The sequence below is a fragment of the Carassius auratus genome, chromosome 5 (genome assembly GCF_003368295.1).
Source record: "Carassius auratus strain Wakin chromosome 5, ASM336829v1, whole genome shotgun sequence".
NCBI lineage: Eukaryota > Metazoa > Chordata > Actinopteri > Cypriniformes > Cyprinidae > Carassius > Carassius auratus.
The window spans coordinates 22889370-22961458 of record NC_039247.1 but is presented as its reverse complement, the minus strand read 5'-3'; the positions used below and the strand labels follow the sequence as shown (position 1 = coordinate 22961458).

General features: G+C 40.2%; 2 protein-coding genes across 8 annotated transcripts in view; both read left to right on the top strand.

Moving 5' to 3' along the window:
* The window catches only part of LOC113081511 (ras GTPase-activating protein 4-like), a 40106-nt gene extending 18545 nt beyond the window's left edge, over positions 1-21561 (top strand). For all 4 annotated transcript variants that reach the window (XM_026253590.1, XM_026253598.1, XM_026253583.1 and 1 more), the window contains 16 exons: positions 977-1058; positions 1150-1287; positions 2119-2210; positions 12393-12510; positions 12810-12963; positions 13093-13157; positions 14707-14819; positions 14958-15150; positions 15673-15810; positions 16075-16219; positions 17591-17763; positions 19601-19738; positions 19874-20009; positions 20461-20581; positions 20782-20840; positions 21208-21561. In XM_026253590.1, coding sequence (XP_026109375.1) covers positions 977-1058; positions 1150-1287; positions 2119-2210; positions 12393-12510; positions 12810-12963; positions 13093-13157; positions 14707-14819; positions 14958-15150; positions 15673-15810; positions 16075-16219; positions 17591-17763; positions 19601-19738; positions 19874-20009; positions 20461-20581; positions 20782-20840; positions 21208-21326 — 1984 coding nt within the window. In that variant the 3' untranslated portion in view covers positions 21327-21561. The remainder of the gene's footprint in view (positions 1-976; positions 1059-1149; positions 1288-2118; positions 2211-12392; positions 12511-12809; positions 12964-13092; positions 13158-14706; positions 14820-14957; positions 15151-15672; positions 15811-16074; positions 16220-17590; positions 17764-19600; positions 19739-19873; positions 20010-20460; positions 20582-20781; positions 20841-21207) is intronic.
* Positions 21562-29625: 8064 nt separating this feature from the next.
* On the top strand, positions 29626-71493 carry LOC113081370 (CAP-Gly domain-containing linker protein 2-like). Of its 4 annotated transcripts, none has more exons than XM_026253486.1 (17): positions 29626-29776; positions 30392-30640; positions 37203-37720; positions 48916-49040; positions 52246-52459; positions 52694-52891; positions 53028-53131; positions 54088-54148; positions 57255-57305; positions 58586-59551; positions 59901-59958; positions 67775-67858; positions 68001-68157; positions 69148-69307; positions 69427-69615; positions 69726-69788; positions 69866-71493. In XM_026253486.1, exons 2-17 carry the CDS (start codon positions 30526-30528, stop codon positions 69875-69877), a joined length of 3075 nt encoding a protein of 1024 aa, XP_026109271.1. In that variant the 5' UTR covers positions 29626-29776; positions 30392-30525; the 3' UTR covers positions 69878-71493. The 4 variants fall into 4 exon arrangements, with proteins under 4 accessions (XP_026109271.1, XP_026109262.1, XP_026109275.1 ...); XM_026253477.1 differs by lacking the exon at positions 57255-57305 and adding an exon at positions 54651-54755; XM_026253479.1 differs by lacking the exons at positions 29626-29776; positions 57255-57305 and adding exons at positions 29818-30224; positions 54651-54755.
* Positions 71494-72089: the final 596 nt, after the last annotated feature.

Genomic DNA, 72089 nt, shown 5'->3' with positions numbered 1-72089 from the left:
GAAACCTTCCCTATGTAGTACTCCCTTGTAGTGAGGCCATGTATTTCCACATTTAATCTCCCCTTTGGGTAGGATGTGGCCTCTATACTGTTCTTTTCCGACTTGGGGAAATTAATACTTCCCCAACGTTACAACCAGGAACACTTCTCCAAGGTTTTTTTTTTTCTTTTCTTTGCTTGATTGAGGAAAGTCAATGGCTAAAGGTGATCTCTGCCTTATATGGAGGCTCTCCTGGATGTCACAATGTCGAAGTTACCAGCAGGAAGTAAGCTTCTTGGTTACGTATGGTATCCCTTGTTCCCTGATGGAGGGAATGGAGACATTGTGTTCACTTTGCCACAAATTTGAACTGCTTCTGAGTGATTGAGATACCTCTTGACTCCTCAGAACAAAACGAGTGAGCAAATGCCATGCTGGCCTATTAATACCCGGGTGTCTGGGGAATGGCCAGCTATGCAATTTTTGCTCACAAATTTCACTGGCCTTTTCTCAATGATGTCAGAGGTGTCTAGGCTCCCAAGTGCGACCCCTAGTATCAGAACTTCAAAACACTGTCTCCATTATCTCTATCTGGGAACAAGGGTATCAAAAGAAGTTTTATTTTTAATACAGTATTTTTCATTTTTTATTTGAATAGAGTGTCCCATGTGCATTAGTGGAGGAATGCATGCCAATTGGCATGGCTAGAGCCACAGAAACCCTGAATTATAGTGTTAAATGTATACTGTCTGAATTAAACCATGAAATAAATGGAAAAAGATACTCCAGCATTACATAAAATTAACCCTGGGTATACACTTTGATGTTTAAGTAGTATTAGGACAATGTATTTAAAACATTTTAAATTTTGAAAACAAAAAACATTTCAGTGTGTGTAATTCAGGACTGCTGGAATGGGAATTCAAAGATTTTATCTTCATAAGCTTCATTTGGATTCACGTCTAATAGCTTTAAAAACTTTTGGCTTTGTTTTTAGAGATCTTGCAAAAAAGGATCGCAATGGGGCTTCTGATCCTTTTGTTAGAGTGAGATACAATGGCAAAACGTATGAGAGTACGGTAAGGACATGCCTCTCTACATTTATGATTTCATTTTACACACAGTTACAACTGTGTTTGTTACTGATTACCATGGCCCTGCTTCCTCCAGGTGGTTAAAAAGTCCTGTTACCCACGGTGGAACGAGAGTTTTGAGTTTGAGCTGGACGAGACGCTAGCTGACACTGGATTATTGAGTGTGGAAGTATGGGACTGGGATCTGGTCAGCAGAAACGACTTTCTGGGAAAGGTGACTGTACAGAATAGAAATTTCCATGAGTCCTTAGAGGATTCCCTCATGTTCTAAAGTTGACCTTTGTCTTTGTTCAAAATAAAATACAGTGCATTTAATTAGTATGAGATTATGTGTTAAAAAAAACTGTCATTTTTTTTTCACCTTCATATTGTTAAAAATGTGTATGTTGTACTTGCAGTGGATAACAAAAATATGAACTGTACATATAGTATCATAACAATAGTTCATAAAGCTCATGCTATATATTAGTTGTCTGAAGCCATACTAGTTTGAAAAGTTTAGAAAATGTAAGTTTTATTCATTCATCACTTTTATCCTCAAAGATCTGGAATCTCATCATGATTAACTGAGTATGAGTAAATGATGAATATACGTAGGTTGTGGGAATGTTTTTAAATTCATGGTGACAATATACATCTTTTCTTCCGCATATCATGTTCATGGCTCCATGCAATTAGACCTTTTCTGAAAAAATGGTTTTGGATAATTTCCATTTGTCCTCTTTTTATTTAGAACTTGAAAAACGAAACAGGCAAACAGTCAAACAATGCAACTATGTTCATTATTCATGCTCCTATATATCTGTAGCAAATATGTTTTACTTATAGTCAGTATAGTGCAATTTCTGAATTTACCTAACCAATTGATGAATAGTGACAGTTTCATAACATTGCTTTTGTGGAAAAATTCTATTTGACAGATGTTCACTGTGACATTGCCTTTGTCACCCAATAATAATTTTGTCACCCAATGTCACCCAATTGCTGTGTTTAGCTTCGGTTGGTTTGAGAGCCAATTGTCACGTTGATTTATGTTTTCCTTCAGGTCCTGTTCAACATCAACAAGCTTCAGTCCGCCAAGCAAGAGGAGGGCTGGTTTCACCTGGGGCCTGACAAATCCAAACACAGTGAATATGAGTGAGTGTATTTGGAATTGTGGCAAATATCATGTGGGATAACTTACAGTGATGGAGAAATGAGCTGTGTGTAGCACTGGAGCAGCAACTGCCAGTGCACGACAGAAAGGCTCTGCTCTCCACCCAAAAGTAAAAGCTGCTGTCGGTCAAAGGAGTCATACTGTATGATGCAAATTCAAAATGTCCTTTCTGTTTTGGAGTGTTACAAGCTGATCATGCATAGATAAGATCCCTAAAGTTGCAAAGACTTAAGTCTCAAACCCAAAGAGATATTTTTTATAAAAACTTGTCCACACCCTCCTAAAACGCCTTTTTAGAGATTTGCATAACACCACCGAAATTTTAATGCAAAGAAAGAAGGCCCAGGGTCGTCACATGTGGTTGGCGCAAGCCCACCAGCTGCTCATTCTAAGAAAATAAAGTTTTTTTACATTTATCTGATGCTTTTATCCAAAACGACTTACAATTGCTATATATGTCAGAGGGTGCACGCCTCTGGAGCAACTAAGGGTTATGTCTTGCTCAGGGACACATTGGTGTCTCACAGTGGATTCAAACCTGGGTCTCTCACACCAAAGGTATGTGACTTATCTACTGTGCAACACCACCCCAATAATTTACCTCAAAGCACATAAACACATTGCATTAAATCAAATACACAACATAATGTTCTTTTTAGCAACGTCATATGAGCCCTTTAATGAAGGTTAATGGGCTTGACTCCCGTTGCATACAGACCGTATCTGAGAAGCTACTGTAAGTTGCTGTGTGAACGGGGCATGTCGATACTCACACCTTTAAGTAAATACGGTTGCCAGTCCCAAAAACTGGCAGTGTGAACGTGGCAAATATTCATCTTTAAAGGAGTCAAAAAGAACATTATTTGGTGTAATGAAATGTGTTAATGTTGTTTAAGGTTCAAAAAACACATTATTGTCCACGTACTGTACATTATTGTTTCTCCTATATGCCCCGCCTTCTGAAACACGTCGATTTTTACAAGGCTCATCGGTCTGAAAAGCAAGGTGTGCTATGATTAGCCAGCTATCCAGTGTATTGTGATTTGCCGAATACCTCAAGCATGTGGTGGAAATATTACGCCCCTTAACAAATAATGATGCCCTGTGCAGCCGGAGCGACGATGCATAAATATAAAACCCATTCTAAATGTGATATAAACATGATTTCTAGTCATGTCCTCTTTTGGAAGGCCTAAGTAGTTGCACTTTCTTAACAAAACATCATCACACACCACAGCCTTGAGTGAGTGGCCTAGAGTGAGCAGAGGCCAAATAAAGTAGTTTCACTTTCACAGTGAAACACACAGTATCTATACGAGATGGAGGTGGTGGCATTAATAATACTACAACGAGAATAAACGGTACACCTTCTTTCTTTGCGTGTTAACATTTTGGCGTCATTATGCAAATCTTTCCCACATAGTGACGTAGACATATAGGGGCATGTTAGAACGAGCTGGTTTAGGGGGGTGTGGACGAGTCTTAACTTTGATAAAGAATATCTCTTTGGATATTAGACTTTAGTCTTTGCAACTTTACAGATTTTCTTAATGCACCAAGAGCTTGTAACACTCCAAAGAGAAAGGAAAAACTGAAATCGCATCTTATAAACCCTTTAACGGTTGCCTGTGGCAGAGCACATTAAGCAATTGGCAGAAGGGCAATAAAATATAACGGATAATATAACTATACTTTTGAAAAAGTGCAGCTTTCCTGGGAATTTCTCTGAGCTAACATTGGAGGATTGTTATGCATTCTGCCCTCAGGCTTTTGCAGTCTTACGCTTGTTTGTTCCGGTCCATTTGTTGACAGGAAGAACTAATCCTTACCCTGGTTAAATCCTGGGATTTTTTTTCTGTTCATTTGCTTTATCTCCCCCTCCACCTATCCTTCCTCTCCACCCATAAGAGATAATTTGGCTACGTGGATTGACAGTGGAGATTATATCTCAAGATGGCACAGGAAGAGTGGGATGGAAAGGCTTATGTAAAAACTTCAGTAAGGGGGATTCAGTTGGGTGATGACAAAAGTTATGCCTCATTTGAGAGCTTGTGCAAGTATGTGGGTAGATTAAGACAGAGTGTTTTTTTGGGGACGTGGCGAGTCGGTGTGAGAGACGTCTGTCTGTCAAGGTTGGGGGTTCGATTCCCCGGGAACACATGATAGGTAAAAATTGATAGCCTGAATGCACTGTAAGTCGCTTTGGAAAAAAAGCGTCTGCTAAATGCATAAAATGCTGGCAAAGGAGTCACTGACATTAAATTGTTCATTTATTAATTCACTTGACACGATGGTGCCAAATAAGTTACTGTCTAATTCCTTCTATGAGTCACACAGTTCAGGTTCCACATCTAAAAGGTCTGATTTATGTAAGCAAGGTGTAATTTTCTTGAAATGTTTGGGGTAGATGAATGAAAGTTTTTGGCATTTGAGTATCATATGTACATCATTTTTCATTTTAATATTCAAAATATTGGAGCATCCCGTTTTCGTATCTATTCTTATTGGCTAAGGGATTGCATTTAGGGAGTGCATAGACTGAATATCCATGATTATCATGTTCCACTGAATATCATGTTCCGTTGACTTGAGATTGACTTGTTTGGGGTCACAAATTGACTTTATTATCAATAAAGGACCTCAAATTATTTAAGTTTAAAAATAATACGAAAAATTACAAAATGTAAAATTAAAATTGTATCATCATTTACTCATTCTCATGTTGTTCCAAACCTGTATAACTTTATTTCTTCTTTGAAACACAAAATAAGTTTTTGTTTTTTAAGAATGTTGGTAGCCAAAACATTTCAGTTCCAACTGATTTCAGTTATATATTTTAACCACACAGTGGAAGTAAATGGGAACCAAAACTGTTTTGTTAACCTCTGTTAACCTCTCTTTCAGTTTGAAACACTATTAATATTATTGAAAAGCTCACCCAAAACTAATGAAAGTAATTGGGCCCTATGTTAACAATCTAAATCTAAAGTTTAAAGCACACGTTGCAGGTGCACTCAGGGCGTGTCCAAATCCACTTTTTCTATTTTAAAGACAGAAAAAACGGTCCATTTTTGGAATGGGTAGTCCCTGTTCTCTTAAGTAATGAGCGTAACGTTCAATAAACCAATCAGAGTTTCATCTCCCATTCCCTTTAAGAGCGAGATGTGCTTGCGCCATGGCGGATCGCTATTTACATGGCGGAATTTGTTGGTGGAAAAGCTGAACGCTTCTCAGGTGAAGAAACCAACCTGCTCGTGCAGGAAGTTAAAGATCGTGAGCAGATCATCTATGGGACAAGCAGGCATCCACCATGTTAAAAACATTAAAATGTTTATTTCTTTTCATTTTGATGATTATAACTGAAACTAAGGAAAATCCCAAATTCAGTATGTCAGAAAACTTGAATATAACTTAAGACCAATATAAAGAAAGGATTTTTAGATATCTTAGCCAACTAAAAAGTATGAAACTGAAAAGTATGAGCATGCACAGCACTCAATACTTAGTTAGGGCTTCTTTTGCCTGAATTACTGCAGCAATGCAGCGTGGCATTGAGTAGATCAGTCTGTGGCACTGCTCAGGTTTTATGAGAGCCCAGGTTGCTCTGATAGTGACCTTCAGCACTTCTACATTCTTGGGTCTGACATATCGCATCTTCCTCTTCACAATAAGGTCAGGTGAGTTTGCTGGCCAATTAAGAACAGGGATACCATGTTCCTTAAACCAGGTACTGGTAGCTTTGGCACTGTGTGCAGGTGCCAAGTCCCGTTGGAAAATGAAATATGCATCTCCCTAAAGTTGGTCAGCAGCAGGAAGCATGAAGTGATCTAAAACTTCCTGGTATATGGCTGTGTTGACCTTGGACCTCAGAAAACACAGTGGACCAACACCAGCAGAAGACATGGCACCCCAAACCATCACTGACTGTGGAAACTTTACACTGAACCTCAAACAACATGGATTGTGTGTCTCTCCTCTCTTCCTCCAGACTCTGGGACCCTGATTTCCAAAGTAAATGCCAAATTTACTTTCATCAGAGAACATAACTTTAGACCACTTGGCAGCAGTCCAGGTTTTTTTGTCTTTAGCCCAGGTGAGATGCTTCTGACACTGTCTGTTGTTCAAGAGTGGCTTGACACAAGGTATGCGACAGCTGAACCCCATGTCTTGCATATGTCTCTGTGTAGTGGTTCTTGAAGCACTGACTCCAGCTGCAGTCCACTCTTTGTGAATCTCCCCCACATCTTTGAATGGGTTTTGTTTCACAATCCTCTCCAGGGTGCAGTTATGCCTATTGCTTGTACACTTTTTTTCTACCACATCTTTTCCTTCCCTTCGCTTCTCTATTAATGTGCTTGGACACAGAGCTCTGTGAACAGCCAGCCTCTTTTGCAATGACCTTTTGTGTCTTGCCCTCCTTGTGCAAGGTGTTAGTGGTCGTCTTTTGGACAGCTGTCAAGTCAGCAGTCTTCTCCATGATTGTGTAGCCTACAGAACTAGACTGAGAGAACATTTAAAGGCCTTTACAAGTGTTTTGATTTAATCAGATGATTAGAGTGTGGCACCAGGTGTCTTCAATATTGAAGCTTTTCACAATATTCAAATTTTCTGAAATACTAAATTTGGGATTTTCCTTAGTTGTCAGTTATAATCATCAAAATGTAAAGAAATAAACATTTGAAATATATCAGTCTTTGTGTTATGAATGAAAATAATATACAAGTTTCACTTTTTGAATGGAATTTGTCACAGTGTCTGGTCTGTGTATCCCTGGGTGTCCACTAGAGGTCTCACTTCCCCTTATTGTCACTGTTCATTGTATTCAGCTGTTCCCACTTACATAGTTTGCACCTGTCTATAAATACCTGGTTTGTTTCTGTCTTTGTTACGGAGTCCTTGTGTAATGTAAAAGTTATTTCATGTCCGGCATTCTTGCCTTGCCTTGCCTTGCCTTGTGTTCGTGTCTTGTTTATGTTTTGTTTTGGATCTTCTGGTTTTGACCCTGCCTGGCTTGTTTACCCGTTTGGATTACCCTTAATAAAGAATCATACCTGCACTTGGATCTCTTCTCGTTCCTGTATCACCGCACGTGACAGAAGGACTCCATCACACAGAGAACCAGCGTTATGTCTGCCCATGTCTCATCCCCAGCCACAGAGCGGGAGAGAGGCGGTTTTGAGGGAACTCACCTGGTGGTTTTCCGGGGGACTAGGGGAGGTCGCCGAGGAGGGAGTGGTCGAGAGGAGACTCAGCATCGCTCTCAACCATGGCCTCCCTTCAATCCTGGGCTCCCGTGGAATGGGTCAGAGTCACCGTCTCACCATGGTGGACGGAGAGGTGAGAAGAAGCGCACGCCCGCCATGGTGGAGCCACTGCCCATGATGGCCGCTAGATCCGTGCCAAGAGGCAGGATGGACGCCAGCACAGTGCCACAACCCAAGATGGCTGCCAGCCCAGTGCCACAGCACCAAGTGGTCGCCAGCCCAGTACCACAACACAAGATGGCCGCCAGCCCCGCGCCACAGCACAAAATGGCTGCCAACCCAGCGCCGCTGCGGTGCATGGCCACCAACCCCGCACCACGAGGCAAGATGGAAGCCAGCCTCACACCACAGTACCAGATGGCCACCAGCTCAGCGCCGACGTTCAAGATGGCCGCTGACTCATTCTTAGAGTATTTCTCCATGCTGTCACAGATCCTAGAAGTTCCCAAGACTGTTCACGTCAAAGCTGCTGAGCCAGCACCACAACCCAAGATGGCCACCAATCCAGCACCACAGCACAAGATAACTGTCAGCCCAGCGCCACAGCACAAGAGGGCCGCTAACCGAGCACCAATGCCCAAATTGGCCACCAGTCCAGCGCCACAGTACAAGATGGCCGCCAGTCCAGCGCCACAGTACAAGATGGCCGCCAGTCCAGCGCCACAACCCAAGATGGCCGCCAGCCTAGCGCTACAGCCCAAGATGGCCGCCAGCCTAGCCCCACAGCACAAGATGGGCGCCAGCTTAGAGCCACAGCACAAGATGGCCGCCAACCCAGCGCCACAGCACAAGATTGCCGACTCAAATCCTGAGTCGCCAGTCAAGGTGCCACCGACTCGCCATCATAAAGGGCGGAGGACGAGGAGACAGGCGTCTACCATTCCTCAAGGCCTGGAGAACGTTCTCGAGCGGGCCGCTGCCGTCCAGGGGGACGTTCCCGAGCGGGCCACTGCCGTCCAGGAGGGACGTTCCCGAGCGGGCCACTGCTGTCCAGGAGGACGTTCCCGAGCGGGCCGCTGCCGTCCCCGAGGTGGTGCCCGATGCTGTTCCGGATGCTGTTCTGGAGGCCGAGGTGGTGCCCGAGGCTGTTCCGAAGGCCGATGTGGTGCCCGATGCTGAGGCGGTGCCCAATGCTGTTCCGGAGGTTGAGGCGGTGCCCGATGCTGTTCTGGAGGCCGAGGTGGTGTCCGATGCTGTTCCGGAGGCCGAGGTGGTGCCCAATGCCGAGGCGGTGCCCGATGTTGTTCCGGAGGCCGAGGCGGTGCCCGATGCTGTTCCGGAGGCCAAGGCAGTGCCCGAGGTTGTTCCAGAGATCGAGGCAGTGCTCGATGCTGTTCCAGAGGTCGAGGCGGTGCCCGATGCTGCTCCAAAGGTCGAGGAGGTGCCCGATGCTGTTCTGGAGGCCGAGGCGGTGACCGATGCTGTTCCGGAGGCCGAGGTAGTGCCTGATGCCGAGGCGGTGTCCGATGCTGTTCCAGAGGCCGAGGCGGTGCCCGATGCTGTTCCGGAGGCCCAGGTGGTGCCCGATGCCGAGGCGGTCCCCGAGGCCGTTCCCGATGCAGTGCCCGAGGCCGCTCCCGATGCCGTGACAGAGGCGGTGGAAGCCGAGGCGCCTCAGGTCTCCACAGACAGTCCTGAGTCTAGTCAGGATCCCGTGAACTCTCCAGAGTAGAGTCATGTTCCCGTGAACTCTCCAGATAGATTCAGATTCCTGTGGACTCTCTAGAGTCGAGTCAGGTTCCGGTGGACTCTCCGGAGTTGAGTCAGGTTCCGGTGAATTCTCCAGAGTCGAGTCATGTTCCTGTGAACTCTCCAGAGTCGAGTCAGATTCCCGTGGACTCTCCGGAGTCGAATCAGGTTCCGGTGGACTCTCCGGAGTCGAGTCAGGTTCCGGTGGACTCTCCGGAGTCGAGTCAGGTTCCGGTGGACTCTCCGGAGTCGAGTCATGTTCCCGTGAACTCTCCGGAGTCGAGTCAGATTCCCGTGGACTCTCCGGAGTCGAGTCAGGTTACGGTGGACTCTCCGGAGTCGAGTCAGGTTCCGGGGGACCTTCCGGAGTCGAGGCAGGTTCCAGTGGACCCTCCGGAGTCAAGTCAGGTGCCAGTGGACACTCCAGAGTTGAGTCAGATGTTCGATGACCCTCCAGAGCCAAGTCAAGTCACTGGGTGGTCTGCTGCTCCGTCCTGGGGGACTCCGGCCTCAACCACGGGGGCGTGTTGGTCATCTGCTCCGCCCTGGGGGACTCCGACATCGACCACGAGGACGTGGTGGTCGTCCGCTCCGCCCTGGGGGGCACCGCATGATGTTCCTTATGGACTTCTGTTTTGTGTACTTGAGTTCTGTTTTGTTTCTGTCTGTTCCCCTCAGTTAGTCTGGCCCTCCATCCCTCCACCTGAGCTTTCTCCGGTCCTCCTCCCTCCTGGTCTTTTTGGTTTGTTTTTGTGTGTCTGAGGAGCATCTGGTAGCTGCTCCTTAGGGGGGGGTAATGTCACAGTGTCTGGTCTGTGTATCCCTGGGTGTCCACTAGAGGTCTCACTTCCCCTTATCGTCACTGTTCATTGTATTCAGCTGTTCCCACGTACATCATTTGCACCTGTCTATAAATACCTGGTTTGTTTCTGTCTTTGTTACGGAGTCCTTGTTTAATGTAAAAGTTTTTCATGTCCGTCATTCTTGCCTTGCCTTGCCTTGCCTTGTGTTCGTGTCTTGTTTATGTTTTGTTTTGGATCTTCTGGTTTTGACCCTGCCTGGCTTGTTTACCCGTTTGAATTACCCTTAATAAAGAATCATTCCTGCACTTGGATCTCTTCTAGTTCCTGTATCACCGCACGTGACAGAATTAGTGAAATAAATCAACTTTTTGATGATATTCTAATTATATGACCACCACCTGTAATCTGACAATGACCATTTCTTTGCTTTATGCATTTATTAACATTAATTAACAGAAATTAATAATTGATTTTGCTAATGAAGCAAAATCTACACAACAGTTTAAAAGTTGGTGCGATTTTTATATTTTTTAAATACATTTCTTATGCTCAACAAGGCTGCATTTATTTGATCAAAAATGCATTTTAAACAGTAATAATATGAAATACATTTTCAGCATCATTACTCTGCTATTCAGTGTGTCAGCACACAGCACAAATTTCAGGCGAGGCTCATCTCAAATGAGCCTAATGTCAAATGATCCTTCAGAAATCATTCTAATATGCTCATTTGCTGCTCAAGAGACATTTCTTATTATTATCAGTGATGGCACGGTTATACTGCCTAATATTTTTGTGCAAACCATGATACACTTTCTTTTTAACATTATAAATGCATTTTCTTTAACTTTTAACCAATTTAATGCATCTTTGTTAAATAAAAGTATTCATAAAAATAAAAAAAACATAGCCCAAATTTGGAATGGTAGTGGATGTCACTTAAAATTTTACATTACCTTAATTTTATATAAAATACGTGAACTTAATATTTTTTTATTCATGAATTTAATATCACCTTTTACACACGTAGAAAACATAAGAACATTGAAATTACCATTGTAATTGATATCACCAGGCAGCTTCATTGTTTATGGTAAACAAACAGCTGCTCTTAAACTTAGTAATATTTTAACTATATTTTATAATATATAAAACTTTTGTATTCAAAATTTACAGATTTTGGCTTGTTTTGAAAATGCTAATATACAATCGTCCTTTCCTGCTAAACAGTTTTGACTTTTTTCTATTCTGACAAAAAAACAAACAAAACAAAAAAAACCAAGATGGGAATAAAAATGTCATAGCCAATCCAATTATTTAACTGTATTTTTGTTTTGTTTTTTGTGCCAGCATGCAATAACCATATTGTAATATTGTAATGTTGATAATCATCCCTAAGTCATCATGATTTTTATTTTTATTTTTCTACTCTTTCTTATATGTCATCCTAATGAAAAGTTTCCCATTAAGCTCTTATAGTCCCTGGCTCCCCTTGGCTCCCCTCTTTTTCACTCTCTCACCATCTTCTTCCTGATTGGATTTTTGACAGCTCACCATCTGTTGCCTGCTGTTCAGTGACTGGCTCAGACTCGCTACACACACATGAACTCTTCCAAATTTCCACCTCCCTTGAGTATTACCCATCTTTACAGTGAGAAAACATGTGGCGAATGGAGTGACTACGTGTGCAAGTTACAACATATTAACGCTATTTGGAATAACAAAGGTTTAAGTGGGTCATATCATGACAGATCTGACAAATTGTAATATTTTGAAATAAAAAAGAGGAAATTTGAGATAATCGTAGACAGTCTTGCATTCTTAAACAGTTTGTCAGCCACATTTCATTATGGAGTGTTTTATGAATCGTTGTGGCTAAATTGGCACACACGAAAAGAAACACGAAAATGTAGTTTTTGTAAAAATAGGCTAACGATTGTGTCTTAACCTTCGACTCTCTGTCGCATAGTAGAGAAATTCCAATCCAATACTTTGGTGTGAAACATACATTTTTAAGGCCAAGTTGTCTTCAAATGGTTGCCACAATATTGTGTTTTTCAGTTTGCACCGGTGTCCTCATTTTCTGTTCCATCATGACAGAGTTAGAAAACATAGCCACCCACATCCACAGTAATAACACTTATTGTTTGGCTTTTTCATGTATTGCTGAACAGAACAGTGTCCTTAGTGGAGTCATTCTGTGTAATACCGTTTGTCTGTCATGCTGTGTGTTACTTCCTGGAAAGTTTTCACTGTGTTTCTTTCACTTTGAGTAAGTCCTCACAGCATGTTTTCTTGAGTGAAACGAAAGGTTAAGGTTAATCAAACGTTGAAATCACGTTTTAATCCAAAAAGAGAAGAAGTAATAGTAATGAAATGTTGTTGCGATTCTCTTATTCTCTCCTAGAGGAACTCTGGGTTCTCTGCGGCTGCAGCTACGTCTTCGAGATGAGGTTGTGTTGCCATCCAGCCATTACAAGCCAGTCACAGAGCTACTCAGCCAGTCAGTCTGCTCTCAGCTCAAAGTGAGTCTGATGCCATTTGGACTGAGCCTTATCTCAGGGAATATGCCTCTGCATTATCTCTTAAATTCACATGGCATATTCCTCGTAACAAGATAACAAGGCATAACTTGGTGTATGGATTGCGAGATGTGTTATCTGATCTCATTTGTATGCATTTGATGGATACTCTATTCTCGCCTGCTAATGTTAAAAGGAAAGCACCCCTAGTTTTAATGTAATGTTTTAGCTCACAGTGTTGCATTGTGTATATCAAGTTCATTTTGAGCATATCCTCATTTGAGACTGATTAATAATTGTAGGGCAACTGGCCTGATTTCATCATGCTGATTGATGAGACCACCACAGCCGAGAACAGACAAGAAGTAGCTAATAATCTGGTGAAGCTGTTTTTGGGTCAAGGACTTGTCAAGGAGTTCTTGGATGTTATTTTCAAGCTGGAGCTGGGAAAGACTAGTAAGCAAACCAGAAACATATACATGTGAATTAGCGGTTTATTTTGGGAAAACCCAGAAGCTTTCAACATCTTATGTGCACTGTCATGCTATTAATGTGATGATTTTCTGTTATTCTTCCTCTCCTCAGATGAACCCAACACACTGTTCCGCAATAATTCATTAGCATCCAAGTCTATGGAATCATTTCTGAAGGTAAAATACTTAGTCTGGGATATATCATAGTCAAAATATTACAGAATTTTGTTGAATTTGATATTATCTATGAATTAAAAATCATGGACAGTACTCTTGTTTTCATTGTTGTGGGTTCATTATTATTATAATTAGTAATGATTATAATTTTTGTGGATCAAACTGACACAAATGTCACTATATGGAAAATGATTAATAGTAACCATTGCAAATGTCAAACAGATCAAAACAGTATAATAAAATGAATGACTTCACACACACACACTTTTTCTAATTGTATTAAATATTTTTTATTTCACAAACTGTGAATATACTCTATACTTGTCACACTACGGTGTAGAATGAACACTCTTGAAGACAAGGATGAAGATGAAGGTTAACAATCCACACAAGGAAGGATGGAAACACACTTATACCGTATTTATACCGAGAAAACATTACCGTCTACAGCCGCGAGAGGGCGCACTATCAGTGTCTTCAGTGTAGACCACAGGAACACTGAGCATCATAGAGCGTCCTCTCGTGGCTGGAGATGGTAATGTTTTCTCTTGGTTCATTTCTCTTGGTTCATGTCAGATTAATTTTGATAAATAAGTCGCACCTGACTAAGTCGCAGGACCAGCCAAACTATGAAAAAAAGTGTGACTTATAGTCCGGAAATACAGTAATTGACATTTAAGACCCGACAAACACTAACTAAACAGACAGGAACTTAAATACACAGGCAAATGAAAATAATTAACAAGACACACCTGAACATAATTACATTATCATACATGAGGGAAAACTAGGTCAAGGAACACATGATGGAAGAAAACAAACTAAATTCCATGTGGTGTGACAATACTATAACTTTTTACATTTTTCAAATGCTATTTCATGTTTGTGCTTTTGGATACAGATATTTACTATCACTAGTTAGGCTTGTTATTTTGAGCTTTCATGAATGTTTAAATGGTGCGCAAATTTAGGCCCTGTTATAGTGTGGTCACCCTAACCCAGGGTTCCTCAAATCCTGCCCTGGAGGGCCAACGTGCTGCAGAGTTTAGCTCCAACCTTCATCAACCTAACCTACCTGTGGCTTTTTAATGATCCTGAAGACATCATCTTGCTCAGGTATTCGTGGGATTAGGTTTAGAGCTAAGCTCTGTAGGAAAGTGGATCTTGTGGGCCAGATTTGACGTGCAGAATGTTTAATAATTATGCTGAAATCTTTAAACTGATTGAATATCAAAGCAAGACTTTTGACTTGGAGCATAAAGTCTGATCTTCATTGATGTTTATTCTAGAAAAGAGTTGCCCACTTAGCCAGAAAGAGACCATCTTACATTTTGAGGAAAGATTACAAAGGCAAACATACACACAGATGAATCAATGAATATGTTAATTAGTAATTTCATGTTAAATTAAACTTGATTTTTGCTGTATTGCATACCTATTCCAGCTTAATCCTCCTGCTGTTTTATTATATTTTATTCCAGACGATTTCATAATGTGATAATGTACAATATTACACAAATGCACCTTTGTCTTTATTCTGTCGCGGCAGGTGGCTGGGATGCAATATCTGCACAGACTTCTGGGCCCGATAATAAACCGAATCTTTGAAGAAAAGAAATACGTAGAACTGGACCCAAGTAAAGTAGAACTGAAAGAGGCAGGGTAAGACTACATATATATATATATATATATATATATATATATATATATATATATATATATATATATATCCTGCATTTAGCCTTTTAATGGCTTGTAAAAGTTTTCTGTGAGTTTTTCCTGGTTCTTTTGATATTGTAGGTGTGCAGGCTTGCACCGTCAGCAGACTGAGTCTGATATTATTCAGCAGAGCTCCATCCTCCTGCAGTCGTACCTGTCTGAGCTGCTCACCTCCGTCCTGCAGTCGGCCTCCTACTGCCCCCTGCTCATCTGCCAGGTTTTCCATCAACTCTACCTCCGAGTGCAGGAACGCTTCCCTGAGCCAGAGTACCGGGTCAGTCACATTCCTTTTCAAAAACAATATTTAAAAGGTCACCTGAAACAGTATGGAACAGTCACAAAAAAATGTTAATATGTCCAGAGTTCAGCTGTTTTCCAGCCCAGAAAGGCTTGAGCCTTACTAGAATATAATGCAGATTTAGAGGTGGACTATTTTGTACCATTTTAAAATGACCCTAGAATTGAGGGATAGTTCACTCAAAATGACATCTCTGTCATCATTTGCTCACACTCATGTCGTTTCAAAAATTCATATTTTACTCAAAATTGTATATTTAAAGCATGAATATCATAACATTAATTATGAAACTGTAAAATCAGTGTAATGCATTCATGCATTGCAAAGATGGATTTTGTTGTTACTGATTTCATTTGATTGGTAAAAGCCCTATAGTGTAATAATATTGCAATATAATTTATTAATTTGAAAGATTTGACATAAAGATCACACATACATTTTAAAAGATACTATTTAGATCACAATACTTTTATAACCAGTTTGTATATTCTTCCTCAGAAGGTGAAGTTCATTGCAGTGACCAGCTTCCTGTGTCTGCGGTTCATCTCACCTGCTATCATGTCTCCAAAATTATTTCACCTGCGAGAGAAACATGCTGACGCTCGTACAAGCCGAACACTCCTGCTACTTGCCAAAGTATGATCCATTTTCAAGGAAACCATTCTTGTGAATACTCATAGCATATTAACATATTACCTTTGTCTAGCATTCATATCACTTTAACATAACACAAATCAAGCTCATGTCCTTTCACTTAATGGAGGCTAAGATGTTGCACTCACTGGTACAAAAACATCAATTATTTTGGTCACATTATAGTCATGGATTATGACCTCAGGTCATTCAAAGACCTCGTTATATGGTTATTCCCTCCTGTGTCTGTCTCGTGTGTTTCCTCAGGCTGTGCAGACCATTGGGAACATGGACACTCTCACATGTTGCTCGAAAGAGCCATGGATGGTCTGCTTGCAGCCAGCCATACAGCAAGGCATCACTCAGCTCAAAGACTTCATCACCAAACTGGTCAACTGCCATGAGTCAGAAGGTGAGCTGCTCGAAATTACTTATTAGATGAAAAATTGAGACTCATTCATACCTGTCATATCCGATCAATCTTTAGATAATTAAAGGGGAGGTGAAATGCTCGTTTTCACTCAATATCCTGTTAATCTTGAGTTCCTATAGAGCAGTACTGCATCCTTCATATCTCCAAAAAGTCTTTAGTTTTATTATATTTATAAGAGAAAGATAGTCTGTACCGTTATTTCCCGGAAAAACACGAGCGGCTGGAGGCGTGACGTGTGGGCGGAGCTAAAGAATCACGAGCGCCTGTAAGCTTTTGCATTGAGAGCGTCTGGAAACTGTGACATTAGGGCCATTACATAGTCAACGCAAGAAACGCGAGCAAGCAACGCGAACGACGCGAGTGACGCGCTCCCTTTCATAGTCTAAACAGTGGATGCAAGCATCACGGGCAATGCGTGTATGCAATACACCGCTCACGCAACGGGGGGTAGTAGAGTCGGGTGATATTAGTAGAGTCGGGTCGCGTGATATTCGGATCACAATGGCAACTGAAGAGGAGTGTATTCTGTTGCTGATGTTACATCGGCGGCAACAAAGGCAACGCAGAGATTAAATGTGGATGAATACGTATAAGTTTGCATTATTTTTCCTCTTCCAAATTGAACAAGAGCAGCAGCAGCAACGACTTTGTCATCTTTTTTTTTTTTTTTTTTTAAGCTGTACATGTGGAAAGTGCAGTTTGATGACAACATCGCATGCTGTTTACTTGATGTCCTTACGCGCCGATTGCTAAGTTAACAACACAGAGATATTTGAAGCAGTTCCAACACACGATCGTGACCCTTTTTCGTTGGGACTTCATTATCCTTAAGAAATAAACGATACGCAAATCCGGCGTGTTTTTTTTTTTTGGTAATCTGTGCAGGGTTGTCTTGCCCTGGCAACCAAAAACACACTTCTTTTGTGACATTTCCCTCTCGCTCTGATCAGTGAATGTCTGTGCTCTGCTCTACAGGAGCACGCGCTCTTCCGGCAGAAGTGCCTTTAGGACCCATATAAGGAAATTCCGCTCCATCTAACGTCACACAGACCCATACTCGAAAAAAACTTTCCGTAACTTGTTCCAAAAATACTCCTTCAAACGTACAACTTAATTTTTGAAACTTTGTCCATGTTTAGCATGGGAATCCAACTCTTTAACAGTGTAAAAAACTCAGTATGCATGAAATAGCATTTCACCCCAAAGCTCTCTTGAAGCTGCAGGTTTAATTGTGTAGTTCATCCAAAAATAAACAGAAGACAGCCCAAACCCTGATTTTATACACTTTTCTTGCTCTCTCTCTCTCTCTCTCTCTCTCTCTCTCTCTTGTTTGCTTTATTTTTAAAACAGATCTTGAGCTTCAGACAAGAATGAGCCTCCAGTGTGGCACTATGGAGAAAGAAGGCTTCCTTTTCCTCCACAGGACCAAGGACAAGTGCATGCCCATGACATCACCCTTTAAGAAGTACTATGTCACGCTCCGTAAAGACACTCTGTCGTACTCGCGGACGCCGCACTCTAAAGTGAGTCGCAGTGATTCAGGTTTAAAGCTGCTATTGATTTGGTCTCTTTCCTTTAACTATGTTAACTCAGCAATCAGCAGAAAAGAAACATGAAATGTATGTACAGCTGTACAGGTTAACATTTGTTTGTGTGTGTGTACATATATAGGCTAAATTAGGACTGGGAAAGTTAACACGTTATCGCCATAACTAATTAATTGATTAACACTGACAGTTATTTTATTACGTGTTAATGTAGTTTTTAATTAGTATGGAAGTCCGTTGCTCACTGGCTCTGAATACACATAGTGTCAAATCATGGGTCACAGGAGGGGACTCTCTCGATCAAATTATTTCGGCTGTCCACTGTTATTTTTAACAGAAAAGAATGCAAGCTCGTAATCATGACTTTATATGTTTCCGAAATAGGAAGTTTCCGATAGCATGTGAACACAGAGAAGCGCTCTCGCTCAACAAAGTGGAGTGAATCGTTTTGTTAACTTTGTGGTCTATTATTTTGAGTCGTGTGGGACACGGTAACACATGTCCCTCTCACAGTATATTGCTTTACAGATCTATCACTTTTGCTGCTCAGAAATATTTATGCAATCATACAGCACATATCAGAAGATCTGCGCTACGGTGCAGTTAGAGCTCACTCTCACTGGTCTTTATATAATATACAGGTCTCTAACAGGAAGGTGCCTGTTATAATGATATGATCGAAGCTCTGGACTTGTTTTTCTATAACAAACTATAAAATATTTTCTATAAAACATTAATGTCCTGGCAGTGCATGGCTTGTTTTATATTTAACTTAATTACATTAATGTTATAAGTTGAGATTTAGGCTACAATAAATATTTTAACTGCTACTCTGTAAAAGTAAGACTACTGTAAAAAAAAGCACCTTATTAGTTTAAAGTGTTGCAAAGCAAAAGTTATCACACTTTTGTTCATGTAGCAGTATTTTTAAATGAAAAAAAAAGTGCACAATACACAACTTTTGAATTAATGTCTGCGATTAAGCGCAATTAATTGCATTTTTATACACAAAACTAATAATGCATTCAAAAGTTGAGATTATTATATGTTATATAATTATATAATTAGTTGATCTTGAGTGAACATTACTCTAGTGAGCATTACTCTGCACTACATGTCCTGACTCTTAATGGATGTTTTTATTGTACTTACAAATAACTTGTATTGGCCTGAACCTATAAAACTAAAATAATAATATGATTTAATTGTAAAAAAATTGAAACTATTTATTCTATTATTTTTCTATATTTATGTTGTTATAAGTTTTATTAGTATTTGAATTTGCTTTTGTTTTATATATTAAAACATTTTTATAAGTATCTTGGTATTGTCACATTTTTAGTAGTTTTGTAGTGTTTCTCATTTTTTTATTATTATTTTGTAAATATTTCTATTTCTATGTATTTAAGTTTTGTCTCCGTTTTATTTTTAGTTTTCATTTATTTTCCAGTCTATTTACTTCCCCTCAAACTTATTTGCAAAGGCAGCATTTCTCTCTTTCTTTCCGTTTTTCATCTAATATTTATATTTAAGTTTTATTTCATGTGTATATTTAGTTTACTTCAGCTTTATTTCATTGTTTCCAATAGTCTGTTAGCTAAAATAACCATGGTCTAAACATTATGTCAAAATATTTCAAATGAATTCCCTCAAATATTTAGCCTTATTTCCATCATGATCAAAAGATGGTTACAGTGCCTGGTTACAGATGAAATATTAGTTTTTTTTTAAAGCGACCAAAAGTGTCTATAGAAACACCCATTTATAAGGTATGTAAGATAAATGAAGTAGACTGTGGTCTCTGAATCTGCAGAAGAGCTCGTTTATTTCGCTGCCAAAGATCCAGGCGGTAGAGAAGGTGGAGGAGAAGTGCTTCGGCAGTGCCAACGTCATGCAGGTTATCTCAAGTGAAGACTCTGGCCAGCAGGAGACCCTGTACCTCAACTGCAAAGTTAGTATTGCACCGGATTCACAAATAAATCGTGAATGTGGCTATTCATAGGCACTGACTCAGATATCTGTTTGTTGTTGGTGAGCTTATAAGAATGGGCTGTGAAAAGGGCTTTGTCTCTCTGCGTGACTGTAGAGTGTAAATGAGTTGAATCACTGGCTGTCTGCTTTGAGGAAAGCCTGCAGTCACAACACAAACACTATGAGCTGCTACCATCCTGGCATCTACAAAACCGACAGATGGAGCTGCTGCCATCAGAAGGAGAAATCAGGTACTGCAAATGTTAGATCATCTAACTTTTTTTCTCTTTTTTTTACTCATATGTTCAAGAAGGCTACATTTGTTACAGTGAAAACAGTAATACTGTTAAGTATCAATAATTTAAAATAACTACTAACTGTTTTCTATTTTAATACATTTAATACATAATTTATTCCTGTAATGGCACAGCTGAATTTTCAGCAGCTGGTCACATGATCTTTCAGAAATCATTCTAACATGCTGATTTGCTCCTCAATAATTATTTTTTAATTATTATTATTATCAAGGTCGGACACATGTTGTGCTGCATAAAACAGTGGTACATATTCTAGAAAGAAAGTAGACATAGTCTTTACAGTTACTTTTTATCAGGTTAATGTGTCCCTGAATGAATAATTTCTTATCCTGTTTTTTTTTTTTATCTTTCTAACTAAACTGCAGTGAAAACTCTTTGTTGATAGACCCAGGCTGTGATAAAACCAGGCATGGATTGACTCTGCAGGAGTGGTTCGACCCACTGGACCCTGACCTGGAGGCGCAGCTCATCTACCAACACCTCCGTAGTGTCCAGCACGCTATGCGGTAATGTGCCTTTAACATACTGGAAAGGACTGACATCAAACACATAATTCTATACAATAACAATTCAATTAGAATTCAATTGTATGCAACAGTTAAATGTGTTTATACGAAACAGTTTTGTCCTATTTGTGTCTATAATCCATGTCAATTAGCTATAAGTCCAGGTCATCTAAATATGATGTTGGCACTTTTTTTTGCAGAGATAAATATTATGAGTTGAGAGAGCAGCAGGGGGTTCAGGAGGCAGATTCAGGAAGAGGTATGTTTTCAAGCCTGCTTTCTTTCTGTGTTTTTTTACAATTAGAAAATACTGGAATAAAATGAAATGCATATTAAATGGGAAATTTACACTGATAATTATAAATGGTGTCTTGACAGGTGAAATAAGTTTAAGTTAGAAGTATTAAGATGACTCAAACTAAAACTGAAGAATATAATAAACTAATAAAAATGACAAAAACACATAGTTGCAAAATTTTAAATGAAAACTGATTCTATAAAAACAAAACATTATTTAAAATACTATTTAATGATTCCATTTAATGATTTTTGTCCAGGTTAAAATACAACTCGCGTGTATTATTTCCAAGTAACATTTGTTCTACTGATGGCTTTTTGTTCTACAGACCAGAAGAAAGTAGATGGACTATCAAAGCTCTTCAGTATTCTCCAAGACCTACATGACGCACATGCCGCGGTGGAAGAAGAGGAAAGATCGAAGAATAAAAAGGTTTTCTTGGAATAACAAGCGTAAACAAAAGGACTTTTGTCTTAAACTGGTTGCATTTCATAATTCACAGTGCTATTCAGTCACCGAGCTCATCCGCAGGCTTCAAACACATAGATGAGAGAAGAAATACTGTACAGTAAGTTTGATTTGTTCTTGTGTTCTTGAACTTTTGCAGCAGTTCTTGGTGCACAGATGGAAAATGTAGAGGGCTGTGATTGCGATCCCTTTATTAAAGGATAGTTCTGGTGTGTTTGCTGTGTATTTTGTATCAAGGTAAGGACAGTGTTAACTTACTGCAATGATTCAAGTGGGTTGCAAACTCCAAAACCTCTGCAGCTTTTACATGCATTCAAACAAATTAGTTTCAACTGTAATGATTTTCAGCATTAACTTCAACTAATCAGCATTCTTTATTTAATGTGCTTTTGACTTTAAAAAGCACTGTAGATATGCATGTCAACTCTTCCACCGTGTAATCTTCTATTAATTCAGTTTTATTAAACTGTTTAAATAGATTTAAGATGTTTGTTTTTCATTGGTTTTCTTTAGGCTGATGGCAAGAAGATAATTAGTTTATTCTTAGATCTGAAACCCATAGAATGCTGCCTTTCCTGTTGTCTTTTTATGATATAAACTGTGTATTTCTGTCATTTTAAAACGCGGACCATTACTTTTTTCTTAAAAAGTGGAGTTTAGTTTTTCTCCACTAGGTGGCATTAGAGTGTTTTTATTCATAAGCTGAAGTCAGGCTTCTTTCGCTTTACAGCAGTGCTTGTAAATACAAAACTCTTTAAATTCCAGTTCCAGAAAATGATCAAGAATGTCTCTATTGGATGGTGTGTTCAATTCCTCGGCAGCCATATTTACTTATAACTGAAATGTACTAACTTTTAGTAAATATTACTTGCAATAAACAAATCTCTTGAGAGCGGCTTGCATTAACCTAAGTGTAAAATTTCAAGACGATCATCTTTTATTCCTCCCTAATGTTGAAACCTGTATTATTTTCTTTTTTCAATACAATATATATATATATACATATTTCCAGAATCTCCATGCTGCAGTTACACAATTCCTAAAGTCATATGTTCAGTATGTTTTGGAAATAAAACTGGATGTCTTTTTATTGACAATATAACCAAGTAAGTCAATATAGGGCAATATGCTCATAATAATTATGATTTGAGTAGCCTATATCATTCATTGAGATATTTGGACCATTTTTCTTTCTTTTTTATTATTATTTAATTATTATTTTGTGTGTGTGTGTGTGTATGTAAATATATATATATATATATATATATATATATATATATATATATATATATAAAAATTCATTATTCTTTCTTACACTTAACTTTAGGGTTTGTTAGGGTACCGGCGAAAGCTTTGTACCTTTTCATAGCGCGTTGGTTTCTTATTATTAGCCTAAGACTGATGGTATGAGTATTTTATAATCTGAGTTTTGATAATTTTGCATTCATAGCTCCTGTTATTAAAGAGTCAGTTAAAGTGGTGGCTTATGTTTACAAGAAAAAAATGTGCTTCCTGTTTTCTCTTCAGTAGTCATCTGAAACATGACTAGCCCTCTGTTATTTTCTCTCTCTCTCCACCTCACTGTGTTTTCTTTTGAGGGAAACACATTATTGTGTTTCACCTCTTCTCTATTATTAAAACAGGCACTTATTTCACATGCTAAAGAGGAGGCACTGGTTGGAGGAGATTTTTTTGTTTCTGTTTTCTATTGTTTATTAAGGATAAGAGAAATAACAGTTTCTTTGGAAATGGGAAGCTATAGCAGCCCAGCTGATGATTTTCACTCCAAGGTTCTGGTTATTATTAGTAGTATGGCAGAATCATAAAATTCATAAAATTGAGGTTGTACTTTTCTGACCTTTTCTTACCTATTTCAAAAGGATTTTAAGCATGTTTTAATTTCCTCATGATCATGAAATGTGTTCATGCACAAATCAATAAAAAAGGCATGAATAGCAAAAGAGCTCTCTTTCTTCCTGCCTGTTAACTTTTTTGCTTTCCCATGAAGAGGATCTGTGGTCTTCAGGTGAAAACCTTAACAAAGTTAGATTATATTATGACAGTCACACAGGTTTTAGACTTCGAAAGCACATTCCACAAATCACCCATTTATATAATTATGTATATTATTTACTAGATTATTTTGCACACATGGCGAACATGCAATGTTTTAAGGATATCGAGTTCTCTTCATTGCATGTTTGCCATGTGTATGTGTGTGAATGTTTATTTGAACTTTTATTTCATTGTGATTCCATTTTCACGAATCTGAAGACTAGGAGTGTGTAATGTGGACGTAACTGGTATAGAAATTATATGGCTTAAATATGTTTCCATGTCCCTGTCTTCTAAAGCAAAAAAAAAAAAAAAAAGTCCTCCACATTGGGATAACTTCCTCCTCCTGGTAGGATAGTAAACTGTGTCCTCCAAACTGTAGTAATAGGAAGTACTCGTTTTGTGCGAATCGGTTCTTTTAAACAGTCATCCTATGTTCAAAGAAGAAGTTAAACGTGATTCAGTACTGATTCCTCATGGTCCCTGTCATCCCAGCATGTATGTACTACTACATGCTCTAAATCAGTACAAATAAAGCCAGGAATTAACATTTTTCTATATTGATTAATCTCGAATCGGACATCGCTGAAATGGCCTCCCTGCCTGAAGGCTTTCCCCCCTCCTGCTTTATGACCCTCATCTATTCAGCAACCATTTGCTCACCACCGACACACTTTTTGAGGACATTTCTGGGCATCTGTGTTAAAAGAGCTTTGCTAAAATGTGCCGTGGCAGAGCCAGAGGGGTGTCTGTGGCACTGGACACAACTGACATCTGATTGGCCACCCCAAAATTGAATATGCTACTATTTCATTTTCTTTGTTTAATCGTACTGAAAGAAGCGTTTATTTTAGCCTTGAATCACAATTCATCTCATGTAGCGTATGCCACACAATCATGATGACAACACATGAGATGAAGTGCAATTTCAAGGCTAAAATAAATGCTTCTTTCAGTCTTAAGGAATGAAAAACATCACAGAGCAGACAGACAAGACAAAGCAGGTTACTTTTGTAAATATGAAACAAAGTCTCAACATTCAATTTCTGTTAGATTTATGAAGAATTTCAAACGATGAATACAGTTTTGTAGTGACAGATCCTCAGTTAAAGCAAAGCGAGAGTGCATTATGAAATGAACATGAATGAACATCTGAGGTACAGTACAACTTACTGAATGCATATTGTAGTGTCTTGTGTAATCACTCAATGACTGTTTCAACCGCGGAAAGACAGCAGCTTGAAAACACCTACAAGTCACATAACCACAGAAAATCCATTTAGTGTCCATAAACTAGTGAGAAAAATGAACACTAGAGAGGAGAATTTTGCAAAAATGACATGTATTATAGGCTATATTTACTAATATAATTACTCTTTACATTATGATTAATAAAATGGAGCAAACAGACGTTATTATAAAAGTGGCCAATGTGAACTTGTATACAATCAATTGTTACTTTTAATCTTACAGGGTTTCCTGTTGAGTTAAGACGTTTTTTTTTTTTTTAGAACATTAAAACATTTGATTGGAAACTTGTTAATTATTCCTGAGTAATTCTCACTCAAAAGGTGGCAGCTCTGTTTGACGTAGCCTAGTCTAAGTTGACGTTTAAGGATTCCTGAACAACATTTACAAAATTTGCAGCATAAGTTAAAGGGATACCCCTCTACCCCTAAATTAAGTTTTTTTTTTCATTAATAACTTATCATTCCAAACCCGTAAAAGCTTCATTCATCTTCGGAACACAATTTTAATATTTTGGATGAAAAGTGGGAGGCTTGTGACTGCCCCATTAACTGCCAAGTAATTTACACTGTCAAAGTCCAGAAATGAAGTAATCAACTATTCCTCTCCTGTTTCTCTCCACGTCACTGTAGCGCCATTTTGGAGATTATGAACTGAATGCAGGAGCGTTTGCTCTTCTGGGTTAGCCCCCCACAAGGTTGCACTGTTTTCTTTCAAATCATAGCGTGAATATACGTAAAAATTGTATCCTTGCTACGCCGCTGACACAGAAGAGCATACACTACTTGTGTTCAGCTCATAATCTCCAAAATGGCGCTACAGTGATGTGGAGAGAAACAGAGGAGACAAATTGTTGAAAAAAAGTCAATTCTTGGGGCTTCATAACGTTACGGTTGAACCACTGATGGCAGATGGACTATTCTGACGATGTCTTTCACACTTTTCTGGAATTGACAGTGTAACTTACTTGGGACAGTCACAAGCCTCCCACTTTTCATCCAAAATATCTTCAGTTGTGTTCTGAATCTGAATGAAGCTTTTTATGGGTTTGTAATGGCATGGGGGTAAGTGATTAATGACAATGTTCATTTTGGGGTGGAGTATCCCTTTAATGTTAGATGTTTTGCTCCAGTCTCCGGTTAATTATTATTATTATTATTAGATTTTTTATTTATCCTTTATTTAACCAGGAGAAGCCCATTGAGATTAAAAATCTCTTTTGCAAGGGAGACCTGGCCAAGATAGGCAGATGAATTACATCACATCATTACATACGTACAAAGACACACAAAAAACATGAAAATAAAAACAAATAAATTAATAGAAACAGTTTGAAAGCCAATTATGCACTTACAATGAAATCTCAATTAAAAACATTGACATGTGAGGGAGTCCAACACAAAACATCTCATTCTTAACTTAAAAACACTCAAAGGAATCAATTTACTAAGTTTTAAGTTGTTCTGCAGCAAATTCCATGTAAAGGGAGCAGAATAAACAAAGGCCTTTTTACCCAGCTCAGTACTGACATGTGGGACAGAAAACAAGTCAACAGCCTGAGAACAGAGAGAGTAATGACCAGCACTTTTTTTCATAAGAAGTGAACATAAATAGGATGGAAGCACACCAAGAATAGCCTTATACAGTATTGTTCAAAATAATAGCAGTACAATGTGACTAACCAGAATAATCAAGGTTTTTAGTATATTTTTTATTGCTACGTGGCAAACAAGTTACCAGTAGGTTCAGTAGATTGTCAGAAAACAAACAAGACCCAGCATTCATGATATGCACGCTCTTAAGGCTGTGCAATTGGGCAATTAGTTGAAAGGGGTGTGTTCAAAAAAATAGCAGTGTCTACCTTTGACTGTACAAACTCAAAACTATTTTGTACAAACATTTTTTTTTCTGGGATTTAGCAATCCTGTGAATCACTAAACTAATATTTAGTTGTATGACCACAGTTTTTTAAAACTGCTTGACATCTGTGTGGCATGGAGTCAACCAACTTGTGGCACCTCTCAGCTGTTATTCCACTCCATGATTCTTTAACAACATTCCACAATTCATTCACATTTCTTGGTTTTGCTTCAGAAACAGCATTTTTGATATCACCCCACAAGTTCTCAATTGGATTAAGGTCTGGAGATTGGGCTGGCCACTCCATAACATTAATTTTGTTGGTTTGGAACCAAGACTTTGCCCGTTTACTAGTGTGTTTTGGGTCATTGTCTTGTTGAAACAACCATTTCAAGGGCATGTCCTCTTCAGCATAGGGCAACATGACCTCTTCAAGTATTTTAACATATGCAAACTGATCCATGATCCCTGGTATGCGATAAATAGGCCCAACACCATAGTAGGAGAAACATGCCCATATCATGATGCTTGCACCTCCATGCTTCACTGTCTTCACTGTGTACTGTGGCTTGAATTCAGAGTTTGGGGGTCGTCTCACAAACTGCCTGTGGCCCTTGGACCCAAAAAGAACAATTTTACTCTCATCAGTCCACAAAATGTTCCTCCATTTCTCTTTAGGCCAGTTGATGTGTTCTTTGGCAAATTGTAACCTCTTCTGCACATGCCTTTTTTTTTAACAGAGGGACTTTGCGGGGGATTCTTGAAAATAGATTAGCTTCACACAGACGTCTTCTAAATGTCACAGTACTTACAGGTAACTCCAGACTGTCTTTGATCATCCTGGAGGTGATCATTGGCTGAGCCTTTGCCATTCTGGTTATTCTTCTATCCATTTTGATGGTTGTCTTCCGTTTTCTTCCACGTCTCTCTGGTTTTGCTCTCCATTTTAAGGCATTGGAGATCATTTTAGCTGAACAGCCTATCATTTTTTGCACCTCTTTATAGGTTTTCCCCTCTCTAATCAACTTTTTAATCAAAGTACGCTGTTCTTCTGAACAATGTCTTGAACGACCCATTTTCCTCAGCTTTCAAATGCATGTTCAACAAGTGTTGGCTTCATCCTTAAATGGGGGCCACCTGATTCACACCTGTTTCTTCACAAAATTGATGACCTCAGTGATTGAATGCCACACTGCTATTTTTTTGAACACACCCCTTTCAACTAATTCAACTATTTGCCCAATTGCACAGCCTTAAGAGCGTGCATATCATGAATGCTGGGTCTCATTTGTTTTCTGAGAATCTACTGAACCTACTGGTAACTTGTTTGCCATGTAGCAATAAAACAATATACGAAAAACCTTGATTATTCTGGTTAGTCACATTGTACTGCTATTATTTTGAACAATACTGTATATAAATATGAACCAATGACAAAGCCTCCATGTGGCTAGAGCAGACCACCCTACACGAGAGTACAGCTCACAGTGGTGGCTGCAAGCTTTACAATTAGTAATAAATCTCCGCGATGCATGATAGGCTGCGTCAATCATTTGAAGGCATTGAGGAGATGAATGCATATATAATATATCACCATAGTCCAGCACAGATAAAAAAGTGGATGCCACTAACCGTTTTTTAACATAAAAAGAAAAACACAGCTTATTTCGCAAGTAAAAACCCAATTTTAGCCTCAACTTTCTCACTAGACAGTGAACATGAGGCTTAAATGACAGGTAATCATCAATAACAGTGCCAAGATACTTATAAGTTGTAACAGTCTGTATTTCACGTCCGTCAAGAGTAATCACTGAAGGAACATTCAGTGGTCTATTCCGAGTGCCCGTGAAGAGCATACATTTGGTTTTTTCTGCATTAAGCACAAGTTTCAACTGTAGCAACGTGTTCCGGGGAAGTCGTGGCCTAATGGTTAGAGGGTTGGACTCCCAATCGAAGGGTTGTGGGTTCTAGTCTCGGGCCGGACGGAATTGTGGGTGGGGGGAGTGCATGAACAGCTCTCTCTCCACCTTCAATACCACGACTTAGGTGTCCTTGAGCAAGGCATCGAACCCCCAACTGCTCCCAGGGCGCCGCAGCATAAATGGCTGCCCACTGCTCTGGGTGTGTGCTCACAGTGTGTGTGTGTGTGTGTGTTCACTGCTCTGTGTGTGTGCATTTCGGATGGGTTAAATGCAGAGCACAAATTCTGAGTATGGGTCACCATACTTGGCTGAATGTCACTTCACTTTCCACTTTCACTTTCCACTTTTTTTTTGGACCACAGTGAAGGCATTCTGTAAATGTTCAATGGCTTGTTTAAGAGAGGATGCACAGCAGTAAATAACTGTGTCATCTGCATAAAAATGAAAGTTTGCATCAGACACATGCAGATTAAGGTTATTTATATAAATAGTAAATAAAAGAGGGCCTAACACAGAGCCTTGTGGAACCCCTTTAAGGATTGGTAAAATACCCGATTGAACGCCATCATACTTAATGCACTGGGTTCTGTCACTAAGATAGTTTGAGAACCAAGAGACAGTATTCTCTGGAAGCCCTGAATTAAGAAGCCTAATCTTTAAAACGTCATGATTAACCATGTCAAAAGCTTTTGACAAATCAATAAAAAGTGCTGCACAGTGCTGCTTCTTGTCACGAGCAACAGAGATGTCATTTATCACCTTCATTGCAGCTGTGATGGTACTATGTTTTTTTTCTAAAACCTGACTGAACTGGTGATAAAATGTCCTGTACATGCAAGAAGTCTTTCATCTGATCACTCACCAGGGATTCAAGCGTTTTGGCCAAAACAGACAAATTAGAAATCAGAGTTCAGTTTCAGTAAAACTAACATTTGAAGTTAGGGTAACGTGAAGTAAGCCTCATCAGCAATCGCAGGATTTATTCGTGCATTTTTATGCCAGGTTGGATTTATTTGTGAATACATGGTCTATGGACCCTTTAGACTTGACTACCCCCAGGTTATAAAACACTAGCTCCATCACTGGGTGTCTGTGAGCCTCGCATCCTGGCCCACTATCACTCGGCTCTCACTGCCAGCTTTAACTCAGCATCCATATTTTTCGCATCCGCGTGGGAGAGAGAGAGAGAGGGGGGAGAGAGAAAGAGAGAGAGAGAGAGAGAGAGCAAAGGGAGTGGCAGACGCTGACAAATCTCATGCCGGGAAGCCGACTGACCCATCCCTGCACATCTGAAGTTTGCCGGCGCCGACTCATTCATAATTCGCAGGATTTTGACTTCTTAAGGTAATAGTGCTGTTTGTGAGAGCGGATGGGCTTTATGTCGCTTGACAGGGGCGTGTGGAGACGGTCGCGAGCGCGCCGCAGTGAAGAGCCAAAACAATAGAGCAGCAGACTCCACGGCGCAGAAATGAGCCCGAACACCAAACTTCAGCTTCTATTAGGATATATTATACGCTTTATGCTGCAGTAATCTATCTTTTGACGTGAAATTCACGCAGTGATTTTTCAACGAGGCGAATTTAGGGTTCGGAAGGTAGCGGTGATGACAGCATATCGAAAGTGCCGACCTCAGTGGATAATGGGTCTCGTTACACAGATAGACTAGAATACCGCAAATGACCTTGCTTTTTCGCTCATTTATCACTCAGGAAATAATTCATTCGCAAAACAACGCATCCACAGTGTGTCGGTGTCGATTACATTGTTTCAACCTCATTCAAGCGATAAAAATGTGTGTTTTGTGTCTTTCTTTGGCCCGAAGCATGTCATTATGGATGCTATGGCTCAGCCAGTATCCTGTTTATGAGCTGACTCGGGCCATTCATATACTGGAGCAAACTGCATGCAGTCAGTGGGATTTAGCTGTGTGTTTCAATCTCTCATGATGGTTGTCTTCAGTCCCGCAGGTAGAATGGAGAGGGATATCCGCCATCCTCACATTTAGTGCCTCGAAAGGGAAAAAAAGAAAAGAAAAAAAGAAAAGAAAAAAACCTTAATAAGCTGCGAAACTTGAAGTTTCTCCAGTGGACATAATGAACATGCTGAAGTCCAGTGGCTTGAAGATCCCTGGCAGGGGTCCTAAGCACTCCAGTCCAGTGGGACGAACAACTGTTGGCCCATCAACCAGTCCTGCGGCTCAAAAAGACAGTAAGTCAGCTTCTTCTGTGCCTCGCTCGCCTCCAGACCCAGACAAGCCAGAGATATGTCTCATCAAATTAGCCTTCACTAGGCCCAGAATCTGCAGACACTTTTTCCACCAGAATTATTTAACTATCATTTATATCCTTTTTTAAAAATTTTTTTAAAATAATATCGAATTATTATTTTCATTAAAATTTATTTTGCTTACTAATGTTGTGATTTTGTCATTTATATCGTTTTTGTAACATTTATTTAGATTAAAGGCATTTTTTTATTTACATTTCTGTTTTAGTAATTTAAGTGCTTAATTTCAGTTCTCAAAAAATATTTTAAGAATTTTAACTGATTTTGTGGGTGAAATCGATTTGAGCATGGGCAAAGCTGGAAGAACCTGTATATAATAAACCTGCCTAATTTAATAAGTAGTGCACAACTTCTACAGAGATCTGTGGCATTTTCTATTGAATTTTTTAGATTCTGTGTTGCCTGGATTATTACTAATAAAATACTACCATGTTGACACAGACACTGGTTTACATGAATCACAGTGAGCATCCAACCACAACGAGACCAGACCACGTTATCTACATTAGTTTGTGTCTCACTCAGAAGGGTGTCATGCTTCAAGCAGACTGTGGAATGCTTTGTTGGTAAAACACACATGTACAGGAAGTGCAGTGAAAATCAGGAGTTGTTCTGCTTTTCACATAAAGAAGTCATTAAATGTGATTTTAAAAAGGCTATCCAAATTTTACCCACACAGTTAAAAATATCCTGAACTGCTTTTGCTAAACATAAAACACGTACTGTTGGTAGAGACAAACAAAACGTTGTTAAACTTGGCTGGCTGTTCTCAGAGACTGAAGAAGAAGAAGAAGAGTATGTGCTTGTAGCTAAATGTGACTTCAGGAATGGACGGTTGATATTTCATCTGAAAAATAAAAAATAAATAAAACAATAACAATAATATACAAAAATCAAAAGATGAAAGTTTTTAGTTGTGCAGCACACAATCTTGTGTAATAATTAAATTTATGCTGTATATTTGTATTATTATTATTATTATTATTTATTAAAATACCCTACACCTTAAAAGTGGCATATAGTGTGACAGTTCATTTAATTAAGGACATATTTTTTCTATAGAGAACAGATTATGTTTTTTTTCTGTTCAATTTTGAGGAAATCTTAATGCTAGTTTACTATTAAACATTGAGTAAATTCACTTGTAAATAAAAAGTTTACAGTTAAAATGTACAGTTTTCTCCTCATGGAAGAAAAAGACTTAAATATCGATAACTCGTATTTCACTGCAAAGTTTTTTGTCAAATCAAATGCCTTGTACTGTGAGAATATCCTTCCCATCTACAGTACAGCTTACATCAAGTAGCAATTCAGAGTTCATGGTTGTGATGTAATAAAACCTATTTAAAAAGTAGAAAAATTTTCTACATCCAGACTTCCTGTTTTAATGGAAAGTACATCATCACAACAGAAAAAACCCTAGGGACAAAATTATTTTGTGGGATTTAAAAAATAATTTTAAGTATTTAAAGTCTTTCAGTTGATTGTAATATAATGTTCTGCATTATTTATTTAGAGTTTTGCAGTGATGTTAAGCTCAAACTTAAAAACGGAGCACCAATTCTGCAATCTGTACTAATGCATAAAGTGGTTAACAATATAAACATCCTCTGACATGATGTCATGATGAGTGTTTCCCTGAAGATTTCTTACATACGCACCCAGGCACAGGAAATGAGTAGCACATTGGGTTAGACTCAAGACTGTCTGAACCAGTGTAGATTTGAGTTTTTAGGCTAGAGAATTTGGTATGAATTAATTGTGAGCGCTTGGTTCAGTAACATTTTTACCACACAGTTCTTCACCCTATTTTCTAAAGCCCTGTTCACACCAAGAATGAGAACTATAAAGATAACGATATTAGATATTATTGTTATAGTTGTGGTGTGGCTATTCTTTAATATTGAGATCAAATTTTAGAGCTATATCGTTATCGTTATAGTTATCGTCATAAGTGTGATCGGTGCTTAAGTGTAGTTTCTCTCAGCCTTTAGATGGACCACCACTGGATCAGGTTGTCATTAACACACTGTGTTCATTGTATTAGGAATTAAGGCTTTAATTTAAGTAATATGTAATTTTCAAGATGCAAACCAGAATTGTTTAATAGGTAAAGTAAGCAGCATCGAGTAAGCTTTAATGTCATATTTTTATAAGTTAGGAAAGTACTGGGGTGGCATGCTGAGTTTCCTAGCATATTTAATCAGCTGAGTCAGTTACTTTCGCAGACAGCACCACTGACAGGACTCAAATATTTTTTTGCAGTTTGATTCCTGATCCTACCCAATACCTAAACTAAACAAGTCGGAGGTAATGGCATACATATATAGAATACCCAAGAAATGTGACTCGTATAGTTTTGAATGGGAAAAAATGCATCGCTCAATATGGCCGCTCAATCGCAGGAAGCTCCGCCTTGTGAAGGAAGGAGCCAATCACTAATCTGTAAAGTCAGCTGATCACTGCAGCTGCAGTTAGAAGCATCCCGGTTGATTCAGAAAAGTTACTCTGACATCTAGGAATAACCATCTGTAAAGCAATTAGGGGTCAAGAACAGTGTTTATGATGAAGGATTCATCAATGGATGAATGCATAGAAGGAACAGAATGAAAAAAGAAAAAGGAGGAGGACCAATCACTATTTTCTTAACATATACCTGTATAAGCAACCTTTTAAATTAACAATCTTATGCTCTCCAAAGCTACATTCAGATAGTGAAAGTGACGTGACATACAGCCAAGTATGGTGAATGGTTATGCTGAATAAAACATTAATGTGTGCTCGATAAACAGTTAATATGCAAGTAATATGCATGCTAATAAACTAGTTAATAGTGAGAATTGGTCCCTAAAAAATAGTGTTACTCTTTGTATAATTAAGTAATTACATTGTAACAAGGATCCCTGACCAAATAAAGTGTAAATTAAAAAATTACAACAACAACAACAAACAAGAAAAGTTACACACATTATTTATCCAAGTTTTTGTTATCAGGAGATACTCTTTTAATTTCAGAGGGAAGAAAAGAGGGAGTGTTTATGGTGGAAGAGTGATCAGGGTGTGTGTGTGTGCGTGTGTGTGTGTGTGTGTGTGTGAGAGAGCAGGGGGTGGTTAAAGGCTGAGCTGGGGTCATTGTGTTAGCTTGTGCTGCTGAATGGTGGGATTGAGATGGTGGGAGGAGGAGTGCAGGCACAATAGTGAAGTGAGGCTTGTGTTCTTCTCTTCTTCCTGCATCACTCCTTTTTCTTTTTTTCCATTACTGATCTAGTGTTACCGTAGCAACGCAGCCACTTGGGCAAGAAATGCACCAGAGCCTTTCGTTCAAGCCCCGCAATGGGCCGGGACTTCCTGAATGGGCCTAGTTTATTCTGCTGCGGTGTAGCGCTCGTGAACTCCTCTCTCGAGTCCCGGCACATGCACACACTCCTTTCTGCTTATGTTTCACTGCACTGCGCTGAGTGCGCTTCACTGCTGCCTAATGTTTGATGCACATTTTGGTTTGTAATGTGGTCATCGGCTAGTGAAACAATGGATCAGACCATGCAACAAATCGAGTGTAATTCTTTCTAGGTGTAAATATGTATATATTGCTGAGATGAGATGATTAACAAGGACAGGTGAAGAGAATGAACGAATCAGGGCAATTAAAAAAAACTAGGTCACCAAGCACATGGAGAATGAAAACACAACACAAGTCTCTGCTAAATGAACCAATTTAAGTCAAGAAAAGAATATTCTATTATTTAAAAAAAGAGTAATTCACTAAAACTGACAATTCTGTCATCATTTACTCACTCTTGTGTGGTACACAAAAAAGACAGAATTACACATTGATGCTGAGCAAGCAGCAACTGACCATAGTTCTTGTATTCGACTCTACTTTCTGCCAATTGGGGATTTGTTTACATATTTCCATCACTGCTGACACATCTGCTTCTGTGTGGTAGACTACTGACCTCAATAATATTTGTACAACGTCCAAAATTCTGTACAGTTTGTCAGCTCTTATGGAGCACAATGTTCCAGCATTGTTATGTGCCATTTCTAAACAACAGCAAGTCAAAGGAGCCCAGAATTTTCTTCCTAACAGACATCTTTAACTACTATGTTTATCAGTCCAGTAACATGTTGGAGCAATTGAGAAACAAAAGCAGTCATCATCCCCCTCCCCCCAGCACCAGTGACCTCCCACACATACACAGAGGTATGAAAGACTGACCGAACACACACTAAATGAGCCGAGGCTCACACATCGCTGTATCCTTCAAGCAGTATTGGGTATGTGGCATGTGTCAAAAGCACCACGTGTAAAGCTCCCAGGTTCATACTGCAAATCCCACTGACCCAGATTCGTTCATAAATTAGAGTGCTGCTCAGCCTTGCATAAAGGCTGCTGTGACATCCAGACATGAGAAAAATGATGAAAGTTGTCTGATGCCATGCATCAAATGAGCTGTTGTAGCAAGTGTGGACAACAAATGCTGTGAAATACAGAGAACGCTGTAAATTCTTAAAATGGATGTTTTTCATTGTGTCCCATGCTACTTTTATGTATTATGATTTATTATTATTCAGTATCTATTCGATAACATCAATGTACCAAGTCTCAAGCAAATATAATTTTTCCCTCTGAAAAATGTCACATTACAGAAGTGAAAACATTGTGAAACGTGAGTCATGTTGACATTAAAGTGTAATATTTTCACTGAACTTTGTATGACAGGGATTATGGAAAGTAATGGTATTATCAGATGTCAAAATCATTTTCAATGACGTTTTACTTTACTGTATATATATATATATATATATATATATATATATATATATATATATATATATATAAGTTCTTATTAGTTTGTATTCATCACATTAAAGATTTCTGAAAAAATGTCATAGTTTCCGGAAACATGCAGCATATAGAATGATTTCTGAAAGATCATGTGGCACTCAAGACTGGAGTAATGATGCTGAAAATCCAGCTTTGCCATCACAGCAATACATTTTTAAAAAATATATTAGATTAGAAAACGGTTAGTTTAAATTGTAATAGTATTCCATAGTATTACTATTTCACTGTTTTGTTATTTAAATAAATGGAGTCTTCTTTCAGATAATTCTTTAAGAAATACAAATTTTGCTTTCTGTCAAAGCTAGTTAACGGTGACCTATCATGCTAGATGGGTAAACAGATTGGTTGTCTATATGACTGACTTATGATTAAATACCTTACACATCTGAAAGTCTACCAGTTTCTTAAAGGGGTCATATGATGCGATTTCAATTTTTCCTTTCTCTTTGGAGTGTTACAAGCCCTTGGTGAATAAAAAGATATGTAATGTTGCAAAGACTAAAGTCTCAAATCCAAAGAGATATTCTTTATAAAAGTTAAGACTCGTCCACGCCCTCCTAAAACGGCTCGTTCTAACATGCCCCTAGATGTCTACGTCACTATGTGGGAAGTGTTTGGTTGTGAAAGCAAAACTACCTTGTTTGGCCTTCCAAAAGAGGACGATATCCAATGCCGCAAGCCCGCCTCTGCTCACTCAAGGCCGCAGTGTGACGCTGTTTCGTTGTGAAAGTTAAACTACTTAGTTTGGTCTTCCAAAAGAGGACAAGACTAGAAACCATGTTTATATCCCATTTATAATGGGATTTAAATCTTTATGTCTCGTCACCCCGGATGGACAGGGCATCACAATATGATAAGGGGCGTAACATTTCTGTCACACACTTGTGGTGTTCGGCCAATCACAACACACTGGATACCTGGCCAATCATAGCACACCTCGCTTTTCAGACCGATGAGCCTTGTAAAAATGTACGTGTTTCAGAAGGCAGGGCATACAGGAGAAACAATAATTTACAGTATGTGGAAAATAATGTGTTTTTTTTAACCTTAAACTGCATAAACACATCTCATTACACCAAATAATGTTCTTTTTAGCAGCATCATATGAACCCTTTAAAAATTCCCGTATCTCTGACATACTGTCATTTACCACAGAAAATGATTTCCCCTCATTTTTTAAAAACATATGCACTATTTTGGTAATATATCCATTAAACTGGAGATAGAGAAACATGATACACACAAGAATACAAAAAATGCAATGCACTGTTTATATGGAGCAAACTCCACCCACAGTAATTACATTGGTATTGCATAATTAGAGGTTCATCCACTTACAGCAGTAGTCCCACCACTAAAGGGCTGTTTAGACCACATCTCAAATAACACACATTTTTGCATGGCAGAATGAATAGTAATACTTCAAATTGTCCGAGCATCAGAGAACCTTCCAGAATGCCTTGCCCCATAGACCTCCACTGTAAGTCTATCGCGACACAAATTTGATTTTCACAAACTCTGAGGCAGTTCTTTCTTGACTGACAATGTACCACAGGTTATGTTGGTGAAGCTTTGTTGCGTTGAACCTGGAATATTCCTTTCATAATCTACTACTGAATCTTTTTCTATCCTCAGGTTGCCCCTACAGGCAGACGACTCCCACCCCCTCTAGCAACACTTCAGACAAGTCCAGCTCTAAAGCCTCTGAGGTGGGTGATGAGGTGGCTGGGGACTTTGTGGTCGGTGAACGTGTATGGGTGAACGGAGTCAAACCAGGAGTTATCGCCTATCTTGGAGAGACCCAGTTTTCCCCGGGACAGTGGGCTGGAGTGGTGCTGAATGACCTAGTTGGCAAAAATGACGGCTCCGTCAATGGGGTGCGTTACTTTGAGTGCCAGGCTTTGCAGGGCATCTTCACCAGGCCTTCCAAGCTCACGCGGCAACCCATCGGAGACGGGAGCGACGAGCAGCAGCAGAACGCGCAGCTGCAGGGAGGTGCGGGAGCATCCGGCCAGCGTGTGGTCATGCCGCTCAGAGAAGGCATGCTCAACAGCTCCGTCAAAACCGGCAATGAGTCAGGATCCAATATGTCTGACAGTGGATCCGTGAAGAAAGGTGGAGAAAAGGACCTTAAGGTTGGAGATCGAGTGCTGGTGAGTTTAAGTTTTTCCTCAGTGAGGATAATAGTATAACTGTGTCTCTGTGTAAGTGTGTGTCTGTGTGTGTGTGTGTGTGTGTGTGAACTCTTGTTTTTGTGACATATCAGGACACAACTCTGTATAATGACATGGGTATGACACAGGTATTACAAGGAGAGGGTGACTTATGAGGACATAACACATGTCCCTATTTTTCAAAACGCTTTTAAATCATACAGAATGAGTTTTTTTGAGAAAGTAAAAATGCACAAAGTTTCCTGCCAGGGTTAGGTGTAGGGTTGGTGAAGGGTGATAGAATATAGAGTTTGTACAGTATAAAAACCATTACGCCTATGGGATGTCCCCATTTTTCACAAACGTGTGTATGTGTGTATGTATACATGCTGCTAATATATATATATTGTGACGAGTCAGCTGCCTCCTCCCTGATTATCACCGGCACCCCGTCCTAAATCGCCACCCTTCACCAGGCTCCCGACTGGAGTGGGTGTGTGAGAGGAGGGGCGCTGGACGAGTCAGGGCTGGCGGCGTGTGATGGGGCACACCTGAAGGAAGTGGAGCCTCATTACCGCCGCTGTTTAAAAGCCCAACGCGCCTCTCCTCAGGAGACCGGTCTCTTCCCCGTGCATGCACACTGGTGTCCTCGTGGGTCCAGGAAGGGTGCGTTGAGGGACTCCCGCGCCACCAAGACGTGAGCTGCCGGACCCGCGATCCGGATGGGAACCGCACCCGTATACACGGCCGACGGGCCAGGATGCCGGGCCGTCCATCCCCTACCAGCGCCGCGGCCAACGAGAGAGACGCGGCCGCTAGGAGAAGCCGCCGCCCCTCGCGCCCCGGACCAAGGAGGGGAGCGCGTGCGGCCGCCGGACTCCGCCCCTTGCCTGGACCCTTCCTTGATGAACACTGCCCGACCTACACAAATCCCGCAGCACAACGAGGACACCAGATTCCCTGTTATTTTGGACACTTTCCCCCTTTGGCCACTTTTATTCCCTTTGTTTTATGATTTCTGTTAATAAAAGCCTCTCCGAGGCCTGACGCCACGCCCACTGTGTCTGTCTTGTGCTCCTCCCGTGACACTGGTGGAGAATGCGGGCAGGCGGAGCCTAGACAGCGCAGTTGGGAAACGTCTGGTGACGTCACTCCCTCTCGCTTGCAAACGTTCGTGAGAACCCAGACTGGGACGGAGGAAAACTGGGGACAGCCTCCCAGCCACACAAGGGGTAAGTGACTTTTCCATTGTCATTTTACCCTGTGGTTGGTTGAGGCTGTCACTAAAACCCGGTTTCTCTGTCCCTGTTCTGGTGCGCTGCGAGAGGGAGGACCGCCCGGAGAGGAAGCCCCGCCCACTCCGACCGTTTGGAGCCTGGTTGAGGATGGTAGCACTCCCGTGTGGGCGGCGCCCTGATGACGGGGATGTCGCTTGGGAGGGGGAATGTGACGAGTCAGCTGCCTCCTCCCTGATTATCACCGGCACCCCGTCCTAAATCGCCACCCTTCACCAGGCTCCCGACTGGAGTGGGTGTGTGAGAGGAGGGGCGCTGGACGAGTCAGGGCTGGCGGCGTGTGATGGGGCACACCTGAAGGAAGTGGAGCCTCATTACCGCCGCTGTTTAAAAGCCCAACGCGCCTCTCCTCAGGAGACCGGTCTCTTCCCCGTGCATGCACACTGGTGTCCTCGTGGGTCCAGGAAGGGTGCGTTGAGGGACTCCCGCGCCACCAAGACGTGAGCTGCCGGACCCGCGATCCGGATGGGAACCGCACCCGTATACACGGCCGACGGGCCAGGATGCCGGGCCGTCCATCCCCTACCAGCGCCGCGGCCAACGAGAGAGACGCGGCCGCTAGGAGAAGCCGCCGCCCCTCGCGCCCCGGACCAAGGAGGGGAGCGCGTGCGGCCGCCGGACTCCGCCCCTTGCCTGGACCCTTCCTTGATGAACACTGCCCGACCTACACAAATCCCGCAGCACAACGAGGACACCAGATTCCCTGTTATTTTGGACACTTTCCCCCTTTGGCCACTTTTATTCCCTTTGTTTTATGATTTCTGTTAATAAAAGCCTCTCCGAGGCCTGACGCCACGCCCACTGTGTCTGTCTTGTGCTCCTCCCGTGACAATATATATATATATATATATATATATATATATATATATATATATATTAGCAGCGTGAGGTTGTGGGTTCGACTCCCGGGAGCACATGTTAGGTAAAACATGTTGTGTTGGCCTAAAAGCACTGTAAGTCGCTTTGGATAAAAGTGTCTGCTAAATGCATAGATGTAAATGTAATATATACAAAACGTTTTATGGTGGAATAAGTCCCGCCTTCTAAATAGAAGATCCAGTCGCCAGTTGGTACAGTCGTCAAGAACTGCTCGCTATTCTCACATTTAAATAACATATTTCAAATCAGCAATTAAATCTTTCATGAACATGTTTCTTATGCTAAATGTTAAATTCTATGTTAGAAAGCTTCTATTTCAGGTTGGTCCAGCCAGTGTGCATCTGCAGTCCAAAGTGTGCTTCTCAGAACACTGACTGTTTCTGTGGCAACCAAAGCTTCTATCAGCAGCTGCGGCGATGCAATGACTAAAGTCTCTATGTGTGTTTGTGACCGCACATGTGTATTTGCTGGACCAATGTTATGACAAACAATATTAGTCATTTTTAAACTCTATACTGAAAATTTAAATCAAAGTAATCACTATAGGCTGTTGTAATCATTGTGGTTATGTTGTTTCAATTTCTTATGCCTCGGAAACTGACTGGTCGTTTTAATCGAACCAAAGACTGTTTCCAATTCAGTGAGTTTTAATGTGGAACAAGTTGTGTGCTGATGCATAATGTACTACCATAGGATAAATCTGGTTTCTTCTGTGGATTGTATTTTTATTGTCCAACTTGCAAATCTGTGCTCAGTTCAGTTTAATGACATCACTGACATGGATGTTGAAGCCTGTAAATTACTTGCAAGCGCTTCAGTTCATGAAGAGTCTAATGAAATAGGGTTTGTTAGTGAAATCTCTGTAAATACATTGAATTTGAAGGTTTTATATATTCAGTCATTCAAAATTGGCTGGAGACTGGAGCTATGAGTAGGATTTGGAAATACTCCATCTTGTTAGTATCTAGTGATGTGTAGAACCTCTCTGTGTTTTCTCTACAACCTTTTGCAGACAAAACTACAGTACCATTTTAACACCATTTGCATGCTGGTATATTATTGTGAAATCATTGATTTCAGATTAGCCTGTCCTTAAAAGTCTATCTGGCTTTGAACGACTATTGTGTGGCTTTCCTTGTGTTAGATTCCTAATGTTAGATAATAGCTTACTGCTCCACTATACAGTTGATTGGCTGTGGGTCAAATTGCTTTCCATTTAGTATAGCTCAGTCCTAAAGCTTTTTAGGCAGTCAATATTCTTAATCAGATGGGATTACTGCTCCATAAACCATCAGCCATTGATCTCAGCTTTCTACTTGACTGTCTGCTTCAGTCCTGACTGACACCTGATTGGTTTGTTTAGTGATGAACGCATGGGATGAAACCCCCTGACACACACAGACACGGTCACACAGTATCTAAAAATTATGTTTTTTTTTTTTACATAAATCACCACTGCCCCTCTGGGGCTAATTTACAGCATTTTTGTTGAGTAGAGCGACAAATCGAAGTTATTGAATCCACCAGAGATGCTGTCGATAGAGCTGCAGTTGAATTTAATGTAGTATATTCCTATAGGTGAACTCAAATCCTTTCAGATGACCCTGTAGAACTGTGCACAAAAATGTTTATGTTGTATGACATATACATTTTTTATATATATAATATGCACATATCTGTTTAGTGGTATTCCAGCTTGCAGTATAACTGAACTGCATTAGAAAGATGTCAGTTCCCTGTTGTTTCCCCCTACGACTGGTATCTTATTACCATGACTGTGCTGTCCTCTCAAAGTCAGCGCTTTTCCATTGTTTGCTCTCCCAAGACTTCCACATGCACATGTGTGAAAACGATGCTCATGTATCAGCAATATATGAGCCAAGGACCAGAATTCGACAGACCATCATGACATTGCCTTGTAAAATACAAAACTTCATCAATGTGATCAAAATAATAAATAAAAATTTTTTTATTTGCAATAAATAAATATTTTTGTGTCTGTAAAAGGGCTCCAGTCTGGGCCTCAAATGGTCTGATTTGCGATCAAATATTTTAATTTCCAAGTGATATTTTTTGCTGAGATCATCACTGGCAACAACATAAATGTACACGTTATTATAAAAAAATTGGTTATGTGAGGAGTAGCCTGTTAAAACATTCATTGTTTTTATGTCATTAAATGAGATTCACTACACAAAATGTTTCAGTTTGTGTACCACAAATGCGTACAAAGAAAGCAAAGCATAGCTTTCCGTATCAGAAAAACATGCCAGTCCTCATCTCTGTCTAGTATCAACGCTGCTGAGATAATATTTTCATGCTGATCAGTGAACACCCAAGTAAAAGTGCAGAAAGGCAGCTTCTTGAATTCAAAGAGCTTGCATGACTTAAGGATTCACACACAGAAACGGTTTTTGTGACTTTTGTTCCAAAAGCAGTCTAAGAAAAAGCGGGTAAAATTGATTTATTTAAATAATTATTTAGAGAAAGAAACTCGGAGAAAACACAAAAATAGTAAAACGCATAAAAATACTACACAAAAAGCACTGTTGGCATGTGCATGGTCTAGTAGTGCATGTGAACTAAATGGCTATAAAGAATGGAAGGCGCTAAGAGTTTGCAAAATATTTAATTGTTTTAAAAACGTTCATTCAAGTTCATTCTTATTTGGCACTTGGTGCCAATTTTGGGGCACCTGTGAATCTATTTTGCAGGATTTTGTAAATCCTACTGTAAATGACTTGTCCTTGTATATGTTTAATTTTAATGATTATATTTTTGGACTTTGTAATTAAATCAATTCTCTGTGGTGATGTATACCAGACAACTTCAATTGTTATGTCCACATATACCCCTTTTTCAAATTGACTGCAAGCTTGCAATAAGACTAGCCTTTTATTCAGTCAACAACCAATGAACTGAACAAAGCATGCACCCTGCGTTAAGTAATTAGTTATATCAGCCAGACCATTTTAGAATCGATTCTGAGCTTTTTATTTTTCCCGCATATGGCACTGCAAAATGCACAGAATTTGCGCAGTGAGATATTTGCACATCGCTTGACAGATATGCTTTCGTTTATGTCATCTGGAATGCAGTACTATTAAATGCACGAAACTCACACATTGACAGACTTTCACATGCGCTTTGTGTTTGTTGTCCTGAAGCTCAGTTTCTGCTGCGGTTAAATGCACTTGTGTTTTCAAATATTTTTATATGAAATTGATGTACACACAGTCAGTTATGTTTTCAGACTCAGAGCAGGAATAAAAAAAACATCTGATATCGAAATAGATATGTGCATTAGTGCGAATTAGTGCAATAATGCTGAGGAAAAAAAGTGAAAAATCCTAAACTATTGTCTGTACACTTTCGGACACTTGAACACTTATTTAAAAAAACCTTCACGCCACACATCCATCTTCTCTGCTTGACCAGGAACTCTGTGTAACCCGTATGGCCGTAAACATGGGCAGTCAATGTGCAACAACGGTTTTATTTCAGGCCTGTAGTTTTGTGCTGTTGTTAAAACAGCCAACCACACAACACACTCTTCCTGGCATCACAGGACAGCATACGTACTAAAAAATCTTTTCGTACAGTCTTGTTTTCTGAGAAAATTATTGAAGTTTATACAAGAACAAATATTGTATATGTGGAGCAAGTGTTCATGATTATCGTCCAGTTGCCCTCACATCAATAGTCATGAAGGTCTTCGAGGGACTTGTTAAAAATGTCATCTTCTCCTCCATCCCGGATACTTTGGACCCTCTTCAGTTTGCCTATCGCCCGAACAGATCCCCCGATGATGCCATCTCTCACATCCTGCACTCTTCTCTCACACACATTGACAGCAATAACAGGAACTATGTAAGGCTGCTTTTTATCGACTATACCTCAGCTTTTAATACTATAGTCCCCATAAAGCTGGCTTCCAAACTCATGGACTTTGGCCTGAATTCTTCAGTCTGCATCTGGATTCTTGATTTCCTCACCGGAAGACCTTTAGTGGTCTTCACTAGCCCAGTACACCTCCAACTCCATCACCCTAAACGTAGGAGCCCCACAGGGCTGTGTCCTGAGTTCCCTGCTCTACTCTCTCTACACACATGACTGCGTGTCTTCGCACAGGTCCACATCTATAATAAAATTTGCTGATGATAATGTGGTTCTGGACCTCATTCACAACAATAATGAGACCGCATACTTGGATGAGGTAAAGAAACTAACATCATGGTGCCAGGACAACTGTCTCTCTCTAAATGTGAGCAAAACTAAAGAACTGATTGTGGACTTCAGGAAGAGACAGCAGCAGCCCTCTACTTCTCTCATGATCCGCGGGACCCCTGTGGAGAGGGTGAGCAGCCTAATTACCTTGGTGTAAACATCTCAGAGGACCTGACTTGGACTACCGACATTCAAACACAGGTTAATAAAGCCAGGCAAAGACTGTACCATGTGTGACAGCTGATGAAATTAAGGGTCTCACCAGTAATCCTGAAAACTTTCTATTCAGGGGCTATAGAAAGTGTATTAATTAATTGTATATCAGTGTGGTATGGGAACGAGCGGCAACCTCCCGCTCCGTCTCAGGAAGTGACTAAAACTGGAATTCATCGACTGACCGCTTGAGGCTGTCTGCAAAAGGGAGTCAATCCCATAGACTACCCATTTTAAAATACCCAAATTTACAGGAGGAAAAAACAAGTTTACAGCCTGGTGCAAAAAATGATTTTGGTCTAAATAGTTAATTTTGCCCTTCATGACAACTGTGAGGGCGGTGAATTTTTTTCTAACTCATCTGTTTAAATTATATTAAGACTTAAAGTTCTGCATAATTAAGGGCGTGGCCACTTGAGTGACAGGTGGTTTGCCGCTGCTGACAGTGCCGTCACGCTAGGTGGACGGGTCTAGCTCCCGCCTTTTTGCCCATTTTCGAGCGGTGACACACTGCCAAGATGGCGATGGCCTGCTCTGCACACTTTAAGCTTCAAAAATGAACTTCAGGCATCCGGGTCTGCTCTCCCCTCTCTGCAGGACATCTACCTCAAATGCTGCAAAAGCAGAGCTGTTAAAATCATCAAGGACTCTGTCCACCCCACTAACCATCTTTTCACTTTGCTGCCATCTGGTAAGCGCTTCCGTTACCTGATGGCAAAATCTGAGAGACTCTGGAGGAGTTTCTTCCCCCAGGCCATCAGGCTCCTAAACTAAATTGTGTATGTGACGAATAAAAATCTTGAATCTTGAATATCTGTCAGGGAGCTGTGATAACATCTTTTCCTTATATATAATGTAGTATGATGTAGAGGGGTTTTTCACTCTGGTGTTATTGAGCAGACTTCTGAATGTCCCTCAGTCGGTTAAGACAGTCCATCAAAGGAACTGGAAGGTGGATCAAGTTGAGGCTTATGCTGACCGTTTGTGGATCTGCAGCATAGGGAATGAGAGATATTGAGAGCAGAGACTGTCTGAGTCAGCTTTCTCTACTCCTCACCGCTCATCTCTGTACTGTGCTCATGTATTCTGCTGAATTTATAGATGATCTCTCACACAGAAGGGCTGTTAGAGAATAGCAGCTCAAAACCATATTGTTCTTAAGTGACTTGGAAGGATTTGCCAAACGTGTGTTTGATATGTTTTTACCCTTGTAAATTGCTAGTGTTCTGGTTTGGGATGCCAACCATTCCTGCATGAAAAAACAGCAGTGAGATGACATGATAAAGTAAACATTGCACATCTGGAACGTTCCCTCAGGAATGTTTGTATTATCACCTTATCCAAGCTGGAGCATACTATGGCTCATCTGCCACGTCAGATGCATACACACAGACACGCTCACTGGCAGGGGCATGTGATGCGTCTGTCTGAATATAATCCCTTCCGGATGCTCTACTTTTTAATGCCAAACCACAGATGCCTCTGGAGCAGAATGTCTCGCTTTGCTTAGTACGCCACCTGATGAACCTATGAAAACATTAAGACATCTACTTCAGTTTGAAACTTTTGTTAAGGTCATTTGATCTTTCCTTTTAAAAAGATTGAAAATGTCTCACAAACTGACAACAGTGAAAAGGAATTTTTTCCTTTGACATGAATAAATTTCGCCTTTGACATTAATAAATGCAGTGCTCTCATGTAAGTAAGGAAATTCTAAGTAGTTGTATTGTTCTGGTTCTGATTCCGATTAAATTTACATGATTACTAATTAAAGACCAAAACCAAAAGTACATTTTCAGTAATTAAACACTTTAAATTAAAGAATATGTATTTGAAAAATGCTTTGTTATTTACAATTAAATCAAATGTTATAGTTTAAATTTATATTAAATCCAATTAGCATAACTTTAGAGAAATTTTTTTAACCTCCGAAGTACGTCTTAAGTTCGTCTTCATTTTTAATTTCAAAATAACCTCTGTTGTCTTGAAATTTTGTTAAAGTAAGCTGCCAGCTGTACTGACAAGCATTTAAGGTAAACTTAAACTTTAATGTCATTTCTTTTGAATCTTGTGTTTTATTATTATTATTATTTTTTATAAATTTGCAATTACACATTTGTAATAATAAAGTTGCAATTTAGCACATAAAAAAATATCTGAACTATATATGTATTATCAAATAACTCTCTACAGTTAAAATTTTGTTAAAATCAAATATTTTGCTTTTGTGTGTTAGAAGTGTACTTATTTTTACAGCACAACAAATATTTTTAAAACAATTATTTAGAATGTACTTATTAAAATAAAACCTTGAATTTGACTTTATTAAAAGTTTTTTCTTCTAAATTAGTCCTGAGAGAGAACTCTCTTAACGTACATTTAACTTCTATTATGTTATTACTATTTGCAAATACGGTTATTTTTAAATATACTTTTAATATTTGAAGTACAAGTGCACATTCAATTATTAGACACACTTCTTTTTATAAAGGTTTTACAGAGATAGGATTTGAATTATTGGCATACAATGTTGTCCAAGTGATCCACACTGCAGTTTATGGCCGAGAACCACCCACTTAGGATGGACTATATAACCAACAATTTGTCATTTAGGTCTTCAGGCTACACCAGCACTAGTGGTTTGCATGTGTACTGCACATTGACGTGGACAACGATGCAGAAGTATAAATAAAAACTGACGCTTAGCCTACGGCATCAAGGCTATGGCATAGGTCCAACACAGAAGTATAAATCAGCCTTTAGTTGTACAAACAGTGCTATAGAAAATGGTTAAAATGTATGCAGAACATTAGTTTCCAGGTGGACCGATTACAAACTGACCTCCAGTGGTGCTTAGAGGCCAGCCAAATAAAATTGGAACTGCAGAATTTCATCCAACATTTGCAATTCTTTTCTGCAATATGCATTAGACAGTCAGTTAACAGACTGTGGGCAGTAAGTGGGGTGTGCTGTCTGAGCTGAGACTAGGCATTTTGCAAACTGACAACAGCTGCAAATAAGCAGTTTGGCTTTTCATTCCATTTGAGTAGAGTCAGATTAAAACGTAAATGTTGACACGACTGTAGGGCACACATGTAAGCTTGTGTTTATGCATTTATGTTCTACTGTTTACATATCTCCTCCTTCACACTCTCTGGTAAAGGCTATGTAGTCTATGTATGTCTTTGGCTGAAAGGTATGATTGTAGATGTGTGTAGTTTTGTTTCGAAGCAATTCATTGTAGACAATCTTTTGATCCCTAACCAAGAGGGTATGACTTTCATTAATTCTTTGTTTTATCTGTTGCTATTCCTTTAGTTATTGCAGTCATTAGATAATCGCTCTCAGATGTGGAATGGAGTCAAAGGATGGATGGTTTCCTGCTTTTTCATGTTCTGTTTTGCTGTGTCATCTGACTAAGCATTGCTAAAAACCATTCGAGTGCAAGGCTGGTTGATAAGGAAGAGTAAAAACATTTTTTTTGTAAAAACGTGCCCCAAGGTTCTGTACCAGGCCCATTTGAATTCTTATTTTTTGTTTCTTTTTAGGGAATAATGTACAGTTACATGTTACTAAAATGTTAAATTATGTTGAATTAAGTCGAATGATTCACAAAAACAGAACATCACAAAACAAATGTAATTTGATGCATTCAATGGATGCATCAATGGCTTATTTAATGCTTAAAGGACAACATATCGGTAATTGGCCATTTTTTGATCAGTTGCACTTGAGATTGAGAGATTTTCAATCTTTGTTTAGTGTATCATTTGGTCAGAATAATTTATTAATTCAAATATGGCAATAAACCATAATTTTTAGTCTTTCTGCTCTGAGTCTAAATTCACCCTTTTACCTTGAGAGATTCAGTTTACATTTCGGTTTGTTCTGCATAATTTATCAGAAAAGCTTTAAATGTGACTTGCTTGGAACCAGAGACTTTTCTTACACTCTTTTGTTATGGCAATTGTGATTGTGTGTATATAAAAGTGAGGGAGATGTTTTTTTTTTTAAAGTAATATGATTGCATCCTTCTGAAGCACACAGAATGTGTATACACTTCGTTGTTTCTAAAGGACACAATATGCTTTCTTATGTATAGTAGTTGTGCCATCACTAATGAATAGACTGTGACCTCCTTTTTTCCCCGCACTGGGTTGATGAATGTAGGCCAGTTCAACCAACACAACAGTCATTCCCAGTTATATCTCAGCACCAACCGGCAGATTTTACTACACTACACTGCACTGCTTACATTCAGTGGCACCAGCTCTATTTTTCTAGGCGTTAAATATTTTAGACATACATTCATTAGTGATAGATAAATTTGGCCATTTTAAGAGTAACACCATTAGTTGAAAGTTGAAAGAGACATATATTCAATTGTAGATATTTTTATGTAAGTAATAAATATAAAAATATGTAATTTAGTATATGGTATATAGCATATGGTGTGTGATTTATTAGAGTAATAAACTAATAATTGTTTTGCCTTTTTCAGTTGAGTGTTTCATTATACTGTTATCACAATAAAAAATGTGACCATGTTATCACTTTGTCTCCTCTGGTCTCTCTCCTCAGGTTGGTGGAACTAAAACAGGAGTAGTGCGTTATGTGGGAGAGACTGACTTTGCCAAGGGCGAGTGGTGTGGAGTGGAGCTGGACGAGCCGCTAGGGAAAAACGATGGAGCTGTAGCTGGAACCAGGTACATCATTAGTCTTCTGCTATCATGTCCTGTCTTTAGCAACACCCTCATGCCTTCAGCATTAAGAGGTCTCATTTTTTCATGCCTAAAAGAGCCAGTAAGATGAAAATTCTAAGCTTCCTATCACTGTTTATAAGTCCTGTACATTAGGTTTAAATCCGTCCAAGGTTAAAAAACATTGTCATTTTGTCAAAATATCATTTTAAAATTACCTCAATTCTCAGAGATCCCCAAACGGTTCGCGCGAAGCTGTTCAAAAGATTCAGTTTCCTTAAACCCCACCTTTCGGTTGCATACTGTGTTCTGATTGGTCATTATTATGTCTTATTCCTCTTACCGCGAAGCAAACAGTAAAATAAAAAAACTTGAACAGTCTTGCTGCTTTTTCTTTTGTGTGGTTGTATTCAAGCCGTGCGCTTCAGTTTGAATCTGAATAGCGCGGGGGTGTGGTCACATTAGATATAACGAAGGGAGACATGAAAAACAGACATTGCGTTGTTTTCATGTGGATTACTTTATCACTGATTATCTGTTTTCGTCAGCACTTGTTTAGTTTTAAAGTAGACATGTCAAGCTTTCTATAGATATCTCTCTCATGTCTCTTCGTTGAGTATTCACGGAGTTACACTTCATTTTAATGATGTGTTTGTAAATGAAGATCAGCGCAGACAGGCTGCAGACAGCACACAAACTGATAAGACGCTCAGGAGAAAACAGACACAACTTCATAATCATACTTCGCGTTGTGATTCAAAGATGCTTGTTGGTCTAAATAAAGTTGGTAATGAACCCTCTTTTATGGCCAAACGCTTTGAAAATCCCGCCTTGTACTCACCGAGATTAGAAGAGCAGTCATCAGTGAAATGTTGTGAACACAACAAAAGGGATTTGTTGTACTGCTCTGGTATTGTGGTAAAAATGAGTTTTAGCCATTGGTTTTTCTGATCTTCATTCTTTGGCAGTGAAAATAAAACAAACTTGCCTTTACAATTAAAAACACACTGGGGGGGTGGGGCAGGTCAGAGTTCCGTTTCCCCCAAGACGGTAGGCGGAGATTATTATGCAAAGTGTTCCTAGTGACGTACATAGAGATGGGCAAAAGATTTTAAATCTATAACGACTCGTTTCAGCGATTCAGAGTCGACTCCTTACTTTAGAAGCCAATAACTTTTTTTTAATAATGTGAAATTATAGCAATAATTACAGTGCTCTAACAGTTATTAGAAGAGCACATTAATAAATGACAGCTGACATTGAACATGAATAAATACTTAAAGAAGTTAAACAAAATAGAAACAGAAAATGTAAAAGAGACTAAGTTACAGTGAAATACTGTATTTTCTATCATTATGTGTTTTTCGGTGTAATTGAGTGGCAGTTTCTCTCTGCAGATGATGGGGTTGTGGCATGATGTGATGCTTCTGAAATACACAATTGAGTTTAGAATTACATTGTCTCTTTCCATTTGTTTCTTATTCTGTTTAGTATGTGAGCAGGTAAAAAAATATACATAAATAAATAAATAAAGTCATGGGATATCTGTGGCTGGGTATGTTTATGCATAAACCCAAGTAATAAATGTACAAAAATAAATAAATAATAAATAATTTCCATAACTGTGTTACTTAGTGGTGAAGAGGAGAGAGGTATACTTCACTGAACAGAGCTGCTCACACTTACATGTTCTGTTAAACTAAAAAAGAGAAAAAAACATTACTGGAGATGATTGAGAAAAGAATATTTTTGTTTAAATGTAAGAAAGAAATAATTTAGTGTAGTTGGATCACTGAGCTCCAGAAAATCAGTATTTAGCTGTTTTGACAGTTACAGATTTGAGAAAACAACAACAACAAAGGGTGAATAAAGAGCCCTAAACTCCAACACAAAGAACCATTTTAGCATGAAATAGAACCGTTACTACATGTGAAAAACCTTTATTTTACAACATGGAATCACTTTTTGACTTATTCAGCAATCCATCAGTGCATGCTATTTATGTTTTGATCAACATCTAATAACTTGAATAAATATCTAATAAACATCTACTAAATAACTGCATTCAGATATTTAATGTTCACCATTCCCAATCCAAACAATTCCTGATGGACAAACTCCCACCCTGCATAGTATTTAAGTGAAATAATGTTACATTACTAAAATAAAATGCAGTTTCATGTTGACTATTAGTGGTAAAAGACAGGCCAAGTAATTTGGAAAGTAATGATTCACATGCTGAGCCAAGGTTAAACCTCTGCTGTCTTTTTAATGAAGAATGGGAATGGTTCAGTTCCAAACAAGAATAAGCAGCTTCATGAATACTCATTAACTGTTGACATTTTGTCCAAGGCCAAATTGAGTAGATTATGGAGTTTGTTTTTATAATGATAGCTTGACATCAAGATTGACTTCTGCCCCTGTTAAGTTCAGATGATTAGAAAATAAATGTTTACTAAGAGAATTACAACAGTAATTAAAACAGACCTTTATTACACTACCATTCAAAAGTTTTGAAAGAGCCTCTATTCTTACCAAGACTGCATTTATGTATATACAGTATAAACAGTAAACAGTTAGAGTAAACTCAATCTCAAACAATATAGTCGAGATCCATTTTTGCATTTCTTAAGCCCCTTTCACACTGCACGTCGGACTCGGCAAATTGCCGGAACATTGCCGGGTCGCCTTCTGTGTGAAAGCAAACACGTCCGGGGATTGATTCCGGCATTGAACCCGGGTCGAGGACCTAGTAACATTGCCGGGTTCAACCCGGGACGAGCTTTGTGTGAACAAAAGCCAGATCTAATGCCGTGTCGTAGTGATGACGCACGTTATCGCGCAACTCTTTTACTGGATGTTTTGAAGGAAGATCAATATTTGCGACAAAAAAATATGTGCGAACTGTAAAGAAGCAGAGATCAGTTAGTTCCTCACTTTCCGCGCTGACGCTGAGATCGTTTACTAGCTTCAGTGAAAGTATAATGTGCTTAGTGTTTTCAACTCGTACATTACACGTCACGCCCTGATGTCACGTGTCGTTACGGGATCTTCGCGGGTTGTGTGTGAAAGCACGCACATATACCGGGTCATCACTGGCAGTGTGAAATTGCTGGAACACTTTACCCCTGTATTTGCTGGAATTGCAGTGTGAAAGGGGCTTTGCAGTTCATCACAGAGCTTATTTCTTATTCTCTCCGTCTCTTTTTAGATATTTTCAGTGCCCACATAAGTTTGGCCTTTTTGCTCCAATTCACAAAGTGATCCGCATTGGCTTCCCATCCACCAGTCCAGCTAAAGCTAAGAAGAGCAAGCGAATGGCAATGGGTGTGTCATCTCTGGTTCACAGCCCCTCCAGCTCCTCCATCAGCTCCGTCAGCTCTGTGGCCTCCAGCGTGGGGGGGCGTCCCAGTCGCACCGGCCTGGTAAGAGATGTTAAAATGCCAATTAGGAAGAGCCAATGCAAATCATTTCTTATGTTGACATTTTGCAGCGTTGCTTCCTGATTTGACTGTTAAAGGGGCCATAACATGTTAAATCATATTTTCCTCTAGGGTAGAAAATGCTATTTTTTCCCCTTGAAAAGAGCCATTTAACAATTCAATTGTGTGGATTTGAATTCAGTAGTCTCATTTTATTTCACTTTATTTTTCTGGCAGCTGACAGAGACGTCGTCGAGGTACGCGCGGAAGATCTCAGGGACCACGGCTCTGCAGGAAGCCTTGAAGGAGAAACAGCAGCACATAGAGCAGCTCCTGGCCGAGAGAGACCTGGAGCGGGCCGAGGTCGCAAAGGCAACCAGCCATATCTGCGAGGTGGAAAAAGAGCTGACGGCTCTGAAGGCCCGACATCTGCAGGTGTGACTCACACATATAAACACAACACTTGTATGTGTATTCCATTTACTCACAAATACAAACTTACACACTCCATTAAACACCACATTTGGATTCATTTCTGTACGACAAAGACCTTTTCTCATCTCTCGTTCAGTATGCAACTGAGGCAGAGAGCAATCTACAGCAAGTCGGAGCCCTGCTGGCGAGCACACAGAAAGACAAAATGGAACTGGCCAATCAGCTTGAAGAAGAGAAAAGGTATATATGAAAAATAAGATGAAAACGTATCACTTGATCTCAGTCGGGGACCTTAGCAAGCTTCCAAGGGGGCCACAAGATGACTTATTTAAAATTATTAAAATGTATATTATTATTATGATTATGATTATATTAATAACGATATCTTAATTAAATAAATAAAATTAAATAACCATATATCTTTTTTCCCCTATAAACAACTATTGTTTCTGAGTTTCTGTTTATTATAAATATATATATATTTAAAACAATTGGCTTTTTCTTACAGTTATTGCAGAAATTCTGGTGGGGGGGAATGAAAATGGTGCTGGACAATGACTAGAAAAAGGGCCATAAAGTGATCCAGTGATGGTATCTATTCTATTTGTAAAATAAATTATTAAGGGAAAAAAAAGTCCTAATGGACAATCACAGAAAAAAGGCTGTTCACTGTCATTGTCAGTGTTAAAGCCAGGGAAAGGTGTAATAGTGGTTGATTTTCTTAATATTTCCTGCACTCACCACACAGTTTTTGGGGGAAATTCTAATAAAAAAAATTGTCCATAAATTATGTATATGATTTTATAATTTGGTAATTTACCTACCATGTTTGTTGAAAGTTTAATTTGATGTGTTGAAGCACAAAAAAGGTGCACTTTTCTCTTAATCACAGTAAGCAGTATATGATGAGATATATAACTGTGTATCGTTTGCTAGATAAACAGAAACAGCTGATACTGATACATCTTCACAAAAAACTAAAAACAAATCATTGTTAACAACTACCTGGAAAAAGTGTATTTCTACAATTATATTTGCTTATTAAACACTTTTGTTTTGTGTGATCCAGCATTCATGCCAATAGGGCTCAGTATAAAGTCCAAAACTGCTCTCTATGGTGGTATCTACCAAAGAAACGAATAAAAAAGTAAATGAGGAGTTCCCTGACACCTGATGGTCATTATGTGTTACAACAGGAAGGTGGAAGATCTTCAGTTCAGAGTTGAGGAAGAGTCCATCACCAAAGGAGACCTGGAGGTATCTGCTTCTTTTTTTTTTTTTTTACTGCTTTGCTGGGAGATAATGTGTACTTTTTTACAACTTTGAGGATTGCTATGAAGATAACGGATGTAAATGAATACCATCACTGAATGATAGAATTGGTTCAATTTAAAAGTCTTTCCAAACATCTTCAATCCAAAAAAGAAATTTGTTATGAATATAGGACCTTTATGACAGTCCTACATACCGTACTTAAACAGCTTAATATTCATTTGCAAAAAATGAAATGTAATATAATATCTGCTCTTAGTAAGATCTGTTTAAATGTATGAAAATGTGTTGAACACGTCTCCATTTATCCAGCCCTATACTGTCATGCCGAATGTGAGAACAAACTCTGTCCTGCCTTTAAACGTCTTCACACTGTGGTATTATGATTGCTGAATAAGCTAAGACCTGTTAATCTTTTTCTGTTCTACCTACCTATGTCTCTTTTTCTTGTGTCTTTCCTTTCCCCCTCCTCTCTTTCTCTCTGTAGACTCAGACCAAACTGGAGCATGCCCGTATTCGGCAGCTCGAACAGTGTCTGCATTTAGAAAAGTCCAAAGCAGAGCGGCTTCAGAAAGAGTTAGAGGAAAAGATGGTAAACATGCAGGGAGATGAAACACCCAGCCTGTAGCCATCTCTCCCACTGCCATGTTTCTGTCCCTTTGTTAGAGACAGTGTCTATGCCTCGCCACTGTTTTCGCTTGACTGACCAGGCCTGGGATCTCCATCATTCACCTAAACCTCCCATATATGCTCATTTGACCTAAAGATGAAAAGATCAGATATTTCAGATCTATTTCAATTTCACCCATTTTTTTGGCATTTACAATGTTGATTTAATTGGAATTGACTCCAGCTCTGATCAGAAATTGCATTGCTGTGAAACCCCCGAAGTCACGAGTGTTGGAGATCTTTGCTTGTCTTTGTGTGGCAGCATTGCCCCTGTTAGCCAGGAATTGCTTTCACCTTTCATTTGCAAGATATTTTCTCATGTCTGTCTTCTCTTGTTCTCTAAACATCTGCCTGAGGCCCTTGGGTTGGAGTTAAGGTGTTTTCTTCTCGGCAGTGATCTCATTATTGTTGGTGCATATTATTAATCTTCTGCACTTAAATCATCCTGTACATTTTGTGCAACACCTTTATCTTGGGTTCTGTCTCATCACATATCTGGTCTTAAGAGACAAGTGGATGGACAACATCCACTGTAGCAACACCCTAGCGACCGCCTAGTTTACCCTAGCAACACCCTAACTACCAACCAGGCCTGAGTTTCCCAAAAGCCTTGTATGCCTAAAAAGTTTGTAAAAACGATCGTACGACTGATCTTAATATTACGGTCTGTTTCCCAAAAGCATCGTAACTTAAAGTTACAATTTGTAAGATATTTGCAGTAAAATATCCAAAAACCACTAGGCTAGTGTTATGTATTTTGTCCAGCTGATTACTAACAAAATCTCTAATGTTTTCAACTACTTGTAAATCATGAGAAAATTCCCATTCTAAACAGTGACACGGGGCAGTGCAGTCGCCTGTCAATGACGTTAGTTATCCTTTGTTACCGCCTTTACTGACATAGAAACCACATGACAACAGTGTCGTGGACAAATGTGGAAGTAGTGTCTAGCGTCTACCAAACCACTAGCTTGCTTCGAGCAGTTCCTTATGTACTTCATCTTGCACATTTTATGGTGGATTGTGTTACTTATTTATGGAACATAATTACTGTTTACCATCTGCCGCCGGTTCTGTCGACAAGGACAGCTCCCATTAAAACGTAAGCGTACGGGCCAACCAAAACGACCCAAGAAGAGTTTGGGCCAAGAGGAGAGAAAGAGCAAGGATCAATATCAGTGTTGCATTTTGTAGATGGAGAGAGCTTCGCGACAAACTTTAACTAGAAAGATATGCCGATCTCGCTTGTTTTTTACTCGACAGGTGAGTTGTTTTGATTCGTATCTTTACAGAAAACGTATGCTATTATAACGATCAACAAGATTAGTATTATGGGGTATACACTCCAAACGCGGGGCATCGCGTCTCTAGACCCGCACGAGGAGCGTCTGATCCATAGTATGATCGCGTCTTTGCATCTGTTAAATCCATGATTTATCTTTCCGTCTGATTGATGGCCGTCAGTGGTTGGATAGAAGACAACAAATCCCATCATTCCACGCTCCTTCTATGTGTCATCAAACCATGCGATGGTTATTGTTTTGGTAGTGCGCCCTCTAGTGGCAGGTCCTACAACCTGTACCTTTAAGTAGCACTTGAAAATCATCGTAGATCGTGCTCTGGAGTAATCGTTAAGCCCTAAGTGCATCGTAAGAAGACAGATTTATGCGGTCACCTGCAGGACAATCGGCAGATTACACCTTTAACTTGATTCAAGCGCAATGTGATTATATATAAGGATTTGATTGTGCTTTATTGTACACTTTATGACTCGTTTTCTGTATTTTTGTTTTTATTAATTTATTAATTAATTAATTAAAAAGGGCAGGAAAAATTTGAAATACACATTTAAATTAAATGACTGAAAAAAAAGAATAAAAGAATAAAAGAAGTAATGTAGGAAATGCTTCAAAGACTCGGTTATGTCAATGACTGAAGTGCACGAAATGTGTTGGACCCGGAAATAACGTCTCACTCTCTCTCTCTCTATACTGTATATTAATTTAAATAAATGTATGCATTTAGCAGACGCTTTTATTCTAAGCGACTTACAGTGCATTCAGGCAAAAAAAAAATTACCTAACATAATATATGTGCAAGCTTATTTTGCAATATTAGATCACAAGAACAGGAATAAGCCCATACTTACAGCCGTCCCTAGACCCCCCCCCCCAATCCCCCCCCCATCAGGAAAAGGGTAGAAAGTAAACAAGAGAGACTGATTAAGAGATCAGGTGTAAGCGGGAATGTGTCTACCTTGTCTGCTTGTGATCCGATCGATCAAAACACATCTTAATACCAGACATAAACAGGGCCTCACATTTACTTGAGTTAATGTAAAAGTGTAGTTTTGGCTGTCATTGTGAATGAAGGCAGCACAGTTGAGGCACTCTAATCAACAGGACTTCACATTTATCAACAGGTCAGAGGCAGGCTCCAGCCAACACCCATGAGGCTGGGCGAGAGTGTCAAGGTGATAAAAAGGGAGTAACACACTGTGGTTTTCAGAGGGCTCTTCTATATTAAATATAGATATTTTATGTAGATCTGTGCTTTTCCCACTTCTCTCTTGTGGTTTGAGACTGCATCTATGAACTCTTATAGTATTATCAGACCTCTGATTACCTCTAATGGTATTTTTCTTTGAACTATCACATTTTCAGATGACTCCAGAATGACTAATATAAATATTTGGTTGTTCTGTGTTCTGAATCTTTTTTTTCTTTAAATGTAATTTGAATGCGTTCCATTGGACTTGCTGTGTGCTGTTCCATCTCATATTTGCCTGGCTGCTTCTAGATGGACAGACTTGCTTGGGCTTGAATTCAACAGGAATGCTGGTGTAGTTTCATAGGTTGCACTATATCTGCTTTTTTTTTTTTGCACATGCAAGAGACATTTTTGAAGAAATGGACATTAACTGAAATTTTTGCAGGGCAAGCGAAGGCTTTGTTTGCCTCTCATGCCTGAATTGCCCTTCAGTTGCTAGTTCTAGTGGGCAACTCTCCAAGATATTTCATACTGATTACAGTATCAACAACATTAAAATGTTTATTTGGGGGATGCACAATATTCAGTATAGATATATATTTTTAAACAGTGTGATATATTTTTATTTTATTTTATTTAAGTTTACTAGTGTACTGTAATTTTAAAAATCTTTTTAGAATAATGAAAAACTGATATACTTTTATTAATGATTCAGATTGTAAAGTTATATATATATATTCACAGTTCTCAGTAGTATTCTGTAATTCAAAAATATTACTATAATGCAAAAATATTTGAATCTTGATAATTTAAATTGAACAATAAATTATTACTGGACAGGATTATTTACATAATTACTTTCTTTTTTTTTACATGAAAATTGTGTATTGTTGAATTTTATTTAAGTGTCATGAAAATAATGTCACGTAAAATTTGTATGGTCCTAAAATGGTAATTTCTCAATTGTTTTAGGACCCCTACAGATTTACTCAACATTGGACGTAATCGTTAAGGTTCCCAGTGTTTATAGTGCATCCCTAGTTTAGTCGTTTGTATTGTTGTTTTCATCACTTTTGTCATTTAATGAGCTTTTTCCATTTGATACAATGACAAACACCCTCAAAATGTGCTTTATTTTGAATCTCTAATTAAATCCTAACATAGAAGTCAAATGACTAAATCCTTTGAGAGTTGCCCCTGAGCTGAGTGATTGGAGGTTTTTGGCATATAAAAGATCCTTCTAAACCTTTTTCTGTCCTCTAGCAAACTACAGTTGAGGAGAAGAGTCGTGTTATGCAGCTAGAAGAGGAATTGGCATTGCACAAGGCTGAGGTCGAGGAGCTCCAGGCTCGGCTTCAGAGAGGCTCCTCCGGTCCGGGCGCAGACGCTGGAGACAGCGGACCAGGCATAAGCTCAGAGACTCTGGTTTTGCGAGAACAGCTTCTTTCTGCAGGTCGTGAACGCCGTGAAGAGAGCAGCCAGCTGCGCGAGAGGTACGAAGCATCTTTGAGCAGCAGCCAGAAAGAAGTCGAACGTCTTAAAGCCACCACAGAACGTCAGAGCCAAGAGATCTCCGACCTGAAGCAAAGACTTCAGCAAGCCACTCGTGAAAACATGGAGATGATGGACAGCTGGAAAGCCAAACTTGACGCTTTGGTCGGAGACCATCAACGGGCTCTAGTGGAACTAAAAGCCTCGCTATCAGGAGATCGTGGAGCCAGTGAGACCAGTGGAGCAGAGGGTGAAGGAACCACACCTGAGATGAGAGCAGCTCTGGAGAGCTTAAAGATGGAACAGCAATTGGAATTAGAGAACCTGAAGGCCAAACATGAGATTGATGTTGCCGTGATGGCCAAAGAGCGTGAAGATCTACGTGCCAGACTTCAGGAACTGCGGGACCAGCAAGAGGAGAGTGAGGAGAACTGGAAGATCCAGCTGGAAGCCAAGAGCAACCAGGAGTCTCTGGAGCTCAAAGAGATCTCGGCGAAGCTTCAGAAGGCAGAGCTGAGGATCAGCGAGTTGGATAAGTCCCGTGAAGAGCAGGAAAGGGCCACCCATCTTCTCAAAGAGCAGCTAGAGCTGGCTGAGAAGAAGATGGTAGATTATGAGGCCCTGCAGAAGGCTGAAGCTCAGAGCCGAGCAGAGATCCTCTCTCTGCAGGAGAAGCTGAGAGTCAATGAGAACCGACTCCAAGCTGTAGAGGCGGACCACACCACCCAGGATGTTAACGTCAGTGACCTCTGCGACAAAACCCTATTTATTTCAATGATTCTGCTCTTTGAAAATGTGCTGATTTTCTTTTACTCCAGTGCATACAGGGCTAAAATTACAATTTGTTTGTATATATCTGGAACCACTTCTAAAGGATCCTACTGGATTAACTGAAATCCTAAAAGGATTTAATTTGATACTTAGATTATCAATATGTGACCCCATTGAAATCATATGGTATTAGCTCCAAATGTGAACACAAATTCTTAAACCTTTAGGATTGTTGACTGGGGTTCATAAAAAATCCAGGAAACGTGTTGTTGTTTTTTTTAAGTTCACCTAAATATAATGTTTTCTGCCCATCCAGATGATCGAAAACAATGAAAACTCGGAAGAGAAGATTAAACTAAAGCAGAATATGGAAGGTATGTGTACAAATACTGACGACGAAAAACGAATGTTTACTTCTGTAACTGTTCAGATTTTTTTTTGTTTTTGAAACCTGCCTCTTATGCCCATCAAGGCTGAATTTATTTGACCAAAAAAGTACAGTAAGACAGTAATATTGTGAAATATTATTACAAAGTCAAAATGACTGTTTTCTGTCTCAGTGTAATTTAAAATGTCATTTCACTAGTTCACGCTTACATATAATTAGCTGAGGTATGGTATGCGTATTTGGCGTGCTGTCCGGGGAAGGGCTCCGAGCTCGGGAATTGCCCGAAGCTAGAGTACCCCCCCTTCCCCGTATATTGTAAAGTGAACTTGAAGTGAGGAGATGGGGTGGAGGAGGGATGCTGATAAACCGTCAATGGATAGAGGTAAGTCAGCGATATTTATACTGTGGGATTGATTACTTGATTGTGGTCCACCTGTGATGATTAGGCTAAGTATCTGACGCGCTCCTCCCGAATCTTCATAGATAATTACATTTCACTAGTTCACGCTTACATATAATTAGCTGAGGTATGGTATGCGTATTTGGCGTGCTGTCCGGGGAAGGGCTCCGAGCTCGGGAATTGCCCGAAGCTAGAGTACCCCCCAAAAAGGCAAATGTACAGGAGGACAGCCGCCAGTTTAAAGAATGCCCCCCAAAAAGCAGAGTACTGGCGGGGGCTGATTTGGTTTCTGAGAAGTTATCTCGTTGGCAGGCTGGAAGGGCCTACGTACTCCGGAGGGAGCGACTTGGGCGTTGAGAGAGTAGGCCCTACCAGCTGCAGCTAGTGAACTACGTGGTTGTTGGCGCCCGGTCGGTAGGGCTCGGGCCGATGCTCAACTGGAGTTTTTTTTGGCGTTGGATCGGTGAGCCCTGCCGGCCGATGAGGAGGAGCGGCGTGGTTGTGGTGCCCGACCGGGAGGACCCGAGTTGCCTCGACCGGAATAGGTCACGGTGTCGGCGTACGGGCCCTACTGGCTGATAGCCCCTGCTATTCAGTGGGTGAAGGGCCTAACGCTGACCGAGAGGGCCCATGAAGCCTCCGACAGGAGATTGAGACTCAGGATGACGGACGTCTGGGTCCTCTCGGTTAGGCAGATAAAAAGCTTTTGGGCCAGCCGACAAGGAGGACTCTGGCAACATCCGAAGGGAGATCCCGACTCACGGCATCGGCTGGATGAGATTCACTTGCGGCTGGCAAGCATAGGCCCGTCCGGGAGACTCTCGCCAGACGTCTGAAGGGAGCGCACGCGACAGACGGGTAAGCCTCGGCGGACGGGGAGGGTTGGAAAGGAAAACCCGACTGGGAGGACTCTCGCAGCATCCGATGGGGCCTCAAACTCAGAACATCGAACGGGTAAGCCTCGCCAGACGGGGTTAAAAGATGTGAGAGTAGCTGAGGGTAGCTTTTTTTTTTTTTTTTTTTTTTTTTTTGCAGGATTTGGCGAGAGGACGAGACTCGTGGCGTCGGACGGTTAAGCCTCGCCTACCGTCAAATGGAAAGGTAAGTTGTGTGGCCGAGAGACTGTTGCCGACGTTCGAAGGGAGCACACACATCGAACGGGTAAGCCTCGCCGACCGTAGGGTGGAAACGTAAAGCAAGTCTGACCAGGAGGCTCTCGCCAGCGTCCGAAGGGAGCACACACATCGAACGGGTAAGCCTCGCTGACCATAGAAAAGGAAAAGGTAAGGTTGTCTAACCGGGAGGCTCTCGCCGGCGTCCGAAGGGAGCACGCGCATCGAACGGGTAAGCCTCTCCGGATGGCGGACAGAAAAGGTAACGATAGGTGGCCAGGAGGCTCTTGCCAGCGTCCGGCGGGGACAAACTGGGTGAGCCTCGCAGGCCGTAGGTTGGAAAAGGTAAGTTTGCGTGGTCGTTAGGCTGTCTTCGGCGTTTAAGGGAGTTTGCTACTCCTGGCAAGAGACGGTTTAGCCTTGGTGACCATAGGAAGGAAGGAGAGTTTGTTGTGTGTTAGGTACTTGCAGCATTTAAGCAGCTTGCTTGTAGGTTAGTAACCTGAAACACACAGTAGGGTCGTGGTTGGCTGGCCAGGAGGCTGTCGCCGGCGTCCGATGGGAGCACTCACATCGGACGGGTAAGCCTCGCTGGCCAAGGGTGGAAAAGGTCAGGTTGTCTAGCCAGGAGGCTCGGACCGACGTCCGATAGGAGCTTAGCTCCAGGAATCGAACGGGTAAACCTCTCTGGCTGAAGGACGGAAAAGGTTGTCCGGCCGGGAGGCTCTTACCTTCGTCCGACAGGAGCTTAGCTCCCGGATAGAATGGTTAAGCCTCGCTGGCCAAAGGACGGAAAAGGTAAGGTTGTCTAGCCGGGAAGCTCTCGCCTACGTTCAATGGGAGCCTTGACTCCATGCGTTGGGCGGGTAAACTTCTCCGTACGAAAGACAGAAATGGAAAAGCAGGTAGCCGGGGGCTTTCACCTACGTCCGAAGGGAGTGTGAGCTCCAGGCAACGAACGGGTAAGCCTTGTTGGCCGCAGAATGGAAAAGGTGAGGTTGTCTGGCCGGGAGGCTCTCGTCAGCATCCGATGGGAGCTCAAGCTCTTGGCATCGAAGAGAGAAGCCTTGCCGGCCATAGGATTGAAAAAAGGTAAGGTTATCTGGTCGGGAGGCTATGGCCAGCATCCGGTGTCTTTTTATTTATTATTTATTTATTTATTTTCTATATTTATTTGTATTTTCATTTATTATATTTATTAAAATTTGCGACACCAGATGGGTAGTCTCTCCAGCCATCGGAGGGAAAATTGAGATTGTTTTATCTGCGAAGACTTGCGGTATTGAATGGGTACATCTTGCCATCGAAGGGAAAATTTATTTGGGCTGCAATGTACTCATTGGTGTTCGATAGGTAAATGTCGCTTTTTTTTTTTTTTTTTTGGCTTTTTTAATCGGGTAAGCTTCGCTGGTGGTTGGATGGAAAGTCCAAGATTGATTAAGTGGGAAAGCATCTGGCAGGATTTGAATATTTGCGTTGTCAAACGAGTAAGCTTTGCTGATAGTTGAATGGAGAAGGCAAAGGTTGGTTCAACCGGGAGCCCTCTTGCAGCGCCTGGCAGGGAGTTTGATACTAAGGATGATTTATAATAGTTGAATGGAGAAGGCAAAGGTTGGTTCAACCGGGAGCCCTCTTGCAGCGCCTGGCAGGGAGTTCGATACTAAGGATGATTTATTTGTCTACGAGGGTAGACGCTGTGAGGCTTACTTGGATAATTGTTTAGCACATCCAATGAGCTGCTTCCGATAATGAGTCCGAAAAATCTTGGTGCAGTCATAGTATCCGAAATTAAGTGTGCAAAAATAAATTAGGATTTCCTGTGCCAGTGTACCCCAAATGGGTGCCATGTATCGGCGATGTGGTCATTGTCAGCACGTGAGATCGATGGTACATATCGACGATGTAATCGTGCATGGGTGGAGTAAGAGAAAGATTCTTTATACTGTCTGAGCTTACTATTTACCATTTTGACCATGCAGGTGCACGAAAAGAGCCTATGGAATCGCCCATAATCAAAAAAAAAAATATATATACTTTCGGAAGTACTGATACACTGGTATTAAGTATAAATACTATATTTAAATACTGCTAGGTCATGTAGTCGGCACTACGATCATCTCGCTTGTCCAATGATTTTTTTTTTTTTTTTTTTTTTTTTTTTTTTTTTTTTTTTTTTTAAACCTACGGGCTCACATCGTCCTTTGAGGGCACGGGCGAGCGGGAAATGCAGTGCTGAGATGGGATAACGGAGCGGTTTGATTAATTAAGGTAGGCCGAATTAAGGTAGGCCGCCTAATGATTATTATAAAAAACGTTGGTTGGAGAATGGGCCTAATATCGTCTTGGCTATTGTCGATACATGATGCTATCACCGCAACCTCAGATGCATGGCATGCCTTTAGGCGGAGGTGATGTGTGGTATTTTTTTTTTTTTTTTTTTTTTATTATATATATATATTTAAGTGTAGGAAAGGCTCCTGCGGGAGCAGACGCTGCAACAGCAGTGGGGAGAACGGGAAAGGCTCCTGCGGGAGCAGACACTGCTACGGCAGTGTGGAGGTACAGGAAAGGCTCCTGCGGGAGCAGACACTGCGCGGCAGTGAGGAGGTGTAGGAAGGCTCCTGCGGGAGCAGACACTGCACACCAGGGAGAAGGTGTAGGAAGGCTCCTGCGGGAGCAGACACTGCACAGCAGTGAGGAGGTATAGGAAGGGCTCCTGCGGGAGCAGACACTGCTGCGGCAGTGGGGAGAACGGGAAAGGCTCCTGCGGGAGCAGACACTGCTGCGGCAGTGGGGAGATACGGAAAAGGCTCCTGCGGGAGCAGACACTGCTGCGGCAGTGGGGAGATACGGGAAAGGCTCCTGCGGGAGCAGACACTGCTGCGGCAGTGGGGAGATACGGAAAAGGCTCCTGCGGGAGCAGACACTGCAGCGGCAGTGGGGAGATACGGGAAAGGCTCCTACGGGAGCAGACACTGCAGCGGCGGTGGGGAGATACAGGAAAGGCTCCTGCGGGAGCAGACACTCCAGCGGCGGTGGGGAGGTACAAGAAAGGCTCCTGCAGGAGCAGACACTGCAGCGGCGGTGGGGAGGTACAGGAAAGGCCCCTGCGGGAGCAGACACTGCTGCGGCAGTGAGGAGGTACATGAAAGGCTACTTGCTTCGGCTGCTGTAGATGTTGGCTGTGGGAAGAGTAAAAAGTGTTAGTAATATTTGATGGGGCAAGCTAAAAATGGATGGGTAGCCTACTGTGTTACCAGCTTAGCAATTTGTTGCCTGATTTGACGATTCCTCAGGCCTTGTCCACCTTATTATGTTCCTGTTGGAAAAGCATCTTTCCTCTCATTTGGCCTCCGGGCTCTTTAGACGGACTCCCGAGTGGATACGTTTGGAACGCTGTTTTCACGTTGTATTATGGACTGTGGAAACAGAGGCTTTTGGAAACGATTGAGCATGTTTAGTCTTGTAAGGCGTTGTACCGAAAGACATGATTATAGCAGTAACGTTAACCCCTTACAAGATACCCCCCATTTTTGGCATGGAGGCAGAAATTATATACCCAAAATAAAGATGTTTCTGTTCATGATTCTTTCTGACTAGATCCATGATCAACATTTGTCCACGAGCTAACACTTTGACGTTTACCGTTCAGGAATAGGAATAGTTTTCCTGACATGATGGAAAATTAATCACTGGAATTATGTTTTATCGAAATATTGGTCAGATATAAAAGCCAAAGTCTTTGGACTTCAATTGATGCGCGGCTTATCCAGATCAAGTAAGAGAGTGATGTTTAACGTGCTGTGAAAACGAAACATAGACTGGGGCCGTTGGCGATGCTTGCAGCAAATGGGTTAACGGCAGTTATGTGCTATTTGCTTCCAAGTGGTTTCTAAAGAGACTTACTTTCCGGTTTTCCGTATTACGGTCCTTAAAAGGCGATGGTAATTTTACTCATGCTTGCTATCCTGCATCAAAACACGAGGGCAGATGCGTTTTAGATTAATTTTGAGTGATCACGCCAGTGAATGGTAAAATAGGTCCCTAAATGATTTGGTCCTACCAGAAGACTTGCATGCAAATGAAAATTTTTTAAATTAAATTAAGCATTTAGCAGGCGCTTTTATCCAGAGACTTTTTTTTTTTTTTTTTTTTTTGAACTTATGTCTGTATCATTTCGGGGAGGTTTAAACGTGCGCGGTAAGGCGAATGTAACAATAATAATAATAATAATAATAATGCATTTTATTTGTAGGAACAAACGCCAAAAGCAATACAATAATTCATTAAAGACAGACAGTCTTGAATAAATGTGACTAAATCAACAAAAATCGCCCAACATAGGTGCATGCAGAAGAAGTACATACCATAGCGTAGGGGCTTTATATGAAAAGGCTCTTTCCCCCATGGTCTTTAGCTCACATTATGGCTGGTGAAGTGAAGAGTTAGTAGAGCGAAGAGAGCGTGATGGAATATCAGGACTGATGAGTTCACAAAAATACTCAGGTGCAGTCCCATGAAGTGCCTAGTATGTTAAGATAAGAATTTTAAAATCAATTCTCATGTTTACGGGAAGCCCGTGTAATTGTGAAAGAACCGGTGTAATGTGTTCGCGAGGAGAAGTACAAGCGTGCGGCAGAATTTGTATACTGAAGCTTGCTCAACGATTTAGCTGGAAGGCCTGAGAACGAGGCATTACAATAATCTAACCTAATGCCTTTGGCTTCGTGGTTAAAAAGTGGCATCATCATCCGACGGAACGGTGTATCTGTAGTCCAAATTTATGCGGAATCCACACCCCGGATCAGCGGGTGGCGGTAATGCACCTTTACGTTGGTTTGCCAAAACCTCCATAAAACACTACTAGAAGAAGACGGAACAAAACTTTAGCCGCAAAACTGCTTTTAGATGCAACACTTTGAATGCAAACTGCCGTAAAAATCCAATGAAGAAAAAGAAGAACCTGTTTTTTAGCGTCTTCGCCTGGAAATGTATTAGTCTGCGCGCCGCTAGAGGAAGCGGCCTCAAACTGCCACTCGGCCGGAACGCCGTGGTGAAACACTGAGCCGTGGTTGGATTCTTTCTGCTGCAATCCAGCGCTCGACGAGAGCTCGGTCTCGGGCGGCGCGATCGTGTATCGAGCAGGCAAGCTCGGAGTTGCACGGTCTATTGGCCACGATGTGTGGCTTGGCGAGGATAGCAGCTGTCGCGATGACGCTTAATGCTGCTCAACGGCCGTGTTTGGCTGGGTAGAAATGATCTCGGGTCCGGCAAAAGCAGCAGGTCTTATAAATCCCCTGTGTAGCACTCTTCGTTGGTACGAAAATTGGGTCTGTGATAAGGTGACTGACGAGGCGAACCAGCATGCTGATAAACCGTCAATGGATAGAGGTAAGTCAGCGATATTTATACTGTGGGATTGATTACTTGATTGTGGTCCACCTGTGATGATTAGGCTAAGTATCTGACGCGCTCCTCCCGAATCTTCATAGATAATTACATTTATTCCTGTGGTGACGAAGCTGAGTCTTCAGCAGCCATTACTCCAGTCTTCAGTGTCACATGATCTTTCAGAAATCATCAGAAACATTTTCTATTATCGTCACAGTTGAAAACAGTTCAGTTAAATGCAGATTCATATTTTTGGGAGACCGTGATCTGTTGTTTTTTCAGGATTCTTTGATGTCCAAAAGAACCTAATTTACTTGAAAAAAAAAATCTTTAATAATATTAAAATGTCTTTACTGTCACTTTTGACTGCTTCAATGTATTGTTGCTGAATAAATAAATAGCGTATTTTTCAGACTATAAGTCGCATCAGCCCAAAAATAAGTCATGATGAGGCAAAATATATATAAGTCACACTGGACTATAAGTTGCATTTATTTAGAACCAAGAACCAAGAGAAAACATTACCGTCTCCAGCCGCGAGAGGGCGCTCTATGTCTTCAGTGTAGACTACAGGAGCACTGAGCAGCATACAGCGCCCTCTTGGTTCATGTCAAATTCATTTTGATAAGTCGCACCTGATTATAACTAAGCCAAACTATGAAAAAAAGTGTGACTTATAGTCCGGAAAATACGGTATATACAGTATATATATTTAATTTTAATGATCCAGACTTTTGCACTGTAGTGTATGTAAATTAGTTGACAGTGGTATGCTAGATCATTCTGGTATTCTTTTTTTAATCAAAATTTTAAAAGTAATTACTCAGTAGTTTTCAGACATTTCAAATTGAGAAAGTTGTTCTCTATCCCTGTGTTTATAACTTCAAACGTTCTATTAGAAACCCTGGAGAAACTCACAAAAAGGGAAAAAGAAGTATCCACTCTAACAACCCAAGTAGATTCCCTGAAGACCCAAATAACTGGTAAGTATCACATTTAAGGTGCAACATTTATGCCATTCTTGTTATGTTTTTTGTAAAACATCTAAGAGCTTTATATATATATCTCATAACATAGTATGATGCTAGTGATATTTTGTTCTCCCTACAATAAACGCATGTGTAGCCTTGGAGGAAAAGGTTCGTTTGGGAGAGAAGACGGCAGATGGACTCGTTATGGAAAAGACACGCTTGGAGGCAGAGCTGGAGTCCATGACCAAGAAATCCCATGATGCATCAGGCCAGCTGGTGGTTATTAGCCAGGAGCTTCTGAAGAAAGAGAGGTAAAGAGCATAACATGGAGAAGGAGAGGACACTTTGTGATTTATTACAGGTGTGAGTGAGCTTTTAACCATTTGAGATGATGATAACCGTCTGAGCCACATGGAAATTATTGTCTCAATTTTTGAAGCACATTTCTAGAAATTCTTAGATCATCTAACTTCTACACTATACAATATAGTGTGTATTTGAAATTAGGATCCCAGACTCTGTCATGAGAAACCATCATCTGGATCGTATTGCTGCTCAGTACACAAGGATAAAGATGATTGTAATCCAGTCCAGAGCTATTTCAGTTAATGAAGACAATTACACTGATTGAAACTGTGGCCAAAACTTCATTTAGCCTTTTCAGTCAATGCCACATGCTGCCAGTGAATATCCTGTCAGGGGTTTGGGCTCTTAAAGGAACAGTCCACCCGAAAATGAAAAACTTGTCATTTACTCCCCCTCAAGTCTTTCCAAAGCTGTATGAGTTTCTTAACTCTGTGGAACACAAAAGAAGATATTTTGAATAATGTTGGTAATCAAAAATTTTTGGTTCACTTCATTTTCACTTCCATATTAGTACCAAAAAATATTATGGATGTCAGCTGGAATCAGAACCATTCGGTTATCAATATTCTTCAAAATTCCTCTTTTGTGTTCCACGGAGGAAAGAAACTCATACATCTTTGGAAAGACTTGAGGGTGGGTAAATGACAAGATTTAAATTTATGGGTACAGCTTTGGAAAGATATGAGTGTGAGTAAATGATGACAAGATTTCTGTTTTTGGGTGGACTATCCGTTTTAAACGACTTTGCATTGAGAACGATGTACAGAAGCACATTTGATTATGTACTTTTTAAAATTTGACTGGTTCAAACAGGCGCTACAGTACCGAAGAATGTCGCCCAAAAATTCTGTTTAGAATTTTTTTTTTTCATATTATTATTTAGTTTTATGCAATAAATTTGTCATTTTCTGTGTGTGTGTGTGAATGCGTATCAGGAGTCTGAATGAACTTCGGGTGTTATTGCTGGAATCTCCGCGTCACTCAGCAGGAGTGGATTGGGAAATTAGCCGTGAAGTCCACCGCGCCGAGTGGAGGATGAAGGAGCAGAAACTACAGGATGACATCAAAACCCTCCGAGAGAAACTTTTGCTGCTGGTGAGATACATGAGCAGAAACTTGCTGTTGCTTCTGTTTTATAACAAACAATTCATGCCATTGTTGACACGTTTAAACTGCATTTGAGAGAACTTTCCCTATTTCTATCCTTATTTCAGGGTCGGGAGAGGTCCTCTCCAGACCACCGTCGATACTCGATGATGGACCCGTCTGCTTCAGACACAGAGGTGACCCGTCTGCGTCAAAGGCTGCTGAGCACAGAAGATGCCCTGAGGAACGCTCTAGAACACAACCAACATGTGGACCAGCTAGTGCAGGCCATGCGCACCCGTCCGGACAAGAACCAGGTCAACAGCAGACAATTTCTCCAGTGGACACTGTTTTGTATACCAACCCAGTCTAACGGTGTAACACATATTCAAAGGTTCTGTCTTTTCCTCTTTCTTTGTGCTCACAGGCTCATGCTAGTGCAAATTCTGCAAATGGAATCCATCAAGAAGACACTTCGTTCACACGAGAGGTTAAAAGATCTTTGTTCAGAAAGAGTTCAGAATCCTGATATTTCTATATCATCCTAAACTCCGTTTCTCTGTCTAGGAAGAACACTGATGAGGGCTAAAACGGTTCCCAGGAGGTGCATTGGAAAAGATGAAGCCAATTTGATGCCTAGACGTTTGGACTAATGCTTCACTGGACATCTGTTTACAGTTAACACCAAAACCTGACTTTTTTAGAGGCACAAACAGAAACCACAAATCGGAGAGTATCTAAGATGATCTGACATGCTATAAAAAGACATAACAGAAGTGGTTTTGAAGGTCAGTGGTACAGCACGGACAAACTGACGCACCGACCCGGTAGACTACCTCCGAGATGGACACTGATGTCTGACTTAACAGACGCGAGAATGTTGGTCAGGATACTCGAATGCTCGGATAAACCAGTACCCTGTTATACTCTCAGTCGGCTGTGACCGTTTGCAGTTTAGAAAACATTTGGGCCTCGATTTATACGGTTTAATTTATTAGCCATTTATGCTTTTTAAAAATGGTATGTTCAAAGACTCCCAGCAAAAGCTGTGAAGGTCTTGGGCTGGTCACTGGTCACTAGATACTGTAGCAAACAAGTGAATAAAACAGACAGGCTCCGTTATTCTACACCTGCTCATATCTGTGTTGATTTCTTTTTCTTTGATTTTTTTTGAGACATGAATTTTAAAGTATGAATTATACAGTATTCAGGAACCATGGTCAACAGAATTTGCAAGTTAAGATGCACCGTGAAGCTTCAAAAACCAGTATTGCAGTTCCAGTCCATATTAGTGCATACTTTGGTACTATTATAAAATATTAGCATACAATGGCAACTTCCAACCTGTAGTTCAGTTCAAATGAACATTGAATCCACAGCTTTTGATACTTGTTTTGAATCATTTGCTGAGTGATTTCATTCTTTTGAATCAGTTGGAGGTGAGAATTGGAGAATCTTTTCTTGATGGGCTTGAGAGGAGGTATTACACGCACAAGTGATATGAATCGAACAGTTTTGAGACTCTATGAATTATTTTTCATTGAAATGACATTTTGATCATATGGCAAATGTTTTACCGCTATGATATTGTTAGATTTAGATTTTCTTTAGAAACGTGTGAATAGCATGTTAATTAACATGCCCACATTTGATTTAATAAAGTAAAAAAAGTAAAATAAATAAATAGCATATTAAATGTTTTTGGTCATATGCTAGTCAGTTTATTTTGATAAAAAGAAAGGATCACCTGTAGTACCCCCCCTTGGGAGATCAAAAAAGACTGTTTAGCATTTGTACTATGATCCGATTTCTCTGTCCATCCAGATCTCTCTAGTAACAAATCTGATCTTAAAACAGATGCAGTACAAAACATAACTGCAATCCCATAAATCAGTGTCTGCTCAATGGTATTCCGGAATTTACTCTCCTTTGAAAAAACCATGTGGATGAAATACTGTGCAATTAGGTCATGTTTGTTCATTAAGCAACATTATACTGATGTGATTGCCATTAGAACCAAGAAAACATTTCTTTTAAAAAAGGACTAGGGAAAATGATAGGGCTGGCCCCAAGTTTTGCAGTTGAAATTTCTTTAGATTGCAGCTGGATTCCATAAAAATGCCTTTATCCTTTGGGAAACTCACCACTTGCTGTAATGATTCCCAAGAATCAGTGATTAAATATTAACAAAGAGACACTTTGTAGTGTGTATTATTTGTAACAAGTGCGTACATAAGCACTTTTCAGTTCACCACTATATGCACAAGAATGTATTTGCCATTTCAAAAAATGGTGCAATTTGGACCTGAAAGTTTTATGATTTTTAACATTTTATTTGAAAAGTTTACTGTCATATTGAAATGCATTAGTAATCAGATTAGTGATCAGTAAATATGGGATTTTCAGTGGCTGATTACCATTACCCCCCAATCCTTCATGTACTGCCTTGTAATAGTTCACCCAAAAATTCTATATTTTGAAGAATATATATATATATATATATATATATATATATATATATTCATCTTTGACTGTATATACTACGGAAGTCAAAGGGGACCAGAAACTGTTTGGCTACCCACCTTTTTCAAAATATCAGGTTGTAAATGATGAAAGAATTTTAATCTTTGCATGAACTATCCCTCTAAATATAGTACCAATAGTTATAGTTCTTGTAATGGTAGCTACTGTAGGATAGTCGGCTGGATAAAAATGGGGGAAAAATACTATTGGAAACAATTATCCACATTAAACTAAACCTGACAAAAAGTATTTTCTTAAGCATACTCAA

Coding starts and splice junctions, on each gene's coding strand:
- LOC113081370 (XM_026253477.1), top strand. CDS start 30,526: ATGAACATGCTGAAGTCCAGTGGCTTGAAGATCCCTGGCAGGGGTCCT. Junction 53,132..54,087: donor CAGCTTGAAGAAGAGAAAAG/GTATATATGAAA, acceptor GTGTTACAACAG/GAAGGTGGAAGATCTTCAGT. Junction 59,552..59,900: donor ACACCACCCAGGATGTTAAC/GTCAGTGACCTC, acceptor CTGCCCATCCAG/ATGATCGAAAACAATGAAAA.